Source organism: Molossus molossus, unplaced genomic scaffold, assembly GCF_014108415.1.
Source record: "Molossus molossus isolate mMolMol1 unplaced genomic scaffold, mMolMol1.p scaffold_m16_p_4, whole genome shotgun sequence".
NCBI classification, from domain to species: Eukaryota; Metazoa; Chordata; class Mammalia; order Chiroptera; family Molossidae; genus Molossus; species Molossus molossus.
This window is the reverse complement of record NW_023425377.1, coordinates 51,731,557-51,787,991: the sequence shown is the minus strand read 5'-3', so window position 1 is coordinate 51,787,991 and position 56,435 is coordinate 51,731,557. Positions and strand designations below refer to the sequence as shown.

General features: G+C 50.8%; 4 protein-coding genes and 1 pseudogene across 15 annotated transcripts; all 5 read left to right on the top strand.

Annotated features, from left to right (window-relative positions):
* The first annotated feature begins 5,491 nt into the window (after positions 1–5,491).
* Positions 5,492–10,128, top strand: TEX45 (testis expressed 45). Its single transcript, XM_036281710.1, has 8 exons — positions 5,492–6,059; positions 7,456–7,562; positions 7,645–7,745; positions 8,032–8,144; positions 8,226–8,335; positions 8,674–8,875; positions 9,347–9,432; positions 9,901–10,128. Exons 1-8 carry the CDS (start codon positions 5,492–5,494, stop codon positions 10,126–10,128), a joined length of 1,515 nt encoding a protein of 504 aa, XP_036137603.1.
* Positions 10,129–11,272: 1,144 nt separating this feature from the next.
* On the top strand, positions 11,273–12,524 carry LOC118643775 (annotated as a pseudogene).
* Positions 12,525–17,680: 5,156 nt separating this feature from the next.
* ZNF358 (zinc finger protein 358) lies at positions 17,681–21,392 on the top strand. 4 transcript variants are annotated; one of them, XM_036240799.1, is made up of 4 exons: positions 17,681–17,789; positions 18,249–18,359; positions 19,208–19,313; positions 19,550–21,392. In XM_036240799.1, exons 3-4 carry the CDS (start codon positions 19,241–19,243, stop codon positions 21,289–21,291), a joined length of 1,815 nt encoding a protein of 604 aa, XP_036096692.1. In that variant the 5' UTR covers positions 17,681–17,789; positions 18,249–18,359; positions 19,208–19,240; the 3' UTR covers positions 21,292–21,392. The 4 variants fall into 4 exon arrangements, with proteins under 4 accessions (XP_036096692.1, XP_036096690.1, XP_036096689.1 ...); XM_036240797.1 differs by lacking the exon at positions 18,249–18,359; XM_036240796.1 differs by lacking the exon at positions 17,681–17,789 and having other exon boundaries at positions 18,126–18,359.
* A 1,949-nt stretch (positions 21,393–23,341) lies between these two features.
* Positions 23,342–31,964, top strand: MCOLN1 (mucolipin 1). 5 transcript variants are annotated; one of them, XM_036241163.1, is made up of 14 exons: positions 23,342–23,417; positions 25,444–25,649; positions 26,350–26,517; positions 26,699–26,765; positions 27,147–27,255; positions 27,506–27,602; positions 27,811–27,910; positions 28,135–28,241; positions 28,366–28,515; positions 28,648–28,749; positions 29,116–29,238; positions 29,833–30,048; positions 31,541–31,674; positions 31,763–31,963. In XM_036241163.1, exons 1-14 carry the CDS (start codon positions 23,387–23,389, stop codon positions 31,797–31,799), a joined length of 1,647 nt encoding a protein of 548 aa, XP_036097056.1. In that variant the 5' UTR covers positions 23,342–23,386; the 3' UTR covers positions 31,800–31,963. The 5 variants fall into 5 exon arrangements, with proteins under 5 accessions (XP_036097056.1, XP_036097054.1, XP_036097055.1 ...); XM_036241161.1 differs by having other exon boundaries at positions 26,600–26,765; XM_036241166.1 differs by lacking the exon at positions 23,342–23,417 and adding an exon at positions 23,549–23,567 and having other exon boundaries at positions 26,600–26,765.
* Positions 31,965–33,569: 1,605 nt separating this feature from the next.
* On the top strand, positions 33,570–54,050 carry PNPLA6 (patatin like phospholipase domain containing 6). 5 transcript variants are annotated; one of them, XM_036282017.1, is made up of 32 exons: positions 33,570–33,831; positions 33,991–34,073; positions 34,242–34,339; positions 35,052–35,192; positions 35,280–35,439; positions 35,769–35,849; positions 36,065–36,193; positions 36,582–36,662; positions 36,751–36,913; positions 37,136–37,219; positions 37,760–37,869; positions 37,965–38,132; positions 38,219–38,296; positions 42,867–43,072; positions 43,273–43,404; positions 43,495–43,618; positions 44,040–44,153; positions 44,321–44,396; positions 46,704–46,847; positions 47,075–47,138; positions 47,409–47,577; positions 47,768–47,950; positions 48,102–48,220; positions 48,394–48,550; positions 48,797–48,913; positions 49,001–49,070; positions 49,506–49,622; positions 51,884–52,185; positions 53,030–53,146; positions 53,340–53,436; positions 53,541–53,650; positions 53,775–54,050. In XM_036282017.1, the coding sequence occupies exons 1-32, from the start codon at positions 33,639–33,641 to the stop codon at positions 53,847–53,849; spliced, it is 4,062 nt and encodes a 1,353-aa protein (XP_036137910.1). In that variant the 5' UTR covers positions 33,570–33,638; the 3' UTR covers positions 53,850–54,050. The 5 variants fall into 5 exon arrangements, 4 of the variants coding, with proteins under 4 accessions (XP_036137910.1, XP_036137911.1, XP_036137913.1 ...); XM_036282018.1 differs by having other exon boundaries at positions 46,707–46,847; positions 53,775–53,849; XR_004962022.1 differs by lacking the exon at positions 53,340–53,436.
* Positions 54,051–56,435: the final 2,385 nt, after the last annotated feature.

Here is a 56,435-nt window from a genome sequence, read left to right as displayed (position 1 = left end):
AAAAATGTCCTCGAGTGAGGATAAAAAAAAAAAATAGGCAAAGGACCTGAATAGACACTTCTCCAAAAAGGACATACAAATGGGCAGGAGATATGAAAATATGCTCAACATCTCTAATCATCAGAGAGGTGCAAATTAAGACAATTATGACATCATTTCATGCCTGACAGAATGGCAGCCATCAACAAATACTCAAACAACAAATGCTGGCTAGGATGTAAAGAAAACGATACTCTAGCACACTGCTGGTGGGAATGCAGACTGGTGCAGCCACTATGGAAAACAATATGGTGTTACCTCAAAAAATTAAAAATGGACTTGCCATTTGACCCAGTGATCCCACTTCTTGGAATATATCCTAAGAAGCCTGAAACACCAATCAGGAAGAATATATGCACCCCTATGTTCATAGCAGCACTATTTACAATAGCTAAGATCTGGAAACAGCCCAAGTGTCCATCAGTAGATGAGTGGATAAAAAAGATGTGGTGGCAAGATGGCGGCATAGGTAAACACGGTATCGCCTCCTCCCCCAACCACATCAAAATTACAACTAAACTACAACACAGCCAACATTCAGAACTGCCTGAAATCAAGCTAAATGGAAGTCCTACAACTACGAAATTAAAGAAACAGCCATGAGACTGGTAGGAGGGGCAGAGGCACGAACAGGTTGGTCCCACACCCACGTGTGGCAGATAAAAATCAGGAGGATACCTCAGCTGGGAAGGTCCTTCCTGAGGACTGAGGGGTCTCCTTTCCACACCAGGCACCCAGCTCTGGGTTCCAGTGCCAGGATGAGAGGTCCCCATAACTTCTGGCTGGAAAAACCAGTGGGAACTGAGGCTGAGGAAGGCTGCAACTGCCAGAGCCCCAGACAGCTCCTCTTAAAGGGCCAGCGCTCGGATTTAGACTTACTCCCTCTAAGCTCGGAGGGGAGGCAGCTTGAAGGGCACCAGAGACATACAGGGAAGAACTGAGCTGTTTGGTCTTGGGACTAGGGCTGAAGAGGCAGCTTTCTCTCAGACAGACCTGGGCACCTCTGAGCCCAGCACAAGAAGCAGCCATCTGCAGATCACTTTGTAGCTTATGCCAAGTGGCCTTGGATAGAACACAGGCAGTGGCTGACCTTGCCCCAGAGCCAGCATACCCAGTGGACAGCTTCAAACCACATCGAAACACCACCACCCAATCACCTCCATAAGTGACACACTCAATGAGCGGACTCAGGGGGTACCAGAGCCCTGATGAAGTAAGTCTTGCTCTGTGTAGTGGGCCCTATACAGCTAATCCTCCAAAGTAGTCAGAGGCCAGGGGGCCATTGGCACAGCCAGTTCTTGCAGCTGATCAGCCTGAGTAAATCCCTCCAAATGACATGCCAACAGCAATCAAGACTCAATTACAGCCCTGGCCAGTTTGGTTCAGTGGTTAGAGTGTCGGCCTGCGCTCCAGAGAGACCCGGGTTCAGTTCCCGCTAAGGGCGTGAACCTTGGTTGCAGTTTTTCCCCGGCCCTGGTTTGTTGTGCGGGTGGCAGCCGCTCGATGTGTCCCTTTTACGTTGATGTTTCTCTCTCTCTCTCTCTCTTCCTCCCACTCTATCTGAATAAAAAATGGAAAAATGTCCTCGGGTGAGGATAAAAAAAAAAGACTCAATTACAACACAAGGGTGTACAGTCCACACTAGGGGTGCACTTCAAGGGCCCAGCTGGGGTGATGAGGAAGGCTGTGCCACTGGATCCTACAGGATACCTACAACAAGAGGCCACTCTACAAAGTCTAGGAGACATAGCAACTCTACCTAATACAAAGAAACAATTACAGAGAAGCAGCCAAAATGAGGAGACAAAGAAACATGTCCCAAATGAAAGAAAAGAATAAAACTCCAGGAAAAGAATGAAACAAAATGGAGATAAGCAATCAATTAGATGCAGAGTTCAAAACACTGGTTATAAGGCTGCTCAAGGAACTTGGTGAGACCTTTAAGAAATTTAAGGAGAACTCCAAGGAACTTAGTGAGAACATCGACAACATAAAAAAGGACCAGTTGGAAATGAAGGTTGCACTAACTGAAATAAAAAATAATTTACAGAGATTCAATAGAGAGTAGGAAAAGCCAAGAAACAAACCATCAATTTGGAATGTAAGGAAGCAAAAAACACCAAATCAGAAGAGCAAAAAGAAAAACAAATCCGCCCTGGCCGGTTTGGTTCAGCAGTTGGAGCGTCGGCCTGCGGATCAGAGAGTCCCAAGTTCAGTTTCTGCTAGGGGCACGTACCCAAAAAGGAAATAAATAAATAAATAAATAAATAAATAAATGATATGGTACATTTACACAATAAAATGCTATGCAGCTGTAAGAAAGAAATCTCTTTCCCTTTGAGACAGCATGGAGGGACCTAGAGAATATTATTCTAAGTGAAATAAGCCAGTCAGAGAAAGACAAGCACTACTTGATCTCACTTCTGTGTGGAACATAATGAACAAAATAAGCTGTGGACCAAAAGAGATCCAGAATCATGGAAGTAAGGAACAGACTGACAAATAGAAGAGGGATGGGGGCTGGGAGGGGTGGGAAGAGATAAACCAAAGAACTGATATGCATATATGCACAACCAATAGACACAAACATTAGGTTGGGGAAGGCAGGAGTTAGGTGGGAGCGGGAATGAGGGGGTCAATGGGGAAAAAAGGGGGACATCTGTAATACTTTCAACAATATAAAAAAGAAATTATGTGACACAATCATGGTGGTAGCTACAATGGTAATCATGATGCAATATAAATGTATCAGATCAATACGTTGTAAACCTTAAACTGCCATAATATTATATGTCAATTATATCTCAACTGAAAATAAAAAGAACTCACTCAGTAGAACTCATGTACTAAGACAGACTGACTACATTTATATCTATATTTCATGTTTGCTTTCTTTTTTTAAGTATTTTTTTCTTTATTACTTTTAGAGAGAGAGGAAGGGAGAGGGAGAGAGAGAGAGAAACATCAATGAGAGAGAACACTGATTGACCGCCTCCTGCATGCCCCCCACTGGGGATTGGGCCCACATTCTGGGCATGTGCCCTGACTGAGAATTGAACCAGTGACCTCTTGGTGCATGGGTTGACCACACTGGCCGGGCATGTTTGTCTCCTTTAAAATATACATACAATATACAAAATATACAATTACCATTTTAATCATCTGTAAGTGTCAGTTCAGTGGCATTAAGTGCATTCACATTGTTGTGCAATCATCCCCACCATTCACATCCAGAACTTTTTTGTCATCCCAAACTGAAACTCTGTTCCCATTAAATACTAACTCCCCAGCCCCTTTCCTGTTGTATATATTTTTGTTTGTCAGATCATCTCAAAAAAGAAAGTCAAACTTTCCAGTCAGTAAAAGCCTCCAATGCAGAGCAAAGCCCCATTTCCTTAAACCTCCCCAGAAGCACCTAAGACGAATCCAAGTCTGATAAGTCCCTTTACACCCTCCTGAGATGCCCACAATTCCCCATAAAGTGTGCTCTTCCTAGCTGTAATGAGTAATAAGCCCAAATTTGTTCAACAACAGGTGTGTCTTGATGGTCTTGGGGCTAGGCACTGGTGTTTTTAAGGGTACCTTGGAGGTCTACAAGCCCTGGAGTAACAGTAAGCAACGACAGAGAGATTGCCCATCCTGCATGGGAAGATCTGGGAAACAGATGAGGGGGGAAATGGTAATAAGAAACACCAGCAGCCTACTGCAGCAAATTCTCATTGCTGCTTTCCAAAGTAGTTACCATTCCCAGCCCCTTTTCCAGATGACAAAACTGAGACTTAAAGAAGTCAAGTCACTTGGCAGGCTCCCTGAAGTACCAAGAGACAGAGTCCTCTGTCCTTGCTCCTGACTTTTCTCCCAGCTGCCCACAGAGTTACTGGGAGACCATTGTGACAGTGTTGTCTGGGGAAGTTCTTTGAGTCACAATGGGCAGAGCTGGACCACTCTTGAATGCAGCCTTGGAAGGAGCACATGAGGGTCTTCTGGGAGACTGGGTACAGAGGGAGTCTTGAGGGTCAGCTCTGTGCCAAGAGCATTTTCTAAGACTCATTAGCTCTCATGCCATCCCTCAAGGTGGGTACCCTATTTCTTCATCCCTGATTAGGAAACTGAAGTTCACAAGAGCCCAGTTACTTATTCCAAGGTGACCGGCTAGTAATTTCAATTGTAAGATTCTTCCATAAACCATTTGACACCTTCTTAACTCTCAACTATTTTAGGTGGCAAAATTATGAAAAACGCAACAAACTTAGTTAGACACTGAAAAACTGTGATTTCATTAAAACCCTGATGCATGTTTTCTAAAGAGGTCAACATGAGCAAGTAGTGGTGGACTGAAGTGGGCCCGGGAGGGCTTCCTGCAGGAGGTGAGCCTGAGCTAGTGGGGCTGCTGGCACCCGAGGGCCTGATCTCCAAGGAGCAGGGAGGACGGTGGGAGAGACACATCTGCTCTGAGGAAGGCAAGAAAGTCCCAGACAACTTAACAGGATGCTGAGAGCCTGGAACTGAAGGTCAGAGCAGTGAGTGCAAGGTATGTAAAACTCTTGACAGTCTGAGGATAGGAAGAGATCCAAGGGGATAGTCAAGGCCCAGGACAATTGCAGAGGGCAGGAGCACCAGTGAGGAGGGAGGGGTATGGCAGAGAGATAAAAGTGGGTTCCCAGACATGGAAGGGAGAGCCATGGCTTTGATGACTGGCTGAGGATGAGAAGAGGAGTTCCCATATCATACAGACAGTAGAATGCAGAGTAATGCTGTGGCTCTCCCCATTGCTCACTCTGTGCCAGCCTCAGGGTCTTTACACCTGGTTGTTCATCTGCCAGGAATGCTATTCTCTAGATACCCAAATGCACTTTTTTCAGATCTCTGCTTAACTATCATCTCAGTGATGCCTTCTTTTTAAAAACTGCAACCCTCCCACCCTGAACCCCCATCCTTCTACCCTGTGTGACTTTTGTTCCCAGAGCACTGGTCACTTTCTATTTACACTGCAATTTATGTTATTATATTATTATATATTATGTAATATTAATGTATCAACATTATATATTATAATTATAGGACATAATTTTATAATGTCTTACAGTTATGGTTACAATTATGTATTGTATTATATTATATTAATATTATATTATTATATTGTCTGTCACCTCCCTGCCCCATTGTCACTCCACAAGGACAGGGTTCTTGGTCTGTTTTGTTAACTGATGTACACCTTTTCGAGGGCCTACATCCCGGCCTGGCGTGAAATAACTGTCAAATAAATTCTTATCTTACTTTTCCTGGGGGCAGAGCACAAGGGCTGCGCCTGTTTCTTACCATGCCCCTAACCCCGCGCCCTAGCCCTGCGCCCAATGCCTGGCACACATGGAGTAAAAGATAGCATGGTCCTGGAGAGCACTTTGCTCAGTCCTGTGTTCCCATCTCCTCACAGGTGGCCCTTCAACCCACGATGGCCGCGGACGCCCTGCTGCCGCCCCCGATGGCGGGGTTGGACTTCCTCAAGGCCTCGCACTTCACTCTGGGGCCGGACCCGCGGCTGCACCTGGACGCCACGCACTCCACGATGCACCGCGACTATCCGGCATACCGCGACTTCTCCCGCGCGCCGCCGTGTCCGCCGCCGCCCAAAGGGACCCTCTTTCAGCAGGACGCGCGCTGGGCCAGCCAGGAGCGCGTGACGGAAGCACACTACGCATTGGTGCCACCGCCCACGCCGTCGAGGGATCGGGAGCGGGCGCAGGCGCGGGCGCGCACACTCGCCATGCAGGCCAGTCACCTGCACGTGCACGCGGACGCGCGCGGACTCGCCTTCCTCTCCACTGCGTGCGCCGACTTCGGTTGGCCAGAACTACCGGCGCGCGACGGCGAGCAGAGCCGTGGCGCGCGCCTCATCTTCCACCGCGACTCGGTGCCACCTGGCGACAGAACCAAGCTGCGTATTCCGCCTACCACTCACCAGGCGCTCTTCCCGCCCCACGACCTGTTCCCGCAGCCGCGCGCGTCCTGCCGCCACCTCGGTGAGCGCGTCCCCACGCCCTGCGCTGTTTGCTCAACCCCAAGAACATTTTGGTTGTCACAATTCGGAGAGAGGGTGCTACTGGCGGCGAGTGGATAGAGTGGATAGTGGATGCTGCTAAACATCCTACCATGCACACAGGACAGCCACCCACAATAATTATCCAGCCCCAAAGGACAATAGTGTGAGGTTGAAAAATCCTGGAACCTCTTTGACTCTTGCTTTTTGCATCCATACCATGAGCATATCTCCTGAATCCTTTTAGGGGCTATACAGTGGGGCAGAAGTCATGAATGGTGGTTTGGGGGTCAGATAAATCTAAGTGCCCAACTCCCACCATAGCCCTACTGCCTTAGTATTCAAGTAACTATTAGCAGTTGACCTCTCAGCCTCAAAAAATGAATGCAGCCCTGACCGGTATGGTTCAGCGGTTAGAGCTTCAGCCTTGGGACCAAAGGGTCATGGGTTGGATTCTGGCAAGGGCACTGTACCTGGGTTGCAGGTTTGATCCCTGGCCCCAGTCGGGTCGTACAGGAGGCAACTAATCTAAGTGCTTCTCTCACAATGATGTTTCTCTATCTCTTCCCCTCCCTCCTTTCCACTCTCTCTGAAAAGCAATGGAAAAATATCCTCAGGTGAGGAATAATAACAACAAAAACGAATGTTTCACAGGAGCTGGTGAAGCAAAAAGAGCTCAGAGTGCATTATGCGCCTGGCACTGAGTGAGTACTCAACAAAGAGTAGCTGTCATTTGTGATTTTTCAATTCTGTTACTCCAGGGAAACTCCTGATAGATATCACTAGTCAGAGTCCCTCCAACCTGGGTCTAGAGATTGTCAAACCTGGATCCAACTCAGTTCTGGTTCTGAATTTCTTTCTTTCTTTCTTTTTTCAAAAGATGTTTTAAATTGATTTTTAGAGAGACAGGAAGGGAGAGGGAGAAAGAGAGAGAAACATTGATGGAGAGCAAAACATCGATCAGGGTGCCTCTGTGTGCCCCCTATCAAGTATCGAGCCCAAAACCCCAACATGTGCTCTTACTGAGAATCCAACCCTCAACCTTTCAGTACAATGCAATGCTCAACCAACCGAGCCACATCAGCCAGGGCTGAATTTCTGTGATTTATAACCTCTCTGAGCCTCAGAGAGGCTGTAAAGTAGAGGAGGGGGATAATACCAGCCCCCCAAAATGAGGTCAAAGCACTTAACCTAGATACCTGGCTCAATACTTGGTAGTTATTCTTGTTATTTTTATTATTTTTAGTGTTTGCCAGACAGCCCTCAGGCTAGGCTAGTCAGGACTGCACACCTCTCCTTCTCAGACAAGGAGTTGAATTGCAGTGGGCTTGAGGCTGCAGGACTTAATCCCATTCTCTCTTTCATCTTGCCATCCTCAGAGGGCTCCACCCCCCTCAAGTGGGACCACAGGAGAAGGGATGACTGGACCTCCTACCAGAGACAGTTCCAGGTCCTGATGGGCCCACCTGCCTTGATGTGTAAGAGGGTAAATTAAGTCTGCTGGTGCTGCTGGGAGGGCAGTGATGGGGCTGGTTGGCCTTGCCTTTCCCACCCCTCTCCACTCACAGGACTTCTCCAGTGTGGCACTGGGAGACTTCAAGATTGGCTATGGGCCCATGTGTTCGGAGCAGAAACAAGCCTACAGGCCCAAGGGTCTGCCGCGACACAGGTATAAAGGAACCATGACCTTCCACCACCAAGACAAGGCAAAGGGCTCTCAGTGACATGTGTAGTGTGCCACCAAAGGCTGTAAGGCCAATACTGTGCCTTTGAGGTCTCTACTACCTGCAGGCAAGGCCCACTGTATGCCAGATCTCCCCCATTAGCACCACATGCTTGGCTGCTAGGAAGCCTGCCCCCATTCCTTTTTCTGGGAGTTTCAATGGCCCAGATTAGATGGATACCCTCCCCCCCAACACACACACACACACACACACACACACACTTATATGCAGGTATGACAAGACCCAGGCCTCAGCCTACATCCATTATGTGAATATTGGTCCTGGAGATGGCCTCTTCCATGATAGGACCACCAAGGCTGAACACTTCTATGCCTGGGAACCAGGTGAGAGCCTGCTGGTTGGTCTGCCCCTGGCCCCCACAGCAGCCTCCTAGAGCTGCTCAACACCTACTCTGCCACTGGCAGAGCCTTTTGTTCTTCACAATGACCAGACTCCAGAGTCACACATCCTGGAAGGAAATTGGTGCCCTGGCCCAGGCAGCCTCACCACCTCCATGCATTTCTTCTATGGCCAGGTCAGTAGGAACTGGGGGAGGAGGCAGTGCTCATCAGGGTAAAGGGCTTCAAATGGTAGACCAAATAGTATGTGCAAAGGCCCAAAGGTAGGTGTGAGCTTGACATGTGTGCAGTGATCTCCTGGATCTATTTGCGTGATCTAGGGTAAATCCCTTAACCACTCCCAGCCTCAGTGACCCTGTCTGTAAAATGAGAAAATACCAACTCTGAAGCCATCAAGTAGGGTCCAGAGAGGGTGTCAGCTGTTCAAAGTCATACAGCAGACAACTCTTTCCTCCAACCGGGCCTTGGGACATCCTGGACACACAAGCTTTCTAGATGCCATGTGCTCTTACAGCTGCCACCAGTGACCAACCCACGCAGCCGCCACGTGCCTCATGAGAAATTGCAGAGTCATGTGACCCTAGGGGAGTTGAAATTGCTCGGACAGTTCTTCCAAACTTCCATGGGCATGGACTATTACCCCACTGGCACACAACAGCGGCAGAAAGCACTCAACCTACACTTGCTGCGTAGCAACCTGCCGGAAGGCACAGGCAGTGAGTGCAACCCTACCCCAGAAGGCTTGTCCCTGCCACAGCTCTGGCCCTGCCCATTTCTCGACTGGTTCCACCTCCTGTAGAGATAGATTCCACCCTATCGACCAAGATCCCAACTCTGCCCCTAGACAACCCACCCCCTCATGGTCATGATTCTACCTACCCCATTCACCAACTCAGCCATTGCACTGCCCCCTATGTAACCATAGTGCCACACTTTTCCTCAGTCAGACTCTGGCTTGTTTCCCTGACTCACTAGTTTACCCTACCTGGCCCCACCCAAGACATGTCTGCACTAGACCCTTCCTTGCCTGGTTGCGCCCTCCTTCTCACCTCCTAATCCATATTCAGCGCTGGCTCGGGTTCCACCCTGAACCCCTACCCCATTCTTAATCTCCTATATCCTGCCCGCTGGAGTCTGCCTCTCCTCCCTCAGCCCCTCAGTTTAGTCACCCACACCCAAATCTCCAGAGCCAGATTTTTTAACCACGAACCAGAAGATGCTGAAACCACACAGAACAGCTCCAGCCTCCATCACTGAGGAAATGCTACAGCGGGTGAGGGAGGGGGAGGGTCACCTCCCTGACCAGGTAACCCCCTCAATCAGTAATCTCAGGATGACTTTACCATCACCTCAGACTCAGAATTAGTGTCAAGTCCACTCATGGTCACTCTAGAGTTACCCAAACTCAGGGTTATCTTAATGTCATCCCAGCCTTAAGGTCATTCCAAGCTCATCCCCAGGGCCATGTCAGGGTCAGCTCAGGGACATCTTCATATTACCAGCCATGGTTATACCACAAGCTGAGGGTTAGCTCAGGGTTGCTGGAGTCATCCCAACTCTTCGGGTCATTCCAGTCACTCCCCAGTTTCTCATCCAGCTCCTGGGTCAGCCTAGATTGGGGCTCCTTTTGCCCATAACCAAGCTTTGATCCTCCCAGGGTGGTACAGGGACCATGGGGTGGCCCGAGTGGGTCAGCCACCCTCCAGGCTGCCCTGCCAGGCTACCCACACTGACTCCACAGTGCAAATATAGCCACATGGAGCCCCCGCTCGGTAGACAACACTTCTTCTCAACCCAATACGAGGACGAGTTTGCCTTCAAGTACCAGGGCCCAGCAGTGCTGAGATTGGGCAACTTCCAGGAAAGCCATGTGCCACTGGGCTCCCATCACCAGTGGGGCTACCGAGGTGGGAAGGTAGACCCTCAGCCGCCCAAGACCCTTACCTACCCATGCCCTAGCCAGCAATAAACACCACCTTGGCAACATCCCACCCCTCTCCATCAATCAGTCATGAAAGCATGCTTGGACAAGTGGGGATTGTACATACAGGGGAGATTGATTCCATCAGAAGACTCTGGAGGTCACCCCATTCTGAGCAGAAAGGTCTTGCCAGCTTGTGCAAAGACTTGGCGGACAGATTCAGTATAGGATGTTCAGATGCCATGACAATTTATGAACAACATGGAGAGAATGGAGTTAGTATTGAACATAGGCAATGTGGTGAGATGTTGAGAATGCAGCCTCCTGTGGCTGATGGACAAAGTCCAAATCCTGACTTCTCCATGTCCTGAATAGTAGCCTTGGGCAAGTAATTTAACCTCTCTGGCCTCAGTTTGTTCATCTATAAAATTGAGATAAATAGTAACTTTCTCATTGAGTGTTGTGAGAAATGGACACACATGTCAGTGTGTGTGAATGGGGGTCAAGGAGGGAGAGAGCTTACCTTCTGAAGATGAATGTGAGTAGGGGAAAGAAAGATGAAGGTGTGAGAAGGAGATTTCAATTGTTAAAAAACTGGGCAGGGCCCTGGCCGGTTTGGTTCAGCAGTTAGAGCATCGGCCCACAGACCAAAAAGTCATGGGTTTGATTCCAGTCAAGGGCACATACCTCAGTTGCGATTTGATCCCCAGCTCTGTTTGGGGTCATGTGAGAGGCAACAATCAATGTGTCTCTCTCACATCGATGTTCCTCCCTCCCCCCCTCTCTCACGTCGATGTTTTCGATGTTCCTCCCTCCTTCCTTCCCACTCTATCTGAAAATCAATGGAAAAAATATACTCAGGTGAGGATTTAAAAAAAAAAAAAAAAAAAAAAACTGGGTAGGGCTCAGAGGGGGTATGAAGAGGTTGACATAATGAGAATGGTCCTGAAACTTCCTCCATTATGGGCAGAGGTTGGGAGATGGTTGGTGGTGCACTGACTGGCTGAATGGCTGCCCCCAGGTCAGAACTCATGAAATCCATCAGGATATGATGAAGTTGAAGGGGATAGATGTCCAGCCAGCAACAGTATGAAAAGGGTGGAAGAAAGGAGAATGGGGTGGGGCCCTGAAGCCCATGGGTGATCCGTTTAACAAGCATTTAAATGACTATCACCTTGGACAGCACCCCACCATGAAGTTCTGGGGTCTGGTGAGAACAACAAGAAGCTGGGTAAGGGGAAAAGTGGGTTCCTGGGCCGCAGCACCTGGAAGAATTTGGGTGACAGGAGCAGCAGTCTCCATGGGAGCACACAGAATTACAAGTCAGTGTACAGAGATTTGAAAAATGAAAGTATCAGCATCTTTAGTTCAGCGTCCTTGGCTGTGGAGTATGTAGATTCACTTTTACTTGAAAATCTTCAGCAAGAACCATTTAAGAATGCTTGGAATTATATGTTGGACAATTATACAAAGTTCCAGATTTCAACATGGTTATTCCTGATAGTTCACGAGTCCCTTTATTTCTTGTTCTGTTTACCTGGTTTTTTGTTTCAACTTACACCTTACATGAAAAAGTACAAAATTCAAAAGGATAAACCAGAAACATGGGAAAAGCAATGGAAATGTTTTAAAGTACTTTAATCACTTTTGTATCCAGCTTCTTTTGATTTGTGGAAAATTATTTTACAGAGTATTTCAATATTCCTTATGGATAGGGAAGAATGCCAAATGGTATATGCTTTTGGCAAGATGCTTTGGTTGTGTGGTGATTGAGGATACCTGGCAATATTTCCTACATAGGCTCTTTTTTTTTATCCTCACCCAAGGACCTTTTTGCATTTATCCTCAGATAGAGCAAGAGGGAGAGAAGGAGGAAGAGAGAGAGAGAAACATCGATGTGAGAGAGACAACACATGGACTGGTTGCCACCCACACAGGGACAAACTGCAACCGAGGTACATGCCCTTAGCGGGAACCGACCCCAGGTCTTTCTGGACCAAAGGCTGATGATCTAACCACTGAGCAAATCCAGCAGGGCCCTACATAGGGTCTTACACCACAAAAAATATAAATATATTTATAAAGTTCATCATGAGTTTCAGGCTTCATTTGGAATGGAAGCTGAATATGCACATCTCCTGGAAACCCTAATTCTTGGAACTAGGTTTTCCACTGGAATTATGCTTTTATGTGATCATGTAGTTCTTCTTTGGGCATGGGTGACTGTCCATTTGCTAGAAACTATTAGTGTCCACAGTGGTTATGATATTCCTCTCAACCCTTTAAATCTCGTCCCTTTCAATGCTGGTTCTTGACATTATGATTTTCACCACATGAACTTCATTGGAAACTATGCTTCAACATTTACATGGATAGAATTTTCGGAACAGATTCAATTTATTGTCTACACCGAAGGGATGAAGATTGAGAAAAAGACTGAATAAATATTTATGTAAACATTCCTGAAGATATACATTTACCTGAACTATAACTAGTAGCTAACATTGCTTCTAGGGAGCAGAAATGAACGTGTTTTGGCTGCTGAATGATTTAAAAAATTTAACAACCTTTATCTTCCTAGTGGGAAATTTTTCTACTTTCCATTCAAGTTCTGTATGTGTAGGAATAAGTAAGAAAGTTTTTTGGGGTTTTTGTTGTTGTTCTTGTTGTTTTTATTATTTTTTAAAAATTTATTTTAGAGAGAGAGGAAGGGAGAGGGAGAAAGAGATAGAAACATCGATGAAAGAGAACACCAACTGTCTGCCTCCTCTTCATGCCCGCCCCCCGGGGGATTTGGCCTACAACTTAGGCATGTGCCCTGACTGGGAATCGAACTGCAACCTCTTGGTGCATGGGCCAATGCTCAACCAGTGAGCCACACCGGCCAGGCAAGTAAGGAGGTTTTAAAGACAAAAAGGTTTTAATAGAAGAAGTATTAATCTATGTCTTTCCCCCCAGTAACACCATATGCCTGAAGTGGAAATTGCTCTTTAAATATTTTAAATATATAGTGACCACTTCAAAAACTATTAAGAGTGGATATTAGCCTCATATTGAACTTTAAACATTTTTTTAGAGTTTGCCTACAGGTCAAAATGCCATGGGTTGATTGACATCAATTGATACTGTGTGAATGAGGCTGCAAAATCAGGACTAACCAGCACCAAGAATGTCCAATCTTATCTGGAGCTGACCAGTTTGGAGTGATTTTCTTTCTTTGAGAAGTCTTTTTGGATTCCAATGTACTACTAGCATCTATACATTAGGGTATTTCTGAATATTTTAGTCTAAAGGTTTTTACATTTCTTGAATTTTTTTAAAAATATGAAGCTTTATTTCTGCTATTTACCCTTTGATTTTTAAAAAATATGTTTTATTGATTTTTTTTTTTTTTTTTTTTTAGAGAGAGGGGAAGGGAGAGAGAATTAGAAACATCGATTGGCTGCCTCCTGCATGCTCCCTACTGGGGATCAAGCTGGCAATCTGGGCTTGTGCCCTGACCGGAATTCAACTAGCAACCATGGGTCAATTCTTAACCACTGAGCCACATTGACTGGGCTACCCTTTAATTTTTGAAAATAAGGTTTTTAGTACACTTAAAGCCATATCTTGAAACTTTGTGAACTGACTCGTATTTGCACTTTGAGCTATTAAATGTGTTTTTTGGGGGGTAAGGGGGGTAGACAGAGGGGAGGAAGAAGCTGATTGGTTTACTCTGGGATAAGATGGGTCTTGGTGGCCATACCCATGGACTGCCTCTGTAGGCTGTTGAGAATCAGTTTCAAAGAATGAATATGATTCCCTGACCCTGTAGTTAGATCTTCAAAAGACCAAGGCCCCCTGCCCTGGCTAGGTGGCTCAGTTGATTGGACTGTTGTCCTGCACACCAAAAGGTTGTGGGTTCGATTACAGATTAGTGCACATACCTAGGTTGTGGGTTTGATTCCCAGTTGGGAGACAACTGATCGATTTTTCTCTGTCACATCGATGTTTCTCTCTCTAAAATCAATGAACATATCCTAGGGTGGGGTTAAAAAAAAAAAGACTAAGGCCCCCAATCCCATGGGCCACTAAAAGCCAACCCCAAACATGGCCAGGAGCCCATTTCCCATGGGCAGCATTCTGTGAGGCTATGTTGTCATTTCTACAGAAATGACAGTTCAGCTTCCAGTCCTACAGAGACAAGATGGCCATTTTGGCTGCACTCTTGGTATCCCTGTTGACCATGAAAGGGTCTGCTGGCCGCAGAACACTCTTCTACTCACTTCCACTAAAGATGTACATGGCACTCTCCTGAGTTACTTCATGAGAAACCAGGGTTTCTCAATCTCGGCACGATTGACATTTTGAGTGAGATCATTCTCTGTTGTCAGAGGACATGTTGTGCTTTGTAGGATGTTTAGCATCATCCCTGACCTTTAACTATTATATGCCATTAGCACACTCCCTCTCCCCCACCCAGTTGTGACAACCAAAAAGATTTCCAGACATTGCCAAATGTCCTCTGGGGGAGAATTGCCCTGGTTGAGAACCATTGCAATAAATTTATCCTACAATGATTCCCAGGACAAAATCAGGTTCTCCTGATGAAGCTGGTCTGCATATTGAGCAGAGTACTCAATCAAAAAGGCTTTTCATTTTTGCCTTGCCTGCCAGAAAGTTCAGAAAGCTTGTTTTAAAGTTCAGTTCCATGTAGCTACAGTTGCAGGATTTTTTTTGTGTGCTCCTTCCTGGTCCTAGGAACCCAGACACAAGGTGAGAAACAATGGGTCGGAGTTACAAGGAAGCAGATTTCAGCAAAACTTGAAGCATTTTCTAACAATGAAACTGACCAGCCCCAGGATGGGTTGCTAAGAAAGGAGAAATCTTACTGGAAATATTTAATCAGTGCAGAAAAACACAACATCATGATGATTTGGGGTGTACTTTATGTTGATCCCTCCTATATCCCACTCCCCTTCTAAAGGGATTTCCTGTGAACTGAAAAAAAAAAAAAAGGCTTATGAAATAAGATGAATAGGATTGAATATAAAGGAAAACAATTTTGTCGATGGTAAGCATCACTAAGCAGCAGAATTCAGACCTGCCATTTACCTGTATTTCTGTCCTTCAACAAGCGATGTCATGCTGAACTTCATTTTCCTCTTTGGTAAAATGGGGATGACAACAGCTCTTCCTTCATAGAGTGGTAACGGGTTAAATAAAATGCACATGAACCATGCTTAGAGCATGGCCCAGAACTCTGCTGTAGTTTAATGAATGGTGCCTAAGTTTCATTAATGCCTCAAATAATTTTTGTTGCAAGTGACAAAAACCCAGCTCTAGCTCAAGTAGAAAGGGGTTTTATTGACTTAGAATTAAGACAGCCTGGAATTATGTCTAACATCAGACATGCTGGTTCCACATCAGGACTCTTTCTCTCAATCTAACAATCCCAAGTCCCTCCAAATGGTAGCAAATAAAAAAGGATACTGGCACCCCAAATCCTAAAATTAAAGCCCCAAAGGAAAGAGGGTCCTTTCTTCCTCCCAACTCATATTAGAATTTAAGGAATACTCTGATTGACCCATTAAAGTCACATGCACAGCACAAATCTTAGAGGTCCTATTCACTTTACAGGGGATATGTGTGTATGTGGTAGCCCTGGCCCCCTATCTCACCTTTGCTCAGCCAATTTCACATTTTAAGTTATTTGCTTTAATACTCTCCCCGTTCCAGGTATTCATTTCTAAATTAGTCAAGACTATCATAGATACAAGGGACAGAAACCAAATAAAAGTAGCTCAAATATCCATGAAATTTGTTGGCTCATAATATTGGAAAGAATATGGCTTCTGGCTTCAGGTATGGTTATAACCAAGAGCTCTACCAATATAGCCAGAGATATGTCTCTCACCTTTACATCCTGGTGTAGATTGGCTTCAGTCTGCAGACTATTCTTCCAGACAACAAGGAAGGTGGCTGCAGGTAGAATTAGGCTCTATATAAAGCTCATGATCCCAGAAGCATGAGACCCTCCAAAGTCATGTTTTCATCTCAGATCTAATTATTGTGGCCAGGAGGTGGGATTCTTTGATAAGTGTAGATCACATGGTATGCGGTAGTTTTGTTAAATACAGGTTCATCTGGAGTAGTGGAGGGGGATCCACAAAGGGAAAGCAAGGTGCTGGTAGAGATACTAAGCAGACGGAAACAACAGCTGTCATTACAAGTATTATTTGCAATAGGGTCATCCAGGAGGTGGCAGGGTAAAGAACCAGCAACATAATACAATTGCAGTCTCTTTAACACAAAGAGGTGAAAAGCAGGTCTCAGGCCCCAAGTTCAGCACAGATCTAGAAGGTTCAGAAAGAAAGAGAGACAACGCCTAGAGGACTGATTTGCTCAAGGCTATATTCTAGGGTAGGTAATGTCAAAGTTCACCAGGCAAAGACCATCAGAAACACACCTGTGGCCAAAAAAATTTTTTTTAGCTTGCTCCAGCAAGGAAGACCACATACTAGGAAACCATGGAGCACCTCTGTAAGAGAGAGTTGGGAGCAGGTGGGCATCTTATAGGATTGGGACATGTGCTGGATAGTTTTGAGGAGAGTTAAAGAGAGTAGAAGCAATTCTCGGTGCTGTTGGGAAGCAGGGAGCTGTTAATCTCAAAAGTGGAGCTGTCATTGGTAAGCAGCAGTCATTTCAGTTAGTCAGGAGGAGATATGTATTCACTTTTGTGGTTGCAGAGTGCCCTTGTTTCTGGCTTGGTGCAGACATGGTCACAGAGTGGCCTTGCATGATCATTGTTTATATTCTGTAACTGTTGTTTATGTTCAGTGAAGAACATCATGGCTGCCAGCTGCGACCTGTTTTTCATTCCTTCACAGTAATCTTTGTCTCCAGATAAAGTCTGCCCAGAGTCCTTCCCAGTCTCAGCCCATGCTTCTTCCAGAGACCATCACTCCAGGGAGTGTCCAGGCACAGGGTGACAGCAGTGAGTAACTCTCAACTGGGTAGGAAGAGGGAAACACTCAGGCACAAAATTTCCAGCTCTTCCTTGGAGAGCCTTAAAAGGGAAAGGCTGGATTAAGCAAAGATAAAGAAGTTTGTAAATTGCAGGGCTTCTCAGAGCCCTGACTATGCTTATGTGCTCTGCCAGTCTGTAAGAGAAAAACAAAATGTTTGGCGTTACAGAGTCAGAGACATGGGCAGGAGGTAGAAACAGAGAGAGAGGGAGGTGGGATGGGGGAACAGAGGCAGAAAAAAGTGACAGGTACAGAGGCAAAAGGATGGAAATAGAGACACAGAAATAGAGACACAGAGAGAGGAGCAGAGATTATCAGGGACGGAGATGGAGACAGAGACAAGGACAGAGAGGGACACAGGCACAGCAGAGGGCGAGCCGGGGGCTGCGCAGGCGGGGCGCGGCGCAGACAAGTGCGCGGCCGCGCGGCCGCGCGGTCTGGGCTGCCAGGTCGGGACAAAGGCTAGCGGGGGTGGGGGTAGAGGGGCTGACAGCAATGGCGAAGGCCGCAACGGGCGCGGGAGAACTACAAGTCCCAGCAGCTCCCGCTGCGGCCTTCGGCCGGCCCCTCTCGATCCCCGGGAGCGCCTGGCAGGACCGCTGGGCCGAAGGTGCTGCTGTCGGGGCTAACGGGCGGGGCGCTATCTGCGGGCCCCTGGGGCACCGGCGGGCGTGGCGACCGGGAAGGGGTGAGGGGCATCGGGTGAGTGTTCTCATGAGCGGGTCAGCGGACGAAGGCTTGGGTGGCGGTGGGCCGGGAACCTCCATGCATGGTGCGGCCCAGTGCGACCTCCGCGCGACCCCCGCCGCGCTCCGGGGCCAGGAGAGCAGGCTCCTGGCGCGATACTAGGTGTCCAACGCCCTGAAGGCCTAGCGCGCCCAGTCCGCCGCTGCGGCACCGGGGAGGGCCTGGCCCGAGCCGGGCGCCTTAGATAGGGCAAGATTGGAGGGGGGGGACCCCTCAGCTATGGGGTGGGGTGTTCAGGACGCCCCCTCCTCTAGAGGCGCTCCAGACCCTCACCCCTGAGGAACCCAGGAGGAGCCCCAGGTATTGTTCTCCCCACTCTGAACCTGTGAGTTCAGAATGCCCTTTCTCAAGAGGGGGATCCAGGGATTTCCTCTTTCCCCCAGGACCCCAGTTATTGTTCCTCTCACTCTCCAGTCTGGGAGTCCAGAGTTCTGGAAGCGACTTTCCCAGAAGGGATCCAGGAACCCAGGAGGAGACCCAGGCATTTTTCCCCCACCCTCCAACCAAGGGTTCTGGATAGAGGAGGTAATCTAGGAATTTAGCCCCCTTCATTTGCTTACCCACTCCCAGCTATGGATTGTGGCCCAGGCTGTCTCCCTTCCCAGGAGTGGTCCCCCCTGTCCCTCAGGAACTGATTTATGTGCTCCCAGCCCCATGCCCAGCCGTGGGGTGGGTATCTTAAGGCATAACCTCCCATCGTGTAATCCTGAGCTCCCCCTGCTCCCCAGAAGGGGTCCCAGCTATTGTTTGTCTACTCCCTTCCCTACCTCCAGCCTGGAATGCAGGATCTTTCCTCCAGGAGAGGACAAAAGTGTCCTGACATCCGCATACCCCATCCATAGGGTCAGTCACTCAGGAATCTCCCCTCACTAGGAGTTGACTCAGGGGTCCCCCCAGTCACCCAAGAGGGACCCCCAGGTATTATTTCTGCCCAGCTACCAGTTAGGGGCTAGAATTCAGGATCTTCTATCCAATTCCCCACCTCCTACTTTAGCTTTACGAACTGGTATTTGGGAACACAGGTGTTTAGACAGTTACTCCCACTCTGGAACTGTGGGCAGGGCCTGGCATTCGGGTGGTCTCTTCCCCAGGAAGCGAGCCAGGGGTGCTCCTGCACTCCCCCAGGGACCCGAAAGCACTACCAGATGTGGTTTGTCCCCCACCCTCATCCCCTCGATATAGGCTTCTAAGTTCAGGATGCTTTCTCTCTAGAACTTGAGCCAGAGGTCCCCCTCCCTACCAGAAACTCCCAAATATGCCACTCCCAATTATGGGACAGGAATTCAGGCCATTTACTTAGAAGCAAGCACAGGAACCCTGACACCCACCCTCTTCCCTACGAGGGGTAGGAACCTAGGACTCTCTTTCCACAGGACCCAAGCTTTCCACAAGAGGAGGAGTCCAGGATGGAGACAGGGACAGAGCCATGGAGTTGGGTACTGGAGACCTCTAGTGCCATATCCCATGACTTCCATCCAGGTGTGGGGCTAAGAAGGGAGGGGCCCCCCATGTCCCACCAGGGTTCTCCCTGCCCTGGCTGGCTAAGGCGAGTCACAAGTCTCCCTGTGGTCTGAAACAAGAGAAAGATCCATGTGTATGTTCAGAAGTGGGTTTGGGGGCACAACTTGGCCACCTATCCCATCCCTGCCCAGGCTCCAAAAGGGACCCCCTGCTCCCCAGAACCTACCTCTGCCCACTCTGTCCTCGCCCTGCAGATCCTGCCCTGGAAGCAGCTGGCACTTCCACACCTGGGATACGGCGCTCAGTCTTGGTCAGGAACCCAGGCCACAAAGGCCCGAGACCTGCTTTTGAAGAACTTGACTCAGACTCAGAAGACCTGGACCCCAAACAAGAAGACCCAGAGCCTAACCTGGAAGACCTCAACACTATCTCTGAAGATGTGGACCCCAGCTATGAAGATCTGGAGCCCATCTCTGATGATCTGGACCCCAGTGCAGAAGCTCCAAGTTCCATCTTAGGGACCTGTGCCGTGGATCCCCAAGATCTTGACCCCATGTCTTCAAGTTTTGATCTTGATCCAGATGTCATTGGCCCTGTCCCCCTGGTCCTTGACCCTAACAGTGACACTCTCAGTCCCCCAGAAGCCCCAGACCTGGACCCCCTCTCATCCAGCCTCACTGCCACCCCAGAAGGCCTGGCCACCAGCCAGGCGGTGCTCCCTGCACCTGCTAGTCCTCCCCGGCCCTTCTCCTGCCCTGATTGCGGTCGAGCCTTCCGTCGCAGTTCGGGGCTCAGCCAGCACCGCCGCACCCACAGTGGCGAGAAGCCCTACCGCTGCCCTGACTGCGGCAAGTCGTTCAGCCATGGTGCCACACTGGCCCAGCACCGGGGCATCCACACAGGAGCACGGCCCTACCAGTGCGCTGCGTGCGGCAAGGCCTTCGGTTGGCGCTCCACGCTTCTGAAGCACCGCAGCAGCCATAGCGGCGAGAAGCCCCACCACTGCCCCGTGTGTGGTAAGGCCTTTGGGCATGGCTCACTGCTGGCTCAGCACCTGCGCACTCACGGGGGACCTCGGCCACACAAGTGCCCAGTGTGCACCAAAGGCTTCGGGCAGGGCTCGGCGCTGCTGAAGCACCTACGCACGCACACAGGCGAGCGGCCCTACCCGTGCCCTCAGTGTGGCAAGGCCTTCGGTCAGAGCTCAGCACTGCTACAGCACCAGCGCACGCACACGGCTGAGCGCCCCTACCGCTGTCCCCACTGCGGCAAGGCCTTTGGCCAGAGCTCCAACCTGCAGCATCACCTGCGCATCCATACTGGCGAGAGGCCTTATGCCTGTCCCCACTGCTCCAAGGCCTTTGGGCAGAGCTCCGCACTCCTGCAGCACCTGCACGTGCATTCTGGAGAGCGCCCCTACCGCTGCCAGCTCTGTGGCAAGGCCTTCGGCCAAGCGTCCAGCCTCACCAAGCACAAGCGAGTGCATGAAGGTGCAGCTGCTGCAGGTGCAGCTGCTGCAGGTGCAGCTGCTACAGCTGCAGCAGCTACAGCTACAGCTCCTGCAGCTGGCCTGGGCCTTAGCCCTGCTTCAATGTTGCAGCCTGAGCAGGTCTTCTTGCAGAGTCCTGATGCTGTCTCTATGCTTAGCTCTGACCTGGGCCCCAGCTCTGGCCTGGACCCTGACCCTAGCACTGTGCTGGGCTCCCTCCCCAATCCTAGCCCCAAACCTGGCCCTGACTCTGGATCTACCCCCACTCTGGATCCTGTCAAGTCCTCTGATGCTAAGCCTGGTCACGATGCCAATCCTGATCTTGTGGCCAGCCCTGACAATGGATCTGATCACAGCTGGGACCCAGATCCTGGGCCCAGCCTCAACCCCAACCCTGAGTCCCACCCTGACTCCAGCTTTCCCACCCATGACAGCTCAGCCCTCACTACCTGTGGGAGTCCCAAGTGGGTGCAGGAGCAAGGGGCACTACTGGGGCCAGATGGCTGAAGGGAATGCCAGCACCCACGGAGGCCTGGTGAAGTTGTGTGTTGTACAGTTAGTAAAATCCTCCCACTGCCTTCTGGCTCTGTTTCATGGTTCTGTTTCTTTTTCCCCTAATGCCCAGCTCCTTGGGAAATGGGAAGGTGTGGCCTGAGTCAGCCATACATCAGGAATTCCAATGTTCTGGGTTCCCCTAACATCCTCCAGGCTTCCCAGCTTCCCCCATCTCAGCAGTCACCACTGTGCTCCCCCAGACCTGGTCACCTTAGTCAGGAGCAGATTTACCCTGCAGGTGTTCTGAGCAGCATCACTTCCCTTTGCTTTATCCGAATAGTTGGATTTATGACATATTAAAATTAGTGGGCTGATATGAAGCTATGTGGACAGTCTTTCCTTGTCCCCCTAACTTATCCTTTACCCTTCCAAGTCCACATTATAAGTATACCACTGGACAATGGAGGTTGCTCATTTATGCATTCAACTAACATCTGTTGAGAGCTCACAGATGGGAATGATTAAAAAGTAATTGCAGGGGCCCGGCTGGTATGGCTCAGTGGTTGAACATCTACCCATGCACCAAGAGGTCACGGGTTCAATTCTCAGTCAGGGCACATGCCCAGGTTGTGGGTTAAATCCCCAGTGGGGGGCATGCAGGAGGCAGCCAATCGATGTTCTCTGTCATCAATGTTCTCTCTCTAAAATCAATTTAAAATTTTTTTAAAAAAATTACAGGGTATGGTACACTCTAAAAGTATACAAGGGCCCTGACCGGTTTGGCTCAGCGATTAGAGCATCAGCCCACAGACCAAAGTGTGGCAGGTTCAAGTCCAGTCAGGGGCACGTACCTGGGTTGCAGGTTGGATCCTCAGGCATCATACGGAAGACAACCGATCTATGTGTCTCACATGGCTGTTTCTTTCTCCCTCCCACTCTCTTAAAAAACAAAAAATCAATGGAAAAATATCCTCAGATGAGGATTAACAAAAAATAAATAAAAGTATACAAGACTTCTGATTTAAGTCGGGGACAGCTTTCCCAAGGAAGGGCTATAATCCCAGTAACCCCTAATTTAATCATCAGCACTGTTTGCCCAGCCTTGTGCTATTCTTTTGCATTTTCTCATTTAATTCAACAGCTCCATGAGGTGGGCAACTATGATTGAGCATCCCCATTTTGCAAATGATGAAAATCAGGTACATGGAGTTTAAGGGACACACTTTGGAAGGCAGTTGGCAGAGCCTAGATTTAAACCTGAATTGTCTGCCCCCCAGAGGCTATGTTCTTAACCATTATGCTCCAGGGCAAGAGTGCTCAAAGGCCCTGGGGCTTTGAAAGATGAGCGAGGGAGGGGAGGACCAGAGGACCACTGGTAGATTACAGTAAGGAGTTTGTCATCTCAGAAAAATGGGAAGTCACTGGGGGTTCTGGGGCAAGACTGATGAATTATTCTTTGCAGATGCTTCTGGCTGCTAGATGGAGAGTATAATGGAAGGGGCCAAGAGTGGGAGTCTAAGATCAGAGAGGAGGTTGCCGTAGGCCACGAATGGTGGGAGACTCTGGGCTGAGAGCCATACAAGTAGCAATAAGTGGTCCTATTTGGAATATAATTAGGAAATGAAATAGGATTTGCTGTTGGTCATGTGAGAGGGGGCAGAAGAGGAAAAGTTTGAGAGTAACCCGGGAATTTCTGGAAGGATGGAAGGAAACAACCCTTAGAAAAATGTAGGGTGATCACCGGACATCGCGGACATGAAAGTCAAGTTGTTGGCACTGGACACGGGCATGACGGAGCCAGCCCATCCCCCAGCATCTTGCTTGCCCTTCGGCGCTAGGGCCTCGCGACCGCCCTTGATTGGCAAGTCGCCCACAGAGGCGCGCATGCACGCCGCTCTGGCAGGTGGGGTCGTGGAACAGGGGACAGGGCTGGATCCGGTCACGTGCCTCTAAGGGCTGCCTGGGCACGTGACCAGGGCGCAAGTCAGCTGATGCTCCAGGGTCTGAGGCAGCATCCCGGAGGAACGAGACCGCAGTGACAGCGGCGGGCGCTGGTGCCCCGGCTGCTCCGCCGCGCCCGCCGGTTTCCGGCGCTCGAGGCCCGGGTATGGCCGCTCGCGTGGGCCGGTGTGGTTCAGGTGAGGACGCGGGCCACAGGCGGGCGGGCGGCCAGCTGTCTGACCTGGGGCGGCGGAGTACCCAGTTTCCCTTTCCCGAACTCCGGTGCTGACCTCTCAGCTTTCCCGCGGTGGAGATTTGGAGTCCGTAAGGCTCCTAGAACCTGGGAGGTGGGTGGGCACCGGCTTCTCCTACCTCGAAGTGGTGGGACTCCCGGCTGCCTTTCCTGGACCCAGGCTGTGCTTGGAGTTCCTAAACTCAGACAGTGGGCGGGCCGATAGCTTCTCCAACTCGGGGCAGAGAGGTTCCTATTCTGAGCCTAGGTTGCGATTGCCCAGCTTTGCTGGAACTCATCAGGCACCAGCTTCTTCAACCCACACGAGACTTCTAGGATTTCCTTCCCCAATCTAGGAAGTAAATGCTCAGCTTCTCTAAACTGAGGACTGCGGGGATTCCTCCTTGAGCCTAGGCACCTAACTCGATTTCAGATCTCCAAATTCATGGAAGCTCAGCTTTCCTGAACTCAGGCGTTGGGTGCCAGCCTCCAATTTCTTCAGTTTCCCCCTCTCATGGGGGAGCCTGAAGGAAGACCCTTTGTGTTGATCTTACCTTCTTGACTTAACTGGAGACACCTTTTAGGTGTTGCCCTGGCCAGTTTGGCTCAGCTGTTGGAGTGTCAACCTGCGGACCAGAAAGTCCCGGGTTCGGTTCCACTAGGGGCACATACAATGAATGAATGAATGAATGAATGAATGAGGAAAGGAAAGGTCTCACCTGGTAGGATCTGGGGTGGGTTAGCTAAGATCCCAGCTATAGAGGCAGGCCTACTCTCTGGTTTCCATCCAGCTCTCTTATAAACACTGGCAAAAGCATCCAAGCTCTAAAGGGACCAGTCAGGAGCTGGCCCTCCCTGCAGAACAGGTTCTGGCAGTGCCCATGATCATCTTGGTGACAGTGCCAGGCAGGGGGCCAGCCAGGCCCTGGAAAGAAGTTGGGTTCTCCCTGTGGGGGTCGAGGGGGTGTGTCAGGGACATTTCTGGGCTGCTGTGACCAGCTATGACTCCAGCAGTTGCTAAAACCTTGGACCTTCCTCTTAGTCTGGTTGGGATTGAAGGGAATAAGCAGTACTTAGAATAGCCTCAGTTTCGTGAGAATTTCTGAGACTTGGACTGAGCTGCTTTGCCTCACTCCATTCAGGAAGCATTTTCAGGGTTTTAGCCTCAGGGGAGACTTTTTTTAAATTTCCACTTTTCAGATGAGGAGACTGAGACTTAGAAAGGTCCTGGGGTCCCCCAATCAAGAAGTGGTAAGTCTGGGATTTGGTCCTAGGGCTGTGTGATTTCCAGGAGCTGGTAGCCTTAACGAATATACCGTATTAGCTCATAAAATGACATAGGCAGTGCTGTAATAACATCTACTGACACACAGTGAGTCTTCAGCAAATGCATTCCCTTATCACCATAATTGTTGATCTTCCCTTCTCCACGCCTGTGGCTTGTCAGAGTGTCAGCTGGACAGACCAGGTCATGATGAGTGGGAAGAAAATACTGGAATGTTGCTGAGTTCCATGTTCATGCCTGAGGGCTGGAGTTGGGATGGGCTCAGAGCCTTGAGTGCCCTGTGAGAAGCCAGTGAAGCAATTCATTCCCTCCCCACAAATCAACAGGAACAATGATGGAATGTCCTGACATTCTTAGCACCTACCAGCCCCTGTGACAAATACTTTGTAAACATCAAATCCTCAGCTTCCTATGAGAGATGCTATTGCCACATTTTGCAGATGAGAAACTGAGGCCCAGAAGGGCTAGGTGCCCTGTCCATGCCAGTGAGCATCAGGGTCCATAATTAACTCAAGCCCTTTGAGTCCCAAACCCAAATTTGCAACCTCTGAGCAGCACTACTGCATATATCCAAAAAATGTGATAGCTTTTTGGTTTTCTTAGATTTCCCAGAATTCTTTCTTGGCTGGAATGTGAGATCTGCCTTCCCTGTTGGGAGGTGGGCCTGCCTGGGCCTGATCCCTACTGTTCTTTCCCATTCCCACAGAGACCGAGCACCTCTTAACCTCCAGCCTCGGGTATGGGACCCAAGCAGGGGCTTCACCGGCCCCTTCAACCCCACTGGAAGAGGAAGATCTCCGCCGCCGTCTCAAATACTTCTTCATGAGTCCCTGTGACAAATTTCGGGCCAAGGGCCGCAAGCCCTTTAAGTTGATGCTGCAAGTGGTTAAGATCTTGGTAGTCACTGTGCAGGTGAGAACTGTGGAAGGCCCAACAGAATGCTGCTTGTGGCCACTGTTTTCCTTGAAGGAGAGTTTGGGAGTCAGAATCTTTTCCTGACCCTGCAGCAGCACAATAGCAGTGATAAATCAGAAAACCCTCTGAGCTCTGTATGTAAGCAGCTCCTTTTAACCTCACACACGCCCCCATTTTATAGATGAGGCAGTTGAGGCTCAGCAAGGTTAAGGGACTTGTTCATAGTCGCAGAGCAACCAAGATTAGGATTTTATGGCACTTGAACCAAGCAATCTGATGCCATGAGAACTGACCCAGTGGCTAAACAGATAGTTGCCCTCCCCATGCCAGGTCCTGAACTGGGGTCTAGTGATTCCAAGATGAGTCAGACCCTGCCCCTGCCCCTGACCTAGGGAGCTATGACTTTGGGTATGTAACTATGATTCTAATTTCCCCTTGGTAAAGGGGCTCAGCACTGTGGTACTTACCCTGTATGTTTGGGTTTAGCATGGAAATTGGCATCAGGTAAATGTTTCATGAACATTAGTTGCTACCCTGAGGTATATGAGTGCCCACTGTGTGCTATGCATTGGGAACAAATGGTGGTCATGGAAGATGGGGACATGTGACTTCATGAATGGGTCCTCTTATCTTCCTCCATTCATGCACTGAGGGAGATCCCATCCCAGTAGTATCAACCCCCAGTCCCTCCCGCCAGCTCATCCTGTTCGGGCTCAGCAACCAGCTGGCAGTGACATTCCGAGAGGAGAACACCATCGCCTTCCGCCACCTCTTCCTTCTGGGCTACTCTGATGGGGCAGATGACACCTTTGCAGCCTATACACGGGAGCAGCTCTACCAGGCAATCTTCTATGCCGTGGACCAGGTGCAGGCAGCCAGGGGCAGGTGGATAGGTGGGCAGGTGGGGGAGGGGAGTGCTGAAGGAACCTTCCCTTCTCTGCCCACAGTACCTGATGCTCCCTAATGTGTCACTGGGCCACTATGCATATGTGCGGGGCGGGGGCGGCCCCTGGGCCAATGGCTCAGCCCTGGCCCTCTGCCAGCAGTACTACCACCGTGGCCACGTGGACCCAGCCAATGACACCTTTGACATTGACCCAATGGTCATCACTGGTGAGTGGACAAGACAGGCCTGGCTGCTGGGACTAAAATCTCAGCTCTACCCTCACTCATCCAGGAGATGGGGTTGTCTTGAGTATTAATAATTTGATATATAAAACGTGTTTAGAAGAATGCTTGGTGTGTAGAAAGAGCCAGGTATTGTGTTTAATATCATTAATTCACTAAACATTTGGAGGCCCACAGAGATCCAAGCCCTATGGTCTGTGCAGGGAATAGACATACTGGCAACCTACCCTAGGGAGACACGGGAGGGGGCGGCAAACAGCAAATGTTCGGAAACAGAGTGAACCAGGGAAGGGGTCTGTCAGGGACTCTGGGAGACCTGCCTGTGCCTCCCCCATCCTGTGCCCTTCCTTGATTCCCTGTCCTCAGATTGCATCCGGGTGGACCCCCCTGAGAGACCCCTTGTGCCCCCCAGTGATGATTTCTCCCTCTTGGATGGCAGCACCAGTTACAAGAATCTCACGCTCAAATTCCACAAGTACTGCCCAATGAAGGGAGCCACCCCAGGGCTGGGCTGAGGGTGGGGGGAGGCAGGAGGCTAGGTGTCCTTGGGGACCCCCTGGCAGCCACTTCCCTGAAGGTGGGGGAAGGGGAGGGCCAGGCTGATGCCTGCTGAGTGAGCACTTCCCTCTGCCAGCTGCAGAGTCCAAATGGGGCAGGAGTGTTGGCACTCTAGGGTCTGAGGAAGCTGTGGCGCTCCCTCCCTCTCACCAGACCCCTCCCCTCAGGCTAATCAACGTCACCATCCACTTCCAGCTGAAGACCATCAATCTTCAAAGCCTGATCAATAATGAGATCCCAGACTGTTACACCTTTAGCATCCTGGTGAGCCCATGGTGTCCAGGGCAAGAACATGGACCCACTAGTGATCTGGGGTGGGGAACAGGGGATGGTACCACAGGACTCCTGAGCTGGGGACCCTTGGCCAAGGGCAGGATGTGGGTGATGGAGAAGATGGGGCTAGACAGACCATCCATCTCATGCAGGTCTGGGAGCCTAGGCCTGTCAAGGCTTACTTTGCACCCCACCACAGATCACGTTTGACAATAAGGCATACAGCGGGCGTGTCCCCATCAGCTTGGAGACCCAGGCCCACATCCAGGAGTGTAAGCACCCCAGCATCTTCAGGCATGGTGAGCCCTCAAACCTCAGAACAGTGTCAACCAGGGACCCTAACCTGCCAAGGGATCCCCCAAGCCCCAGACCAGCACTGACTGAGCTTCTGACTGAGAATAACCCATGAGTCTACTGACCAGCCCAAACCAGCCTTGCAGTCCCCTTGGCCTGGCCCAGCTGCGATCTTGGCCTCCGAAGGCCCCAAGCCACCCTACCTCTATCCAAGTCCTGCTTCCCACAGGAGACAACAACTTCCGGCTCCTGTTTGATGTGGTAGTGATCCTCACCTGCTCCCTCTCCTTCCTGCTGTGTGCCCGCTCCCTGCTCCGTGGCTTCCTACTGCAGAATGTGAGAACCATTCCAGTGTCGCATATACCCAAACCAGCCTTGTGCGATTCTGGGGCCATAAGGGCTGGGGGTGTCGCAGAGCTCCTATGCCTGGAGAGGTCTTCACCCCACCTGCCTCCTGTAGGAGTTTGTGGGGTTCATGTGGCAGCAGCGAGGACGGGCCATCAGCCTGTGGGAGCGGCTGGAATTTGTCAACGGCTGGTACATCCTGCTGGTCATCAGCGATGTGCTCACCATCTCAGGCACTATCATGAAGATTGGCATTGAAGCTAAGGTGGGTCCTGCTCACACCCTGCCTGAGGCCCTGGTGGCCCTTTCCAGACCCTGGCCCTATACTGTTCCCACTGATGCCCACTTGGGGCCTCATTCCCCCACCAGATGGGGTTGACACTGGTTCTGCCCCTAGAACTTGGCCAGCTACGATGTCTGCAGCATTCTCCTGGGTACCTCAACGCTGCTCGTCTGGGTTGGTGTCATCCGCTACCTGACCTTCTTCCATAAGTACAACGTAAGCCTGTGTGCTCAGGCCGGGCCTTCCCTCTGGGTGGTGGCCACTTTTCCTCCAATTTTCATGTCCCAAATTCATACACATTTGGTAATCACCAGCCCTTGCAGATAACCCATCATGAGTTTTTTAGCCCTATACCTACCTGTCCATCCCAGATGTACATGTCACTGAATCTGAGCAGGGGTCATGTGAGCCTGCCCCTTCATAGCCATCCAGCTGAGTACAGTAACATGGCAACCTCAGCTCCAGGTTGCCCCTTCTCAACTCCCCTAGTAGTGCCCTCAGCCAGGCCCTGCCTACTTCACCCCATGCACACTGCCAACTGGAATTGTGGCGATGCCTTTAACAGCCATCTTCCCGTTGCAGATTCTCATCGCCACACTGAGGGTGGCCCTGCCCAGCGTCATGCGCTTCTGCTGCTGTGTGGCTGTCATCTACCTGGGCTATTGCTTCTGTGGCTGGATTGTGTTGGGGCCCTACCATGTGAAGGTAGGGCTAGCTAGGGCTGGTGGGGGGTGCTTGTGACCCACAGGTGAAGGTTCCCTGGCTCCCTTGCCCTGAGCCTACATCCTAAGCCCTCAGATCCCTGGTTTATCTGTCACTGACCTGACCACACTGAGTGACGCCCCAGTACTTTACTAACAGGTCTGCAGCGATTCTTCCCACTGACTCTGGTGCTGAACTTATGACCTTATCATTCACATGATGACCCCTAAATGGTCACATTGTAAACTATTAGTATTCTGCCCACTGTCCCTCTGATCCCTAGTAACCCTGGCCTTGATCCTACGACCTTGTCATTACACAGTGACCCCCCACATGACCCCATGACTTCTGATACTCTTCCACTGTTTTCTCTGACCCCTGGTGACCCTGGCCTTGACCCTATGACACTGTCATTACACAGCGACCCCCAGGTGGCCTCATTGTAATTACTGGTACTCTGTCTGCTGTTCCCTCTGACCCCTGTTGCCCTTGCCTAGCCCCCAGCCATGCCCACGGCTCCCTCTGTCCCTACAATCTCACTGACCTAAACAGCTCCCTCTGTCTCTACAATCCCACTGACCTTGCTCTCGGTCTCAGTTCCGCTCGCTGTCCATGGTGTCGGAATGCCTGTTCTCGCTCATCAACGGGGATGACATGTTCGTGACGTTTGCGGCAATGCAGACACAGCAAGGCCACAGCAGCCTTGTCTGGCTCTTCTCCCAGCTCTACCTTTACTCCTTCATCAGCCTCTTCATCTATATGGTGTTGAGCCTCTTCATCGCACTCATCACCGGTGCCTATGACACCATCAAGGTTAGTCATTCCTCCCCTCCAGCCTGCCTCCCCATGGAGCCAACCTGCATCACATACAGCTCCCACTTGGGCTCTGTGTCCCTTGGAGACTACCATGGTGAGGTCTCAGGACATGGTGGGGTGAGAAGGACCCCGGGAGCTAATGTGGGAGACTGCAAAGCCAAAGGAGATGGCAGCTCGAAATTGGGCACAGGCAAGACTGATGTCATGGGCACAGCTGCCACATTTTCAGTTTGATCCAGTTGGGGCTCTGGACAGGTAGGGTTCTGGCATCTACTTTTACAAACAGGGGTACCAGGTCGTAGAGTTTCAGTGACTTACCCAAGGTCAGCAACTAAGTTTTGAAACCAGGCTCAGTCCAGGAAGCCTTGTTCCTAAGCCCTCTGTCCTGTGGGGTGGTCAGGACAGGAGCTTTTTAGATCTGGAGAATGGTGGTTGTCCTGCAGGCTATGGGGATTAGAGGAAAGAAAAGGGTCAGAGCACAATGTGGGGGTGGCAGGTGGATTCTTTCAGCCAATATGTCCAAGAGCCTGTTGTGAGCCAAGCCTTGTGCTGAGCACCAGACATCTAGGAAACAAGGTGAGGTGTGCATGGTCTGTCCAGGGCCAGTGGGCAAAGTGGATGATGCATGAACAGAAGTGCGATGACCGACTGGTGAGAGGTATGAAGGAAGGAAAGTTTCTAGAATGTGCTGTTCAATACTAGTCTCTAACCACATGGGACTATTTAAGTTTTGATTTTTTAAAATTGATTTTAGAGAGAGGAAGGGAGAGAGAGAGATAGAAACATCGATAAGAGAGAACATCGACTGGCCGCCTCCTGCATGCCCCCTAATGGGGATTTGGCTCACAACCTGGGCATGTGCCCTGACCTGGAATCGAACCAGCGATCTCTTGGTGCATGGGTTGACACTCAACAACTGAGCCACACTGACTGGGCTAAATTTTATTTTAATTAAAATAAAATACAATTCCAAATTCAGTTCCTAACTCAGACTATCCACATACCGCGTGCCCAGGAGCCAATGTGGCTAGTGGCTTCCAGATTGAACATCATAGAATCAAACATTTTCGTCATCTCACAAAGTTCTGGATTGAAGAAGTGGGATCCCAAGTAAGGGAGCACCAGTGGGGAAGAAACACCTGGAGCAAAGGCCTAGTAGTCAGAAAGAACTTGAGGAGAGGTAGATGGTGGCTCCTTCATGAGATGGGGAGGGGCAAAGGCTCAGGCTCAGTTGAAAGCTACAATGTTCATGCCCGCTGAGGATGTAGATATGGCACCAGCTGACCAAGATGCAGGGTGTGCAAGACATTCAGGAGTCAGGGAAGGTCTTTCTGGAATCAAACTGTGAGGAACAAAAGGGGTCCAGCGGTGGGAGCCCACTAGGCCAGTGAAGAAAAGCAGGGAAACCCAGATGGCTGGAGAGGAGGTGAAGGGGAGGGCAGATCTCAAGAGGCCCCTTTCATGCTGGCCATCCCGTATCTCTCCTCAGCACCCAGGAGGTGCTGGTGGGGAGGAGAGTGAGCTCCAGGCCTACATCGCGCAGTGCCAAGACAGCCCCACTTCGGGCAAGTTTCGCCGTGGGAGCGGCTCTGCTTGCAGCCTCTGCTGTTGCAGCAGGGGCAGGTTCGAATCCGGGTTGGGATTGGGGGAAGGGGTGGTGCCAGAGGGAACTGGTGCCTTCCTTCCTGCATGACACTGCCCCCTCCTCCAGTGACGCCTCAGAGGAGCATTCGCTGCTGGTGAATTGACCTGGACCAGGACTGCCACTGGACATTAGCCCCAGGAGCCCGGACTGGGGAGAGCCTTGCCTATTTATTTTTAGGGCTTGCTTTTAAGGACTGGCTCCCTGCAGCACCCTCTGAGGGTGTGGGCCAATTGGGTGGGACATGGGGTGGGACAAGGGTAGGATGGATATTAAATAAAACTGGTAAGTAAACTTCTTGTTCACATTTCTAGTGGGAGGGGCATTCCCTGAGCCAACTGGTTTTCAGCCCCTTTAAGGTATTGCTCCCTTCTGCATGAGAGGCTCCCTGTGACCTTCCAAACAAGGTGGGGAGCGGGGCTTCGGTGCACCTTGCTGTGTATAACTTAAAGGGGCTATACCTGTGCTGCTGGGCAGAACTGTAGCACTGTTAGCAGAGTGGAACCCGGCCGTGGTCTCTGGGTGAGTCCAGATTTCCATCACCCCTGCAGGGGTGTTCCTTCAGGGGTCGTTAGGGAGTCCTCTGCTTTCCCAAGGTCTGCCCTCCACTGATTTCTTGGTAGCCCCCCATCTTTCTGATACTCTCATCCCCTGGGTTCCCAGCAAGTGTTTCCGCACCAGTAGCCAGGTGCACCCTAGAGTGGAAGGGGACATTTTCCAGATAATGTCTAAAGGGTCCAGTTGTTACCCTAAATTCTCACTAATACTCTAGCAAAGTCAGAAACATTCTCAGTCTCAGAAAAGTCCCAGTAATATTCCAGCATTCCTCAGTATCTTCCAAGGAGCCTGGGCATCCTCCCTAGGTACGCTCTCATGCTTGAACAACCCCAGGGACGTGCCCACCCAGCTCCCGGGTTTTCCCAGTAATAGTTTTGTTTTCCTCAGAATCTTTAAGTAATTTTCTAGTGCCCCAGTAATTCCAGCGTCCACGGCCGGTTACGTCCCCCAGCAATGGCGCCAGCATCGAGTCCCAGTGATGCTCCCCACTATCAGAGACCCCATAACTGTACTGTTCCATGACAGTAAATCTCCAGCATCAACCAGTAACATCCTGGTAGCCCCACTCAGGGCGTCCCAGGATCCTTCGGAGATCTCAGCGTCGGCCTACACCTCTTGGGTAGAAGGTCCCAGCAGCACTCCCACGCGCCCCAGCCCATAGGTCTTCCCCGGGGCAGGCTTGAGCCAGGAGCCAGGCATCTCCCAGACCCCTTAGCTTATGGCTCGTTTTCTCAGGGAGTACGGGGGTGCGACCTAGGGTCGGTGGGTCAGGATTGATCAATCCCGTAGGGTAGAGGCCTGCGTGGAGACGTGCTCTTCGGGAACCAGTGCACTGGCTGCTGACTGTGGGTACACGGCTGGCTGCCCTTTGGCCGTGAGGTGGGGGCTGGACAGGTAAAGTGGCTGGTCAGGACGGTGCATAGGTGAAGGGAGCCAGGTGGGGCGCTGGAGACCCCCCTCACTCTCTAGCCCGGGCCGAGGTCAATTCGCCCCACCCCTTTGCACCGCTTCACTTCTCTAGCTGTTCCCTGCCCAGGCAGCCGGTACAAAGGAGCAAGGCTTGTGGCAGGGGAAGGGCGGACCCAGAGTGATTACTTGCGAGGATTCCTCCTGCTTCTTGATTCCCAGGACTCGGGGCTACCAAACCAGTCGGAAACAGCTGATGGAGGCCCCACTGCAAACAAGAATGGTAAAGCTTGGAGATTGTGAAGCGCCCCGGGGACTACAATTCCCAACGTGCTCAGCGCGCACTATCGCAGTCCCGCAAGGACTGAGCTGCGCCGGGGCGGAACTGTGTGTCCCGGCGTGCACCGCGGGGTCGGAGGGAAGAGTTGCGCTGCTCCCCACCCCCGCCTTGGGACGGGAGTTGCGCTGGCCCATTCTGCAGATGGAGACACGGAGGCCACTGGCTGCTGTGAACTTCTCGGGGGCGCATGTGGCAGGCTCGGTGGGGCGGGTATGCGATGCTCAGCCAGTGCCTTTCGTCCCACAGATGCTGGCCGTGATGCTCGGGGCTGGAGTCGCGGTGTTGGTCACGGCCGTGCTCATCCTCCTGCTTGTGCGGAAGCTTCGAGTGCCCAGTGAGAACCCGGAGGGCCCCTCTAGGGAGGCTGCGTTGTGGGGAGCTGAAATGCCGGGTTCCGGAAGCAGTCGAAATTAGACTTGCTGATCCACGCAGTGTCCCCATCTCTAGCCGCGCGGAGTCTGCGCAGAGCTAGAGTGCCCCTCTCTTATCCCAGAAACTCCAGCCCCGGATGGCCCGCGGTATCGATTCCGGAAGAGGGACAAAGTGCTCTTCTATGGCCGGAAAATTATGCGGAAGGTGAGTCTAGGATCAACTGAGGCTCCCGCTGACCACATAGAAGCCTTGTTCTTTACATAGTTACAACTCTGTAAACACCTCTTTGGTTAAAGACGTATGTATCTGAAACCCCTCTTCCCCAGGGTCTGAATTGGCAGTTGACCTTATCCTCTCCCTTAACTATCCTAGGTGTCACAATCTACTTCCTCCCTGGTGGACGCCTCTGTCTCCACCACTTCCAGGCCACGCATGAAAAAGAAACTCAAAATGCTGAACATTGCCAAGAAGTAAGGCTGTGTTGAGTATACCTGGCTCTGGGGGCTATCTCTAGGCCTTTTGAGTGATCAACCCATGTACCTCGAGTTTCTTTCAACCTTGTGGACTGTTTTGGGAGTTTTCCCACATCAGAGAAGCTATCTCAGAGCTCCCCCGCACCAGACAGGCTGTCTCTGTCCCCTAGGGTCTATCTTAGTGATATTCTCTTACCAGTTACCCCAGGGGTCTGCCTACATTAGAAAGGCTATCTCAGGAATCTAGTCTGTTGATACTGGAAGGACTATGTCAGGGGTCCCATGACAAACAGGTATTTTTTCTAAGGTCTGCCCATATCTTGGAAGCTATGTCAGGGGTTTAACTAGAGGGTCCATCTCAGAGGCGTATGAGTAGTGGAGGGGTGATCTCAGGGTTTTATGTCAGTAAATTTTTTCTGTGTAGAGCCAGAGAGTAAACATCTTAGGCTGTACAAGCAACGGAGAATTCTGCTATAACTGTTCAAATCTGCTGTTGTAGCATGAAAAGAGCCACAGATGTACATGATGAACATGCCTATGTGCCAGTAAAACTTTATGTACAAAAAAGAAGTAGAGGGCCTGATTTGGCCAGTAGGACAGAATGTGCTGACCCCTGTTCTATATGACCCAGGGGAAGGTGTATGTGGTGGTCTCAGGTCTGCCTGAGCCTTCTCCCTGCTCGCCTGTACTACCTCTTTCCTCCCACCAGGATCTTACGCATCCAGAAAGAGACTCCAATACTGCAGCGGAAGGAGCCCCCACCTGCAGTGCTAGAGGCTGACTTGACAGAGGGCGACCTGGCCAACTCCCATCTGCCCTCGGAGGTGCTATACATGCTCAAGAACGTCCGGTCAGTGTCGGGGTACAGGCTGGTGGCTGCAGAGCTGAGTGGTGATCTGACCTCCTGCCTTCCTTTTCCCCCTCTCCCATCCAACAGGGTGCTGGGCCACTTCGAGAAGCCGCTGTTTCTGGAGCTCTGCCGCCACATGATCTTCCAGCGGCTCAGCCAGGGTGACTACGTCTTCCGGCCAGGCCAGCCAGATGCCAGCATCTATGTGGTTCAAGATGGGCTGCTGGAGCTCTGCCTGCCAGGGCCTGTAAGTGGGCTGCCTGCAGAGGGACTGCAGAGAGATAGGCAGTGATGCAGTGGCCGTAGGGGACAGGCATTACTTTTGGTCAGTAGGGTTGGTGGTCTTTTGAGATACGCAGGTAGAAGTTGGGAACAGATACCAAAGGTATCTGGGTGGTCTGTGGTTGCAGTTAGTTATGGCCAAGAAATGGGTGTTTGGAAGTTTTAGTGAGGTCATAGATCAGGGCATTAGAGATCACTGGGTGGGTGAGTGTGAGGGCCAGTGGTGTGGTTGGAGGTAGAATGTTGGTTGGCAGCTCTGGTCACTGCTCCAACTCCCGCCCCAATGTGTTACAGGATGGGAAGGAGTGTGTGGTGAAGGAAGTGGTCCCTGGGGACAGTGTCAACAGCCTTCTGAGCATCTTGGATGTCATCACTGTGAGTGACCAATTTGGGGTGGCAAGGAGGTTGGAGTACAATGCTACACCCAGTAGACTGGGTTGGAGAGAGTCCCCTCGGGGGCCCCCAATCTCTGATATGTCCCTGATGCTGCTGGTGCTCCCTCAAAGCACTAGAGTTAGGAACAGCTGGGGGAGCAATGAAGGGCTCACAGCCCCTGACCTTGATTCTCCTCATGCTCCCTGCATCCCCAGGGTCACCAGCACCCCCAGCGTACTGTGTCTGCCCGTGCAGCCCGAGACTCCACTGTGCTGCGGCTGCCAGTGGAGGCCTTCTCTGCAGTTTTCACCAAGTACCCTGAGAGTCTGGTTCGGGTGGTGCAGGTCAGCGGGCCTTTCACCTCCCTCCACTCACCCCCACCCATCACAGGCACAGATGGACTTGGACCCCGCAGTCTCTTAAGCTGTGCTATCAGTCCTGAGCAGCCAGACCTCTGAGCTGCCCCATTCCTCCCATTAGCTGTCTAGACCTATCTCCCCAGGTTTCTGCCACCTTATTGTGGGTTTTTTCCTGGCACCTCTGTTTCTCTGCTCTCCCCTTAGTGCTCCCAACCTTGGCCTCAGCTCCACCCAACCTCCTCCCCATTCATGGCCCCACCCCTTTAATACTTAGTCCCAACTTTCTCTGGCTGTTGTTGCCCCTCTGCTGACTCACTTGCTTCCTGGCCCTGCCCCTTTTCTGGCCCCATCCCTGCTTACCGTGCCCCTTCAGATCATCATGGTGAGGCTACAGCGAGTCACTTTCCTGGCCCTCCACAACTACCTGGGTCTGACCAATGAGCTTTTCAGCCACGTGAGTTACCCAGAGAGCACAGGGGGCTGGAAGGGTGAAGCAGCACATGCCTCACAGGATTTGTCATAATGGTGCTCTCTGCCCTCAGGAGATCCAACCCCTGCGCCTCTTCCCCAGCCCTGGCCTCCCAGCCCGCACCAGCCCCGTGCGAGGCTCCAAGCGTGTTGTCAGCACCTCAGCAACTGAAGAGCCTAGGGAGGCCCCTGGCCGTCCACCTGGCCCCACTGGGGCCCCTTTGGCTGGACCTGCAGGTACCTGAGATGACTCATGCTGGAGGCCCAGTGTCCTCTTCACTAGATACCGAGATCTGACTCCTGTCTGGTTGCCCAGGGACCCGTGACCTCAACCCCATGGACCTGTTGGAATTACTTTTCCTAGTCTCCTAGTCCCTAGGGACTCTGAGTTGACTGCTCCTAGTCCCCCTTCAGTTCCCCACCCCAAATTATAGGAACCTGAATATGTGTCTCCCTCAGGGGACCTGGTGAAGCCCACATCCCTGGAAGCCCCCTCGACCCCCCTGCTGAGCCGCTGCATCTCCATGCCAGTGGACATCTCAGGTCTGGGGCCTTGGGCCGGGGCGGGAGGGCATCAAACTTCTGGGTTGTAATGCAAGATGGTCAGTCTTGACTTTTCTTTTCTTTTTTTTACTTTTTTGTTCATCCTCACTCAAAGTTATTTTCACATTTATCATCAGATAGAGTGGAAGGGAGGGAGGGAGGAAGAGGGAAAGAGAGAAACTTCGTTGTGAAAGAGACACACAGACTGGTTGCCTCCCACATGACCTGACCAGGGCCGAGGGAGACTGCAACTGAGGTATGTGCCCTTGACCAAAATCGAACCCGAGACTCTTTGATCTGTGGGCCAATGCTCTAACCGCTGAACCAAACCGGCCAGGGCAACTTTTCTTATCTGTGAAGTGGAAACCCTGGCAGCACTTTCTGTGCCGTTTTCATAGGTGCTCTTTGAAATGATGCCTTTCCAACTGTGGTAGTGCAGTCATTGATGAGTCACATCTGCATGGATGTGGCTGTAACACATTGGTACTGCTTGCTTAGACTGCAGTCTTCATCGCTTTCATTGTCCCCTGTTCACTGCAGGCTTGCAGGGAGGTCCCCGCTCTGACTTTGACATGGCATGTGAACGTGGCCGGATTTCTGTGTCTCTGCAAGAAGAAGCTTCAGGGGGGCCCCAGGTAGCCCCTGTTCGGGTAAGGCTTTGCCTTCTCTGCCTTTCCCCTTGTGGAAGCCCCTGAGGAGGAAAGTTGTGTGGGAGCAGGGAGATCACAGGCCCTGTCCCACACAGACCCCTACTCAGGAGCCCCGGGAGCAGCCAGCAGGTGCCTGTGAGTATAGCTACTGTGAGGATGAGTCAGCCACTGGCGGCTGCCCCTTTGGGCCCTACCAGGGCCGCCAGACCAGTAGCATCTTTGAGGCGGCAAAGCGGGAGCTGGCCAAGTTGATGCGGATTGAGGTGGGTCGCCTTGGCCCAGGGGCTGGGGGATTAGGTGGGTGGGAGGAGGCCTGGCTGGACCAGTCTCAACCCTCCTCCTTCCCTAGGACCCCTCCCTCCTGAACAGCAGAGTCTTGCTACATCATGCCAAAGCTGGCACCATCATTGCCCGGCAGGGGGACCAGGTGAGGTTGACCCCTGATCTTTAACTGTACAACTGTGACCCGAGACCTCTCTTTGATCTCTAATCCTTGCTTTTGACCCTACATGTAGAACTCTTAGTCTATGATTTCTAGTCCCTGACCTTTGGATCCTATGACTGACCCCCATCTCACGCACCCCTTATCTTCTGGAGCAATCAACTTTTGATCTCCAACCCTTAAACCTTTTTGCTAGGACCCCAACTCCTAAATCTCTCTTACCTGCCTTGGCCTTTCCCACAACCTGTTTTCTGAACCTTTGATCTGAACCCTGATGTCCTAACTTCTAATCCTGGGCCCCTGCTGGGATGGGTACTTGATAAATGTGTACAGATTGGAATCAGGACCTGGAGGCCATGAACTGGCTCCAGGAGTTGGACTTTAGTGCCTGCTGGTATGGCACCTGGAGATGTAGGAAACTCTGCCCCATGAATCCCTCTCCATGTGGGGCTACCAAGGCCATGCTCTCATAAAAGGAAGCACAGAGGAGGAGGGTTCTGGAGGGAGGGGCTAGATTTGAAATCCGGACTCTGCCCAGATCTCCTGTGTGACCTTGGGCAAGTCATCTAGAAAGAATTTCTCTGCTTCCTCATCTGTGGAATGGGAGTAATTACAGTAACTGCCTACTGGCATTAAAGAGGAAATAGTTGCCTAAGGTTTGCAAGGATGACAAGCTCAGGGAAGGGTGTGGAGCAGCAGCCCAGGGGGTGACATGGAGGGGAACATGACATAGGTACTGATACTAAAGCATTGCTTGGGAGGTAGAATGAGGGGTGCCTGGTCTGTTAGCTGGCTGGAGTATTATTATTTCATTTGATCAGCTGATTCAACTGTCATCTCTCGCTGCTTTTTGCAGGGGTGGGCTCCTTTCTGCAGAGGAAGTTGGGTGATGCTTATGCCAGTTGTTTGTGGTTCTTGGGAATGAGCTGAGGAAGTATGGTTGCACCATGGCTCTTGTGGGAGCTCTTGGGCCCTGCTTACCTGGGAGACCGTGTTGGGCTCAACACAGCCCTGGCTGCTACTGGATTGCTGGCCTACAGTCACTCAAGGCTTCTCAGGGTCTTCCTGACTTTGTTAGGGACGTTACTGTGCTGCCCCTCCCTTTGAAACTTCACACTGATGGTTTTCTACCTGGGAGAATTTTATCCTTCAGTGGACATTTGGCAATGTAGATACATTTTTTATTGACTTGGGAGGGTGCTACTGGCATCTAATGGTTAGAGGCCAGGGATATCAGAACACACAGGACAGCCCCCCACAACAGAATTATCCAGTCTAAAATGTCAGTAACGCCAAGGTTGAGAAACCCAGCTTTACACAAGTATTTCCCAAAGTGTGTTTTATGAAACACCTATATCACAAGGGATGCGCGGCCAACAAATAGGTTTGGGCCTATTGTTTCATCTCTTTGTGAAAGTTCCCATTGAACATACTTTGCATATTCAAGGCTCTTAGGAGTCCTGCAGTAAAGAAACTTGCTTCCCTACCTGATGGCAAATGGTAGGCTAATATTAGTAAATTCCATTTATATCTCAGACACAGCCTAGAAATTTTGTCTTAGAAAGTTCCAGCATATGTGTATATCTCCTGGGGCTGTGCCCCTCCCAGGGGCCTCAGCAGTGTTTTGGGGCTCACTGGGGCTTTGTGAGGTGCCAGACAGGTTCTTATGGTGGGTGAGGAAAAAATCTTTCATATCTGGGCAGTTTCAGATCCTTTTTTATAAAAGGGTGGAAAAGGGAGGTGTCTGGGTAGGCAGGCTAGCCAGAGAGGAGAGGGGCACCTGTTCATACTGAGTATTTGCTGTGTCCCAGGTCCTGCTAGACAGATGTCCCATGCCCTGTGCTGCCTGCTGCAGAGGCAGAAAAACCAGGTCTCTGCCCTTATGAAGCCCACAGTTTTGATGGATATTACATTCAAAGGATGTAAAATTATATGTGCTTAGTTCATAGACATAAGGAACTGTTTTCGGCTGTACAATATCTGGCTCAGGCAGGGCAGCATCTCTGAGGAAGTGACCTGCATCTAAGAAGGAATGATGGGGAGGAATTAACTAAGCGTAAGGGGAGGAAAGAACGTTCTAGGCAAAGAGAACAGCTTGTGCCAATATCCTGTGGTGGTGTGTTGATCTCTAGAAAACAAGGAAGTCAACAGGTATGGAGTGGAACAACGGATGGGGGAACAAAGGGGATTTTTTTGTTGTTGATAGTTTATTGAGATATAATTCACGTACTATGCAATCCACCCATTTAAAGAGTACAATTCACTGGTTTTTAGTATATTCATAGAGTTGTGCAACCATCACCACTATCAGTTTTTTTTTATCCTCACCCGAGGACATTTTTCCATTTTTTGTTCAGATAGAGTGGGAAGGAGAGAGAGAGAGAAACATCGACGTGAAAGGGACACATCGAGTGGTTGCACAACCCAACCAGGGCCAGGGACAAACTGCAACTAAGGTACATGCCCTTAGCAGGAACCGAACCCAGGTCTCTCTGGACCGCAGGCCAACACTCTAACCGCTGAGCCAAATCGGCCAGGGCACCACTATCAATTTTAGAACATTTTTGTCACCTTGAAAAGAAATCTCATACACTTTAGTTATCAATCCCCTACCTCCTGACCCCACCTCCTGCCCTAAACAACTGCTAATCTTTTTCTATAGATTTGTCTGTTCTTCACATTTCATAAAAATGGAATCACACACTATTTGGCATTTTATGTCTGGCTTTTCACTGAGCGTCATGTTTTCAGGGTTCATCCATTTTGTAGCATGTATCAGTGCTTCACTCCTTTTTATGGAGGAATAATATTTCATTGTGTGTATATTCGGCATTTTGCTTATCCATATGTTGATGTATATTTGGGTTATTTCTACCTTTTGGCTATTATGCATAATGCTGCTAAGAACATTTATACACAAATTTCTATTTTCATTTCTGTTGGGAGTCAGATTGCTGGGTCATTTGGCAACTCAACTTTTAACTCTTTGAGTACCGTTTTCCACAGTAGCTGCACCATTTTACATTTCCACCAGCAGTGTATGAGGGTTCTGATTTCTTCATGTTCTCTAACATTTTTTTATCGTAGCTCTCCTAATAAGTGTGAAGTGGCATCTCATTTTGGTTTTCATTTGCATTTCCCTAATGATTCATGATCTTTTCATGGGCTTATATCTCTTTGGAGAAGTGTCTTTTCAGATCCTTTGCCCATTTTTAAATTGGGTTATTTATCTTATTATTGAGTTATAAGATTTCTGTATATTCTGTATTCAAGACCCTTAGCAGATAGTATGATTTTCTCCCATATAGTTTCTTGATAGTGTCCTTTGAAGTTCAAAAGTTTTTATTTGGATAAAGTCCAATTCATCTATTTTTTTATATCCTTACCCATGGACAGTTTTGCATTTATCTTCAGATAAAGTGGGAGGGATAAAGGGAGGAAGAGAGAGAGAAAAACATTGATGTGAGAGAGACACATTGAGTGGCTGCCACCTACACGACCCCAAGCAGGGCCGGAGACAAACCAAGGTACATGCTCTTCGCAGTAACCAAACCTGGGACTCTTCTGGTCCGCAGGCCGATGCTCTAACCGCTGAGCCAAACTGGCCAGGCCAATTCATCTATTTTTTATTTTGTTGTTTGTGCTTTTGGTGTCTTATCCAAGAACCCATGATCAAATTCAAGGTCATGAAGATGGACCCCTATATTTTTTTCAGCGTTTTAGTGTTCTTAACATTCATATATGTGATCAATTTTGATATGGTTTAAGGTGAGCATCCAATTTTATTCTTCCATGTGGCTATCCAGTAGTCCAGATGAGCAAAAAGGATTTAAGTTCAGGCTCACCCCTATATAGCCAGTCCTTGCAGCCTCTTACTAGCTGTGTTGTAAAGAATTCCTGGGCCAGCCCTGGCCAGTTTGGCTCAGTGATTAGAGTGTCAGCCCATGGACCAGAGTCCCGAGTTCAATTCCGGCCAAGGGCACGTACCTCAGTTGCATTTCGTCCTGGCCCCGGTTAGGGCAACCAATTGATGTGTCTCTCTTACATCGATGTTTCTTTCTCTCTTTCTCCCTCCCACTCTATCTGAAGATAAATGGAAAAATATCCTCTGGTTAGGATAAAAAAAAATTACTTTAGGCATGGCTAAGTGGTTGAGCGTTGACCCATGTACCAAGAAGTCACCAGTTTGATTCCCAGTCAGGGCACATGCCCAGGATGTGGGCCATGCCCAGTAGGGGACATGTAGGAGGTGGCCAGTTGATGTTCTCTCAACAGTGTTTCTATCTCTCCCTTTCCCTCTCTCTCTTTCAAATCAATAAAGAAAATAAAATTAAAAAAAAAAAAGAATTCCTGGGTCATAATCTGGGCTCAAGAGTTTGGTGGTCCATTAGCAATATCTGCCCTGGGTGCTGAATATTATGAAGCTATATAAGCTGCTCTGCTGAGCTATGCAAAGCCTTCACTCCCTTTTTGGGGGCTTCCTATGGAGTGAATTAACCTGGGTTGGGGGTAGAAGTGTTGGCCCTGTGCCCATCTCCTGGTCCCTGCCCCATAGGATGTGAGTCTGCACTTCGTGCTCTGGGGCTGTCTGCATGTCTACCAGCGCATGATTGACAAGGCTGAGGACGTGTGCCTGTTCATCGCACAGCCTGGGGAGCTGGTTGGGCAGCTGGCTGTGCTCACTGGGGAGCCCCTCATCTTCACACTTCGAGCCCAGCGCGACTGCACTTTCCTGCGGATCTCCAAGTGTGACTTCTATGAGTATGACCGGGCCCTATGTTGGGGTGGGGCTGGCACTTAAAGGACACTGACTCCATTCTGCCATGGGAGAGGCTATCCCTTTGAACGATTTACACATTAACAGGGCAGCTTTGGGCCCTTCCAGTCCCACCTCCAGACCATCACCCACTCTGTCCACTTCCTGAAGGCAGTTCCAGGACACCCCAACCCTTCATCTACAGGATCATGCGTGCACAGCCCAGTGTGGTACTGAGTGCTGCGCACACGGTGGCTGTGAGGATGTCACCCTTTGTGCGCCAGATGGACTTTGCCATCGACTGGACAGCCGTAGAGGCTGGACGAGCTCTGTACAGGTGCGGCCCCCACCCCTGCCCCCACCTTGCAGCTCAGACCCTGCCTAAGACCCAGCTTGACTCAGTTTGACCCTCTCACACTCACCCCAGGCAGGGTGACCGGTCAGACTGCACCTACATCGTGCTTAATGGGCGGTTGCGCAGCGTCATCCAGCGCGGAAGTGGCAAGAAGGAACTAGTGGGCGAGTATGGCCGTGGAGATCTCATCGGCGTGGTGAGCGTGGCCATACCCACTGACTTCTGATCTCTCCCAGTCCAGTTTTTCTCCCCGCCCCCAACATACACACAAAATTCTGGGTGATCTGATGGGGTGGTAAACACAGCTGGACATGTGACCTCGCCCAGTCCACTTTTCCCAGCACCTTTCCTTGGACGGGGGTGGGAGAACCTCATCCGGGTGGTGATTCTGATCTGACTGTTCCCCAGACTGCTCTCCATCAGAAGAGGGGATGCCAGCTTGGGTGGATCCCTGTACTCACCCTCTCACTGGAGCCCTAATGAGTAGTGAGGCTTGGTTCCTTCCACCCCCCATTTTGGGGAATACTGAGTAGAGTGGAACTGCCTCCTCTGCCTCCCCCTTACCTATCTGGAGCCTCCTGGCCCAAGCAGCTCTGGTCATGCACGCGGTTCCCCAGGTGGAAGCGCTGACACGGCAGCCGCGTGCCACCACAGTGCATGCAGTGCGCGACACAGAGCTGGCCAAACTTCCCGAGGGCACCCTGGGCCACATCAAACGACGGTACCCGCAGGTGCGACTCTGGAATGTGGGCTGGTTTCCCAATTGGGGTTGAGCTGATGAGGTGGGGGCCGGGCCCTAGAGGAGGCAGGGCCTAATATTTGGAAGTGGGGAAGTGAAGGTGGGGCTTGCACAGCTGCCCCTCTAGTCTCACTGGGCCTCCAACCTCCAACACCTCAGGTCGTGACCCGCCTCATTCACCTCTTGAGCCAGAAAATTCTGGGGAATTTACAGAATCTGCAAGGACCTTTCCCAGGTGAGATCTGGCAGGTCCCCAGGAATGCTGGGGTATGTAGTCCAAAGCTTAGGACTTGCTGGGAGAGAGAAAGAGAGGAGGAGGGAGGAAGGGAGAGGGGGAGGGAGAGGGAGAAAGCTAGAGCCCTGAACCCAGGGCATGCTGGGAAACTAAATCCAGCTCTTGGCAGGTTTGAAAAAGGAAGCGGGATTCTAGCTCCCGGGCATGCTGTAGAGAGGGAGTTAGGGTTTTTGAGCATGCAGGGCATACTTGTTTATGGAATCTAAAATATCAATCATTTTGCCTGGTGTAGCTCAGTGGTTGAGCATCGACCTATGCACCAAGAGGTCGCAGGTTTGATTCCTGGTCAGGGCACAGGTCCAGGTCCTGTGTCCAATCTCCAGTAGGGGGCATGCAGGATGCAGCTCATCCATGTTTCTCTTGTATTGATGTTTCTATCTCTCTCTCCCTCTCCCTCAAAAAAATCAATTAAAAAAATAGTTTTGAGAGGGCAGAGTTTTAAGGGGTAAGCTTTGTTCTGGGCTTCGGGACTTGGTTGAGTGATGGAGTAGCATCCTAGGACAGAGTATGCTGGGAAATGGAGTTTGTGGGGTGGTGCTTAGACCCCGGGGCATGTTGAGAAGTGGCCTCTGAAGTTACCAGTATGCTGGGAGGTGTGATTTCCATGAGCTAGGGTGCACTGGGAAATGGAGTTGGATTTGAGGTGTATGGAAATATGAGACTGAGATTGGCAACCTTCATGCCCCTTTGACTCCAGGGGCTTCTGCCCCATCAGCTTTGACTCCTGGCTCCCCTGGTTGGTAGCAGTGGTAAGCAGTGCTGAAGATCGGCTTCACGCCCAGGATCTTTCCTGGTCAGGTATTTTTTCCCATAGTGTTTTTTTTTTTATCACCAGAGGACATTTTTCCATTTTTGTTCATATAGAGTGGGAGGGAGAGAGAGGAAGAGAGGGAGAGAGAAACATCAAAGTGAAAGGGACACATTGAGTGGCTGCCTCCTGCACAACCCCAACTGGGGCCGGGGACAAACTGCAACCGAGGTGTGTGCCCTTAGTGGGAACCGAACCCTGGTCTCTCTGGACCATGGGCTGACGGACGCTCTAACAGCTGAACCAAATGGCCAGGGCCCCGTAGTCTTTTTTTTTTTTTTTTAATATATTTTTATTGATTTTTAAAGAGAGAAGAAGGGAGAAGGAAAAAGAGAAACATCAATGTGAGAGAGAACCATCGATTGGCTGCCTCCTGCACACTCCCCATTGGGGAACGAGCCCAAATCTTAGGCATGTGCCCTGACCGGGAATCAAACCTGTGACCTCCCAGTGCAAGGGTTGATGCTCAACCACTGAGATACGCTGGCGGGGCTCCCCACAGTCTTGAATTGTATACAAATGCCTGTTCATTCCCTCCTAGTTACTCGAGCCGCCCTTGATGTGATTCTTGAGCAGCCGTAGGGCCAGGGACATTAAGATCTTGGTCTCCTGAGAGCCTCTTGTTGATGCTCTACAGAAAAGGATTTTCCAGTGAGCATTTAGTATGTGCTAGGCACTATTCCTGGCACAGGGGTGGGAGAGTACACAGGCAGACAAGCCCTAAAGGTATTTACTGCCCAGCAGGCAAAACATCAGACAAATACTGTGCAGAAAACAAAGAGGGTCTTGATTGAGGTTGACTAGTTTTTCAAAGGACGCTGACCTGAGATTTGATAAATGAGATTGGGCTGTACACTGAAGAGAAGGACATTGAAGGTTCTGTACACAGGATTTGGTGGTTTTGAAACACTTTGAGGAGAAAAGTGAGTGATGGGGAGAAACTGGTCCAGGGGCAAGTCGCATAGGCACAAGGAGCCCTGGAAAGGCATTTGAGCCTATTCAAACATGGGAAGCAGCTGGAGGCAGTGAGAGGTTCATGCAAATGATGGAGGTTAATGGGGTTCTAGCGTGTTAGTGGAGAAGCTGGGAAGCAGTAGATGATCAAAGATACATTTGTTTCTGCTTAGTTTTGTGTTCAAGTCCCTTCAGTGGACAGAGGCGCCCAGGCCAGAATGGGGTGGGGCATTGATAGGTACATTCAGGCATAGAGAGGAATCAGAATTATCGTAGAGTTGTTTAGTGGATGCCATTGAGGACATTAGTGCCAAAATTGAAGGTTAAATGGCCAAGTCTTATCAAACTGTGGGTCCAGGACTTTCACTGTGGTTTCATTAAGCCTCAGCTGAGGGACATGGGTGAGGATTTCTGAAAAGGAGGAGGAGGATCTCTCTCTCCAGACACAGGACTGCATTGCAGACTTCATCCTTTGGGGGTCTCAGCAGGCTCGGGGCTAGGTGTCCCCCCTCACTCGGAACTCACCAACCCAGCTAGCAACTTGGCAACAGTAGCAGTCCTGCCTGTGTGTGCCGAAGTGCCTATGGTGGCCTTCACACTGGAGCTACAGCATGCTTTGCAAGCTATTGGTCAGTCGGGAAAGGGGGTGTGGTTGAGATCTGACCACTGGTCTCTCTGGGGCAAGGTGCATGTGGGTGGGGCATTGCCAATGAGTGGAGATGTCCAGCAGGTCCAGAGGGGGAGGTAGGGCAGGGCAGGGCCACTGGAGTGGGGTAGAGGTTATTCTGTTCTGGGAGATGCCCCAGCTCTCTTGACTGACCTGGGTTCCTAATCCACTTTCCTTACCCATCCTCAGGCCCCACACTCCTCCTGAACAGTGACATCATCCGGGTGCGCCTGGGCGCCTCTGCACTGGACAGGTGTGTGTTGGGGTGCAGGAGGTGGGGGTGCAAGAAATAAGCTTGAAGTTTAGGATTCTTTCAGATCCAGTCCAGATCTAGGCTGTGAACTGAGGAGTATGTTTCTCACTTATCCTGTTAGTGGGGTGAATCTGCCCCTGGAGGGCATGTGTTGTGGGAGCCTGGGTGTCTAAGTCCCTCTCTCCCCACAACAGTGGAGCTATAATAGTTTCTGGGGGCATGTGACTTCCTTATTGGCCCCAGGATGACTCTCCCCAACCCCAACCCCAGCATCCAAGAGTTTCGGCTGTCAGGGTGGCTGGCCCAGCAGGAGGACACCCACCGCATCGTGCTCTACCAGACAGACTCATCACTGACTCCCTGGACCGTGCGCTGCCTGCGCCAGGCTGACTGCATTCTCATCGTGGGCCTGGGAGACCAGGAGCCCACACTGGGCCAGGTCTGGAGACCATGCACAGTTACCCCACTCCAAGGACCCCTCCCCTCCATTGCCAGCATCAGGCCACATACATCTTGACTGTGGGGTTAGGCAAAAGCCTACAGACCCTCACCGTGGGGCGAGGCATAAGCTAGGTGCGTTGGTTGGGGAAGAAACTGGTGATTGGTGACACATGTCCGCCCTCCTGCAGCTGGAGCAGATGCTGGAGAACACTGCCGTTCGCGCCCTCAAGCAACTTGTCCTGCTGCACCGGGAGGAGGGCCCAGGCCCCACACGCACTGTGGAGTGGCTTAACATGCGCAGCTGGTGCTCCGGACACCTGCACCTGCGCTGTCCCCGCCGCCTTTTCTCACGCCGAAGCCCTGCCAAGCTGGTGAGGGCGGGATCCAAAGAAAAGGGCCCTCTTTAGAATGTTCTGGGGTGTGGCTATGGGAGGAGCGTGGCTTGGGGACTTGGAGACTGATGTCTGGGTGCTATCTCTTACACCCCCATTCTCATGGGTCGTCTCTCTCTTCCTATCCCAGCATGAGCTGTACGAGAAGGTGTTCTCAAGGCGTGCGGACCGACACAGTGATTTCTCCCGCTTAGCGCGGGTGCTCACAGGCAACACCATCGCCCTGGTACTGGGTGGTGGTGGAGCCAGGTGATGGGCAGGGCCCTGGCCCTGAGGGGTGGACCTTACTCTGGGTGAAATCCCATAGGGTGGGGCTAGCACCTTGTTCATGGCCAGTGGGGGAGTTGGGAGAAGGGACTCTCCTTTCTGGGGGTATAGCCAAAAGATTCCCAGCAGGTCATCAGGTCTTCTCCCCCTTACAGGGGCTGCTCACATATTGGGGTGCTGAAGGCATTAGAGGAGGCAGGGGTCCCTGTCGACCTAGTGGGTGGCACTTCTATCGGCTCCTTCATTGGGGCCTTGTATGCTGAAGAGCGAAGCGCCAGCCGAACTAAGCAGCGGGCCCGGGAGTGGGCCAAGGTATGTGTCGGGGTGGGGGGCCTCCCCACCCCAGGAACACCCTAAAACATGATCCTATGGGATTTTCTGGGTTTCTCCTGACTTTTACCTGATTTAATTTGTGGGACTTTGGATGACCTCTTGTCACCTTTTGGCTAGTGATCCCAGTCTCCAATTTCCAGCTTGAACAATCAGCATTCTTAGTGACCACTTGTTAGTGACCCCAAGTGATTCCTGTTTCACCCCAGCTGGCACCCTTGTCCCTAGAGCATGACTTCTGTGATAGAGCCCATGCTGGACCTCACATACCCTGTAACGTCCATGTTCACTGGGTCAGCCTTCAACCGCAGCATCTACCGCGTCTTCCAGAATAAGCAGATTGAGGTGCGCCCTCTCCCCACCATTGCTCTGTCCCTGCCCCTTCCCACAGGTGTCCCCACTCCTCCTCAACCTTTGTTCTTGTCCCCATAGGACTTGTGGTTGCCATACTTCAATGTGACTACTGACATCACCGCCTCAGCCATGCGTGTTCACAAAGATGGTGGGTGCCCCTGGCTGGACCCACAGTATCCACAGTGGCCGTGTGGGGAGGGGATGCTGGGAGGGCAGCCAAGTGTCTGGAACACTGTTAACATGTATGACCATCCATCCTGACCTGATTGCTGAGCACTAACAGTCACCCACTAATGCCCCAGAGGTCCCAGGTATGTCTGTCCTCGGGTGGGGATCAAGAGACTAGTCGGGCACTTCACCCCCTCACGCCATCCCTGCAGGCTGCGTGTGGCGCTACGTCCGGGCCAGTGCCTCCTACTGCCCCTACCTGCCCCCACTCTGCGACCCCAAGGATGGGCACCTGCTGGTGGACGGGTGCTATGTCAACAACGTTCCAGGTCAGCGAGCCCACTGGGCTGGCCAGGCCTCTGAGCGTGTCTGAGAGTGTCTGTGCGTGTCTGTGTCTGTGTATCCCGCTGGGCAGGCTCCCTATGGCGATATGTGCGTGCCAGCATGACGCTCTCAGGCTACCTGCCCCCACTGTGCGACCCCAAGGACGGGCACCTCCTCATGGACGGCGGCTACATCAACAACCTGCCAGGCAAGTGGTTGCTCGCTCACTCACATACATACATGTGCACACAGGCAAACAGCAAGTAGGTCCATGCACAGGCACTCGTGCAGACAGGCACTCGTGCAGACAGGCACCCAGGAGGACATGTGTGCAAGCAGACCTGTGCAGGGCTGTGGATACACACACTTACATGCACGAGCAAATATGTGGATGAGACAAGGACAGGAATGTGCATTTGGCAAGTATACTCATATGTAAGATGCAAATAGATGCACACAGACACATACACAGCACGGGCGGGATATGGGGATAGAACAGGACATCTTTATGTATACACAGCAGCTATGCATGTGCTCACATGCACATTGTCACAGATACTTAGATGGCTGGTAGGGTACTTGTGTGCACAAGGTCAGATGTACTTGTGTAGATATAAACACATGTGTTAATGAAACTGGGCATATGTTCTCCTATGCCAGTCTATCCACACTCACCCCACATGCTTTGTAAAATGTGCAAACCCTCGCTGGTTTGGCTCAGCGGTTGGAGCAGACCAAAGGGTTTTGGGTTCCAGAACACTCCTGGTCAAGGGCATGTACCTGTGTTGCAGGTTTGATCCCCGGCCCTGGTCCAGGTCATGTGGGAGGCAACCAGTAGATGTGTCTCTCTCATCAATGTTTCTCTCTCTCTCTTTCTCTATCTCCCTCCCCCACCCTCTCCCTCCCTCCCTTCTACTCTCTAAAAATCAATGGAAAAATATCCTCAGGTGAAGATTTAAAAAAAAAAAAAACACTTTAAAATGTGCATAAGTGTACACATGGAGATAGGTGGGGCACCTACAAGACCAAGTTAAGCTTTCTTTCACACCCTTCTGACTTGTGTGCAGATGAGAGGCAGGTGGGTTTGTAACTTAAAATTTTACATGCCCAGAAATGTGTATATACAAGTGGACACATTCACTAGCTGAACACACACACACACACAGTTGCAGTCCCATAGGCCAGGGGTTGGCAAATTCTGGCCCCCCATAGGCCAAATCTGGCCCCTGCCTGATTTTGTAAATAAAATTTTATTGACACACAATTACACCCAGTCATTTACTTATTGTCTGTGGCTGCTTTTGCGCCACAATGGCATAATTGAGTAGTTGTGACACAGACCATGTGGTCTGCAAAGTCGAAATTATTTGCTCTCTGATACTTTCCAGAAAAAAATTTCCAGCTCTTGTGTAAGTGCTCTGTATACATACCTGCACTAACACAACCACACACCTTCATATGTGTACAGACCCATAGGTAGACAGGCATACTTGGGCACACAAGGAAACATAGGCGTTGATCTAGGTATACGAGAAATTAAATGAATACAGACATGCCCAGAAATGTGTACAGAGATGCAGGCACACCCAGAGTTGTGGGTGTTAACAAATACACATGGACAGGAGATGCACACAGATGACAGGGACACATGCACATGCACAAAGACACATGGACATGGGCACGTGAACTCAGACTTACAAACTCGTAAGGGATACATGCAAAGTCTGACAGAGACTCGGTGTTTTTCTGGGCTGAGCCTGGTTGTAGGATCCTGTCCCTGTTCTCCCAGGCTCCCCCAGACCCACTCAGGGGCCCTTAGTGGGCCACACAGACCCACGGACGCACCACCCTCCCTGCTGGGCCCTTCCCCATCACCTCCTCTGTCTTGCTTTTTTACTCTTTATCCCTGCTCTTGGCTCTCTGTCCCTTGTCACAGCTCCAAGATTCCTCTTTCTACCCAAATTCTCTCTCTATCGCTAACTCTTGCTCTCTTTCTCCCTCCCAAATCTCTTGCTAATTCTGCTTCTCTGTATATCTCTGTCTGTGGTTTTGTTTCCTGCTGTCTTTACTTCCATGTTTGTTGTCTTACCCCTTAGTCTTCTTGTATCTCTTTATGTCTCCCTGTGTCTCTGATCCTTCCATCTCTGTCTCTAGGTGTCCTTATGACTCTGTCTCTCTGCATCATTCTCCTTCCACATCTCTGTTCTCGTCTTTTTCTCTAGCAGTTTCATCCCTCTGTCTCTATCCTCTACATCCTTCTGGCCATGATTCCTCACTTAAAATCTCCAACATCTGATCCTACCTCCTTTACATCATTGGCGTCACTTTACATGCCATTTGCATGCTGGCATGTTGTTTGCATGGGTTGTTTTGCGTGACCATTTGCATGATGGTGTCTGTGGGACTGGGTTCAACTTTCCTGCTCTGGGCCCTGGTGGGAAGCCACCTGCTGACCCCCTGGCCCCACAGCGGACATCGCTCGCAGCATGGGTGCCAAGACAGTCATTGCCATTGATGTGGGGAGCCAAGATGAGACAGACCTCAGCACCTATGGAGATAGCCTGTCTGGCTGGTGGTTGCTGTGGAAGCGGCTAAACCCCTGGGCAGACAAGATCAAGGTTCCAGATATGGCTGAGATTCAGTCTCGCCTGGCCTACGTGTCCTGTGTACGTCAGCTGGAGGTCGTCAAGTCTAGCTCCTACTGCGAGTACCTGCGCCCTCCCATTGACTGCTTCAAGACCATGGATTTCGGGAAGTTCGACCAGATCTATGTGAGTGTGTGGGAGTGGCCTGGTGTCGGGGGGTGGGGGTGCTGGCAGACCTTTACTACTGAAAGCTCAGAGCAACACGAGGGGAAGGGTTCTAGGTCTCCATTCCCAATTGAGAACTGTGAGGAATAAAATGGTAGTCAATTAGTGATGTCTGCATTGAGTGTGGCAATGGAATATGGTGCCCACATGCTGTGTAAGAACTAAGCTTCTTATGTACCAGCTGCACTACCTGAAGCACTATGTAGAGATTTCTGCATTGGTGGGAGTGAAAACAGTGATCAACTAGTAATGTCTTCCACAAGTCAGCGAGGGTTGGAGTGGTGTGTATGTCATGTGCCACTGGTCCTGAAAAATGTGCCATAGCCAATGCCACCTAAAATTGATTGCTAGCTGCTGCCCAGAGACCTGAGTGAAAAAAAGTCTGATGCTCTCTCCCAGGGCTAACTGGGGAAGTGTGCCCTGATGAATTAGTGATATCTGTTATGCATATGGGAGGTGGCGATATCCACAAATATACTGCTTATTTGGAGAACTTAAAATAAGGTTGCCCACCACCATTTTGTATGATTTGGTACTTGGCACACTGCATGGGGATGAGTGGGAAAGAACATGGAGTGATTGATGAGTAATGTCTGGCAGGGCACAGGATAGGGGACATGGGGGCAAGTGTGCTACATATGGCTGAATCTGAAATAGGGTTAGTCTCAAATGCCAACTCTTCAGAGTATCAGGCTTTTGAGGGGCCAGGGAAGGGACAGAAAGTGGGAATAAGCATAGAGGATGAGGCAGAGAACATTTGGGGGAGTTGCAACATGGATGGCCCTAGTGCCCTTGTTTCCTGCAGGATGTGGGCTACCAGTACGGAAAGGCTGTGTTTGGGGGCTGGAGCCGGGGCGACATCATTGAAAAGATGCTCACAGACCGGAGGTCTGCTGACCTTATTGAGAGCCGCCGTGCAGATGTAAGCCTGGGTCTCCCCCAGCCCTTCTGGGCTTTTCCCAAACCTCAGATGACCCCAGATCTCCCTGGGTTTTGCTGAGCTCCTCTGACCAGAGAGCTCTACCCCAGGATCTCTGAGCCCCCGAGGTACTCAGTCCCTCAACACCCCAGAATACCATGGAGCCTCTTAGACCCTCACTCGTGCCACCTCACAGGTGCTGGCCTTCCCCAGTTCTGGCTTCACTGACTTGGCGGAGATTGTGTCCCGGATCGAGCCCCCCTCTAGCTATGTTTCCGATGGCTGTGCTGATGGTGAGGGCACCTCCAGGGGTGGGGCCAGGCCTGGGGTTGATGGGATATGGTTGGAAATACCAGACTAGTCCTTGTCCCCTTTCACGCTGCTTCCCGAATTCTAGGGGAGGAGTCAGATTGCCTGACAGAGTATGAAGAGGATGCAGGCCCTGACTGCTCACGGGATGAAGGTGGCTCTCCTGAGGGTGCCAGCCCCAGCACTGCCTCTGAGATGGTGAGAGTGGGCTGCCCAAGGCCCCCACAAGGTGGGATGACACAGCGGTTGTGTGCTGAGTGACGTGTACCTGGGACCTGCTCTGTGTGACACATGTGGGTGTGCATCACTCCTGTTCCTTCAGGAGGAAGAGAAGTCGATTCTCAGGCACCGGCACTGTCTGCCACAGCACCCTTCCAGTTCAACTGCAGACACCTGAGGACCTGCAGAGGGGTCCCCCCTGAGCTTGGCTGGGGGTGGGCCCTGTGGGGGCTGCTCCCCCTTTGCCTGCTGCTATGTCTGTGACCTTCCTGGATTCCCCTGGACCTCCAGGGCCCACACACTGGATTGTTGCACCTCCAAGAGGAGGGGCAGCGCTACACTAACGACCCTTGAACAGTCATTCCCAATAAACCTTCTACTCTTGGAAGTGGCATCATGTCATCTTTGGGTTCAGGGATTATCTCGCCCCACCTTCCATACTCAGGATGGCTGGGGCGGGAGCTTGTCACAATGATCCATGCACCTAACCTCAGGCTGAACTCCATGAACTATGAGTACCTTCCCAGAATTCACTTGTAGTCCCACTCAGTGCTGGCTCCAGACCACAGGGCCTCCAAATGCTACATGCACCCCCTGGGAATCCCAGATGCCCCTGGGTACCTGTCCTGATACCACTCATTTTCCCTACTAGGTTCCACAGCCTCTGCCCCTGGGCTGGTCTTACTATGTGCAGGTACTCGAAGTTTTCTGTATGTTCCTACCGTGTGCACTGCTGAGCCTGGTTCCTGAAACATATCTACTGCATGTGCATGCACATGTACACACACACGTACACTCAGGCATAGGGCTCAATATCTTTATTCTCAGAGCTTCCCAGGCATAGTTCTTACTGTGTGCTCAGCTGAGGTCACACAAAATGAGCCAGTCCCTGCTGTGTGCTCTCACTCACTGTCCTGGCATGTTGGTTAAGAGCTTAAGACTATGAAGCCAAAATTCCTTGTGTGAAACCCTAGTCTGGCCTCTTACCAGTGGCACTGGGCTCCTTACCAAAACTTTGGACCTCAGTTGCTTCACCTGTGAAGTGGAGCAAGTATCTGCCTCATCAGGTGTTTCTATTACTAAACACTATTGCCAGGAGGGGATGGATTGCGGTCCGAGGAGGGGGGGAGGGGGGAGCCAAGGCTGGAGGCCATAGACCAGGGAGAGATAACAAGGCCTAAGTTAGGGCAATGGATGTTGAGACAGTGAGGAGGGACAGTTGCCAAGAAACATTTACAATTAAATTTGGCAGAACATAGAGATTGGTGGGCAGTGAGAAAGGCAGGGCTGGAGACGCTGAAGAGGATAAGGGGAGCTCAGCATAGGTGATGGGGGGACATCTTTACGGAGACAGAACAAGGGAAAGGGAGCAGCAGTAGGGCTCCATTTAGAGCTCTGAGTTTGAGGAGCTGAAGGGACCATTGTGGAAGATTGCAGGGGCTCTGGACATTAGAGGATAGGAACTTAGAAGAGAGTTGTGCTGGGAACAAGTCTGGAGGTTTCAGGACAATGGTGGAGACGGATACTGTGGAGATAGATGACTTCCAGGGAGAATGTGGCAAGTAAGAACGGCCCTGAGGGTTGTGTGTGTCCTGGTCGTACTGTGTGCAGGTGCTGTCTCTACATGTTCCTCTAAGCTTCCCTACTGGCCTTGAAATAGCCTGGTGATTTAAACCTGCTGGGGTGGGTGACTCTGGGTTTGGGGGTGCTACTCTTTAAGGGAGGCTTGGGTTGAGCTGGAGAGGGACTGGGCATTCCCAGAATCCCCAGGTATATTAGCTTTCTGGGGCTGCTGTAACAAAGTACCAAGGCTGGGGACTTAACAGAAATTTTTCACAGTTCTGTAGGCTGGGAGTCTGAGATCAAGGTGTCTGCAGGATTGGTTCCTTTTTGGCTCACAGACAGCCATTTTCTCTGTGTCCTCACATGGTCTTCCCTCTGTGTATGTCTGTGTCTTAACCTCTTCTTATAAGGACATCAGTTATATTGGATCAGGGCCCACCATAACAAGCTCCTTTTTTTTTTTTTTTTAAACTTAATTACATTATTAAACACTCTATTTCCAAATACACTCACATTCTGAGGTCCTGAGGATTAGGATTTCAACATATGAACTGGAGGAGGGGGTTGCATAATTCAGCCCATAAACCAGGGAGTATTTCTAGCATGGTGAGGTAGCACAGGGCACTGGCCTGGAGTCAAACCACCTGATTTGAATTCTTATTTCTACCAATTCTTAGATTTTGCGAGAAAATACCTGGTTTTTCTGAGTTTTGGCTCTTGTATGAGTTTCATACACTTTTGTAACTAACAACCACAAACTTGGTGACTTAAATAACAACACATATTCTCTTACAGTTCTGGAAGGCAGAATGTTGAATTAGTGACTTCTCCCTTCTGGGGAACCTGTTTTCAGGGTGTCAGCACCACGGACAGCAAGGACACTGTGCCAGGTGCTACAGAGCCACCAACCCGCCCGCCCCCCCCCCCCCCCGTTCTGCTTTCCTCTCTAAGCTCCCAGCATCCCTGATCTTCCATGTTTCGAAGGGCACATTAAGCTGAAAATTCAGATCAAGTTGGCCCTTGTCAATGTCTTCACCCTAATTGCCCTCCACCCAACCCTTACTCTTGCTGCTCCAATTGCACCGATATCCTTTCACCCAAGAACATGTTTTCATTGATTCTAGAAAAAGGAAGGGAGAGGGGGAGAGAGAGAGAGAGAGAAACATTGATGTGACAAAGAAACATTGATCGGTTGCCTCCC

Coding starts and splice junctions, on each gene's coding strand:
- TEX45 (XM_036281710.1), top strand. CDS start 5,492: ATGGCCGCGGACGCCCTGCTGCCGCCCCCGATGGCGGGGTTGGACTTC. Junction 8,145..8,225: donor CTTCTATGCCTGGGAACCAG/GTGAGAGCCTGC, acceptor TGCCACTGGCAG/AGCCTTTTGTTCTTCACAAT. Junction 8,336..8,673: donor TGCATTTCTTCTATGGCCAG/GTCAGTAGGAAC, acceptor GTGCTCTTACAG/CTGCCACCAGTGACCAACCC.
- ZNF358 (XM_036240796.1), top strand. CDS start 18,171: ATGCCCTTTCTCAAGAGGGGGATCCAGGGATTTCCTCTTTCCCCCAGG. Junction 18,360..19,207: donor AAGGGTTCTGGATAGAGGAG/GTAATCTAGGAA, acceptor CTCTTTCCACAG/GACCCAAGCTTTCCACAAGA. Junction 19,314..19,549: donor ATCCCATGACTTCCATCCAG/GTGTGGGGCTAA, acceptor CTCGCCCTGCAG/ATCCTGCCCTGGAAGCAGCT.
- MCOLN1 (XM_036241161.1), top strand. CDS start 23,387: ATGGCCGCTCGCGTGGGCCGGTGTGGTTCAG. Junction 27,256..27,505: donor CTCACGCTCAAATTCCACAA/GTACTGCCCAAT, acceptor CCCTCCCCTCAG/GCTAATCAACGTCACCATCC. Junction 29,239..29,832: donor TGGGGCCCTACCATGTGAAG/GTAGGGCTAGCT, acceptor TCTCGGTCTCAG/TTCCGCTCGCTGTCCATGGT.
- PNPLA6 (XM_036282017.1), top strand. CDS start 33,639: ATGGAGACACGGAGGCCACTGGCTGCTGTGAACTTCTCGGGGGCGCAT. Junction 36,663..36,750: donor CCAATGAGCTTTTCAGCCAC/GTGAGTTACCCA, acceptor CTCTGCCCTCAG/GAGATCCAACCCCTGCGCCT. Junction 52,186..53,029: donor GGAAGTTCGACCAGATCTAT/GTGAGTGTGTGG, acceptor TGTTTCCTGCAG/GATGTGGGCTACCAGTACGG.